The following is a 72,089-nucleotide window of genomic DNA, read 5'->3' on the forward strand; positions in this document are numbered from 1 at the left end:
AAAGCTATTTGTTATTAAAATTATATTATTAACATTTAACTTGATCTTTAAAAGATGATAGTTTATCTTAACTTTTATTTAAAAGTTGCACAATATTTATATTCTAAACAACATTAATTAAACAATTTAAAATTTTAAGTTTTTGTTCTACACAATGTTTAATGTGTAATGCAATGATCACGAACTAAAACCTCTTTAAGTAAGACTGACAAAGCTATATATACTATTATTAAGTGCTAAAAATTAGTACTATTTAGATTCTCGTTAAAACTGATTTAATTAAAAAAGTCTGTTAACTTAACAAAAATTCAAAAGTGCTTAATGACGAATTGAACAATTATTATAGAGCTTTCATTCGAGTTATTATGAGGGTTAAACTAAATTATAATACAAAAAACTTATTGGATATAGCATACAATGAAATAGAAATATGAAGTACAAATACGATATAAATACAAGCACAAATGCAACAAACTTAGAAAATGGTAAAATATGCAATTACGGACATGAAAATGTTATGAAATGTTATGAAATTGAATAAAATTTAGCGAAGTGTCTACATCTACCAGTTTGCTCAGTCCTGGAGTTGAGAAAAGGTTTTTTTTGTCAGCGAATGCTATTTCAAATATTTCAGTATTACACAGAAAGCATGTTCTGCTCGGTTTGCGTTGATCAATTTTATGCGTTATCTTCCAATTAACATTGTTCTTAATCATATCATCTTTGAAGTTAGCGGCCTGAATAAATGAGCTGAATTTTGTGGATTCTTTCAGAATTTAATTTCTGCAGCATATTTTCATTGTATCTTGTTTTAAAGTTTCTTGCAGTGGATCCAATATAACGCTGTTCTTTGTTATTATATGAGACAGTAGCTTTGTATATGACACGTCTGGAAAGGCATTTACCTTCCACTGGGCATGAGGTTATAATTCTACAATTGTAAGTTGTTTCATTTTTCTTCTGCTTTTTTTACTATCCTCTATGATTTTGAGATTTGATTCGGTGATTTCGGATTGTTAATTGGCATACGTGAATAACTTATTTTGATTGTCTTTCTGTTGAGAATTTTATTTATCCGTTTTTAGGTATAAACTTATCTACTAAATTAAGAAGATTTTCATATTTTGGTCTTTAATGTTGCGCTAAAAGGGGGGTTGTAGTACAACATTTGCTTTTTTCTTCTTTTTCTACCGGCCGTATCGTAATTTTGATATGAGTATTCTAAGATTTTATTAAAGCCACTGTTTTTAACGCCTTCTCGTATGATTCCTTGTAATTATCGGACATAGTATTGTTTTTTGATGAAGCAGATAATATATTTTGTATCATATTATGTAGTTCTCTTTTGACGCTTGGTGAATGGTTAGAGTTTTTATTTATGTTTTTTTCTTTAGCGTTGGGTTTTCTGTGGGGATGATATATCATTCTCTAGATCAAGTAATACGTCCAGGAAGTCTATCTTACTGCTGTCCAATTCGATTATATTTTTAAATTTTGTTCAGAGTAACCCGCTCTAACATCTTTTTTTTATGATTCTTTTTATCGCTTTTTAATTATCAAAAGTCCATCATCGCGGTACAACTCGAAGTTATCTTTAGATAAAAATTAGTTTGAGTTATTCAACAGGAACGAAACGATTAAGTTGCAAACTTCAGCGCCATGGTAGCTTCCCATCGGAACGTCAAATAGGTCTTCTTTTGCATTCTTTTTGTCCAAACTTTGTTGACATGTCTGAGAACTACCTTGCATGAGTGTAGTATAGTATCTATGTCTGCGTTTGTTATTTTCATATATTTCTTTTCAAATTCGATAGATTTTTTAGTAACAGCATTTTCGAGTTACTTGGGTAGGATTCTTCTATATTAAATTTTATAAACGTGTAACTACAGTACACTACCGCTTAAGTACGCAAATTGAACCCGACCAAAAATTGCGTACTTAGCACGATAGTGCGTACTTTTTGATGACATAGTATAATATGAAATTTAGTTGTTTGTTTTCTTTTTTACAACTAGCCAACAAATAATTAAGCCAAATAAACAAGTCTTTTTATTTTAAATAACATTTAATACATAATTCTAATTTGCAAAATGATTTATTTTAACTATAAAACCTTCTACATAATTAATACATACATTTAATATAGAAAGTCAATGTCAGTCAATGATTAAAAAAAAATATTAAGCTACATTTTGTTTTGTTAGAGGGAAAGTACCAAACTACATTGTGTTTACCAAATATTTTCAAAACATCAATGTATGTACATTTAAATTAAATTATGACTTAAATATTTTGTATTTGTAGGTTTTTTTAACTTTGTCATCTATATTTATTTATTTTATAGCATTACAGCTGAAATATAGTTATTTTTTTTTTACTTTTCTGCAACCACTACATAAGTATTTAGTTTTTTAACATTTAATAACAGGACTGTCACAATTTCAGGCCACTTAGACTGCTCAGGATTACTCACCCTAGTTTAAAAGTTGTGAAAATCGCAGGCTAACTCAGCAGGTTGGCCATTCTACCTGGAAACATAAAATAATCTGGAGAAACTTGATTATTGAAAATTTAGGCAAAAAAAAAACAGGAATTTTTTAGAAGTTCTAGTATAACATCCTTTACTTTGTCTTTCTGGATAAGTGCGTACTTAAGGCGTGATGCGTACCAAAAAAAGTGCGTACTTAAGCGGTAGTATACTGTACTCTTGTTGTGGATTTTATAACATTATCAGTTTTTTTTTCACTTCTGTAACTTAGTTTTTTCTTTAACTGTATTCTAAATTGTTAACAATAATTTTGTATTCTAAACAACCAAATAGTATGTTAAACGCTTCTGCTACAGCAAACAATCAATGTATATGTTATAATACACAACATGAAGGTAATTTTACTTTTACATAATAAATAAAATAAAATTACTGGTCACTCTTCTTAACATTATTAAAACTATTGAGAAATTCAACGACCTTATGTAAACACAATAAATATTTTGTTCACGCTTTTCAATTAAAATTTACTGCTTTTGGTTTGAAGTTAAATATGTGTACAAAGTGTTTACCTTCTTCTTTCTAATTAAAATTTTAATGCTTGCCTAAGCTTACCAACTTTCTGCTATAAGATTCTATTTTAATAAAAAAATTTTGTTTTGTAGTAACAACTGTGCCAGAAGTTTTTAAACAGTGGACTTAAATTTAAATTAAGGATGTTTCTTAAAATCATGTCCACTAACTTTAACAACTAACTATAACTCGTAACAGTTTATACTGAAAAAACTCTTTTTATTAAAAATAAGTAAAGTATTTCAACTAAAACATTAAAAGACTTTAAATTAAAACCATAATGATAAAATAGAAGCGTTTAAATTTGTTTTAGTATTAATAAAAATACAATGATCTAGCCTACTATCGGTTTGTAATAACAAAATATAAGAAGTTGGTTAATTTTTTTAGCTCTTAGTACAACTTGAATTACTTGCTATTCAAAAAAGTATATGTTAAACTGGAAAAGTAAGGTTTAACATGTTTTTTAGCAGAGTACTGCATATACTCATATAAAACTTAAATTAGGGACTAAAATGATGATTATAAATTAAAATGTTTAAAAGCTTTAAAAATATTTAAGTATTCTTCCAATATACATTAAAAACGTTTTAGCATTTAAATATTTAAACTTATTACAAGCTAGTTGTAAATTTAATACATTATTAATTTTCTAAGTAACCACATACTTATGTTGTAAAAGCAAACAATTATTTTACACGTTTTGTAAAAGAATAAGAAAATATTTTAACTGCCTATAACATAACTTAATTGCGTTTAATGACTAGTCACTATTAAAAACTGTTCAGATAATAGATTATATTATGTAAAATATACTAAATAAAAAGATACCTTTGGTCCATGTCATTAATAAAATAGTCTTTGGTTGGAAGTTTAATTTTTGTTTTACTTGGTGTCCAGTTTTGTTCACTTTTTAAAAACCATAATGCTTGCCTAAGCTTAAAAATTTTCTATTACAATTATCTGTTTTGATTAAATTAAGCGTTTTGTAACAAAAACTCACATATAGGTGAAATTAATAAAACTATAAATTTTTCTTACAAAAATAACTATTACTTAATCTTTAAGCTTAAGAAAAAAATTAAAAAAAAAAAAAAATTCCACATAATAAACCCATTCAACATATTAAAATAAGTCTAGTATTGTAACTTAACATATCAGGTTAATAAATCAAAAAACCAAAGATGAAAGTAGGTTTTGAAACATGTAAAATTTTCATTTTATATGTATCAAAGTAATCCAACCTCACTACCATCTTTCTTTTGATTGTATCTTATACGAATAAAAATCTGATTTATCATAAGTATCAAAAATAAACAACATTATACTAATAAGGCTATTGATAATTTTGTCAAACAAAATTTGGGCAAAAAAACTATGCTCAACTTTAGGCGCAACCGCTCAAAATCTAGGATATAACTTAAATAAAAAACAGTCATTTAATAAGGGAGACTCTCTTGGGCAAGCCAAAAAAAAATTGGCAAAAAAAAAGGACGTTTGTCTTTCGACAAACGCCCTTGAAATATAATGTTAAAGCCTGAAAAAAATTGGTAAAAAAAAAGGCGAACGTCTTTCGACGAACGCCAATGGAAAAAATAAATTGAAAAAAAATGGGAAAATTTTGGAGCAAAAAAAGGCCCCGAAGCCGCCGCGGCGGCTTCGGGGCCTTTTTTTGCTCCAAAATTTTCCCATTTTTTTTCAATCTTTTCTATCAAACTCTCTCACACTTATAAAATTCATTTTCAACTAATTTTCGAAAAAAACAGCCCTCCCCTTTTGCTGAAATTTTTTTCTCAAAGCTTCTGCTTCGTTCGCAAAACTCTTCGCTGTACATGAGCTCTGATCAGTAAAGCGACCGTGTGATTCAGTCGCTTTTTTACTTGTTACATTTTGTGTGCTTTACCATTCGCCATTTCTAGTACCTCGCCTTCTCTGCTTCAGTCGCCCCGGCCAAACCTTTACCTCTAGAAATGCTTTAATCACTTCATTTCGCACACGTTCTTTTACTTGGGCTGAATCATATCAGAGCTCGTTTACTCACTGCTACTTCTTGCGAGAGCGCGGCTTTTACATGGCTTTCTTCGGACGGTTTCTGCCATTCCTCTCGCTTTACCTTTACTTCTTGCGAGAGCGCGGCTTTTACATGGCTTTCTTCGGACGGTTTCTGCCATTCCTCTCGCTTTACCTTTACTTCTTGCGAGAGCCCGGCTTTTACATGGCTTTCTTCGGACGGTACCTGCCATTCCTCTCGCTTTACCTTCCCTAGCTACTTATTCAATGAGGTCTGCTATACGACTTCTAACCGCCCAGCTGCGGTCTTTCAACTCCAGCTTGAGTCGACGGCCACGTCAACTCAAGCTATATGCCTGCAAAACACTAATAGTTAACTCGCCTTGACGACGTCTACCCGCTTAGACCTCTAGGGATTTATTCATTTCAACTTTACATTGTAAAATCCCTAAGCTGACTAAGTCGTCAGCTCGCTTTCTGGCACACTACAAGTGCCTTCCTTAATAGTGTAACATTAAGCATACGCGTATGATGCTCAAATGTTCGTGTCTAAAAATTAGGCTACCTCAAGAGAGTCAAACTTTTTCTCTCTTTTATAAAATCACTTGTTTGCAATATTGCTTAACTTGTATGTAATACTCTTTATATCATCATGTTTACCACATGCACTATACACATCGATAAGGACACTAAGAGGTACGCATTTGCGTAAAGTACGCACTTACAATAACAATGAGTTTATTTATAAAGTATAAATGTGAAAGTTTTTACTTTTTTCAAACTTAGATGTTGGGTTTTTTATTTTAGTAACTATATATTATATATACTTTACAGCAAACACAGTTTTATTTTCAGTTAAACAGCTGTGAAGTTTAAGATGTAACAAATATGGTTCATTTGCATTGCTAGCTGTTTTAAATATAACAAAGCTATACAAACAACAAGTTTTATTTGAAAACAACACTGAATATAAATTTTTATTACATATACATATTCCTTCCTATAACAAACTTTATAACAACATGTGCTTTTATACTACTAACAAGTCTCTAATATGAATTTTAGTTTTATCAATATTTTATTATGTATGAGATTATTAGTATCTATATTGATTTTTTTAACTAATTTTATTAAAATTTTTGAAAATTTGATTATTTTTGAAATTGTTATTTTCACTATGAAAAAATTCAAATAATAAATACTAAAGCTTGTTAGCATTTTCAAATTAAATATCTTAAATTTCATAATTTAAAACTACAAGTTTTCTTATTAATAATTGCTTACAATAAGTTGCAAACTGACTATTTCAATTAAGAAAACATAACCAAACCAGTTTATTATAAGTGATGCATTTTTTTATTGAAAACAAAATTTTGACATGTTATCACTTGTGCTTTGTTGTTTTTATTCTTCAACAGGCAAATAGACATGTCGATATCTGCGTCCTCACTGCGGCTCCGGTTCATCACCTTGGGCCGGTTTCATGCTGTCCGAAAGCATTAATTTTTAACATTAATTAACATTAATTTTTCGTATGTTGGCACTTTTGAGTATACTTTATGTAGTATATTTGTATGATAAATCTATTGAAATTCTGATTATTTTATTTATTTTATTTTTTAAGTCTAAATTGTAAGTTCTAGTAAATTTTGTTGTTAAATTTAATGTATTTTTTAAGTTCATTGCTTGTAAGTTGTCCTATTTTTAGTCTGTTTTATTTTGTCTTTTCATAAAATATCAAAATCCAAATAATTTATTTTGCATGTTAAGTAAAGATTATTGTATTGTAGCTTTTAATTATACACTCTGTAACAGTGCTAACTGATTTAATCAGTCTGACAGAATGACTAAATTTATGGGTTTTTATACCCAAAATGTAAAAGAGAATAATTAAATTATGTTTAATAAAAAAGTTATTTAAGTTAAATATGTGTAAATTTTGTACACTTTTTAGTGAAATAAATATTGTTAGCATAAATTATTATTTTTTTAGTAACTATTTACAAACTACAATGACATTAAATTTTTAAACTATATAAGATTAAAAGTGTTTAGATTTTGTAAATCTCTCATACTTTAACAAGTTTACTAATTGATATTTTTACCTATATTGTTTCTGTGTATACAGTACTCTTCTGCACGGTAGCTAAACGTGGACGTTTTCTAGTGCACAATAAGAGAATCTCAACATCTTCCGCGTACAGTGCCTTCGTCGTATTGTTAGAATAGCAAAAAAAAAAAAAGACCACTAACGAGAAAGTATTGAAACGTATTAGTTTTGACCGACTTTACACTCAATCAACGCAGGTTTCGCTGTCATGTTCTAAAGTAAACCCAAGATAGTTTGTTGTACAGCGACTTCGCAACCACGAACTTCCAAGACTACGTATTATAGTCGTATGACGTAACAATATTGAACATCAGCACTGGTGAGTTGCAGCTACATGTTAATTTACTATCCACGAATAAAGAGACTGAAGCAGAAGAATAAAAAGTCACTTACTTATCTTTTTCTTTTATTGTTAAGTAGATCAGCTTATAATTTGTTGCATAACTGTAAATCGTTTTACTGTCGTTTATACTGAAAATATTTATTATGTGTTATTTTCTCTTGTCTTACTAATCTTAACCTGTTAATCTTCAGAGTATGTTTGCTATTGTACGCAAAGTACATAGTGCGTCTATTACTATTATAAAATAACAGTAACTATTAGAAAAATTGAAAATTGCTTGTATTGAATGTGTTTCTACAGCAATGGTGTACTAAAGTTTTTCAACAAACTTAATTTTTAATTCGAACAAAACAATCTAGATACGTTTGAAAAAATTTAAACTTAACACACCAACACTTAACAATTATTTTTAAATGCCATTTTAAATTGCTTTTTCGAAATTATTAAGCATATCTTTGTTTGTTTTTTTTTTTCTAAATCTCATGTCTTTTTAGTAGTTACTTTGTTAATTATTTTTTCTTTAGTGTTTAAGCTTAGTTAAAACTCATTATTACAAAAAATAAGGCTGTTCAAATTTTGTTATAGAAAATTGCAGAATTGATCTTATATTATAAGAAACATTATAACACTAAGAAATATTATTTAGTTTTTTTTTTAAATTATACATTAATTAAAACTAACAAGCTAGCTTTACATAACTCAACAGTAGATATTTAACAAAATCAGGTTTATAAAGAGAGCTGTAGTTTACACCTCAGGTATACTTTGTAAAAAAAGCCTTTGTTTAAAATTCCCCGGCGTAAGGTCTTATAAATTATAATATTTATTTTAAATCTTACTACTGCCGGATTTTAACACTTTACACAAGGCTTTTTACCAAGTCTAGCTTGGTATATTGAATAACAAGATGTTAATTTTCAGTTGTAAATTTGTTAACATCATTTTAATGAATTGTAGTAATATTTTCAGATACTCACTGATAAACATTGTGTCATTGCATAAATTTTTAATAAAAACGCTTATAGTTTAAATATTTCAGGATTTTATTTTAAAAAGTTTGTTGTGTTATTGTGATATTAGCAAAATGAACTTAAGTTCAATCATACTACTCGCAATTTTTCGAAAAACCAATTTAAATCATTGTTACAAAAGTAAAACTTTAAAGCTCATTATCGGTAGCATGGCATATAGTTTTAAATAACAAGTAAGAACTATGAAATCAACTGTTTAATTGTACATTACATTTGAGCTAGTAAAAAATATCAAAATAGTTCAAAAAATATATACAAACATTTATAAGTTGGTTTCAAATACTAATTAGTTGTACTGAAGTATAATTATTGATTAGATAAGATACTACTTAATCGTTGTGCAAAATTAATGTTCCTACTTAATTATTCATTGTTAATGTTAATTCTATTCATTAGAATTTTCCTAAAAACATTTTTGAAAATTAACAGAAACAAAAGTAAATAAAAGTTATGGGAAATTTTGTTACAAAAATGTTTGGTGCGACTGAAGAGCATCTAACACATGCACGGAATACTAATGCAGTGTCGATTGTGGGCAAAGAAGAAAATAAGATTGGTGTTTCTTTTGATGTTTTAATTAACAATTTCGGCTACTTTAATTATAAAAATTTTTTCAAGAATGATGACAAACCGTTGATTTTTAAATTTCCAAAAATATCCGAGTCTACTACGCTTAGTGTTTTGGAGTTTGTAGAAAAAGGTAAGCATTTTTTAAGTTTTTTTATTAATGAGAGGTTATATAACAAAACGAAAAATTTCTCGAAAATGTTGTGGTTTAAAGACCTGGGTACACAAAATGACCTCTCGGTCATCAAGTTGCACAATTAACTTGTTCATAATTAACTCGGGGCAAAAAAAATTACATTTAAAGTTTAAACTCCTAAACGAAAACTCTACAAAGAATTAGGATATTAAATTTAAGAATTCTTTCTTTTCTAACAAAAACATACAAAAAAATTAAAGGATTATTTATATAATAGTATCTAACAGTATATATATTTTCAACTTTACGTTAAAAGTTAAAATTTTAATCTGAAATGTTTTCAATTTTTAAATTTATCAGTATTTATAGCAAGTGATTAAACCTTATAAGGATTAAAAAAAACTAATTATAAATTATATATATTTTAAGTTTTTAAAAGAATGTTTATGAATTTAGACTGTACTATCAACTAATTTTTACTTATTAAAAATTAAGTAGTGATAAAGTTAAACTATAAATGTTTTTAAACACACAAAAAAAAGCTGCAATATATATTATATCCAATAATGTGCTTAAACTAAGTAAAAAATATAAACTAACTATAGACTTTATAAAAAATCTTAGTTGTTATAACTTTGAATAAATAATTAAGTAATTGAGTTAAACCAAACAGAAATAATAATGTTAACAACCACAAAAATACTTTAAATTGTAAATAAGTTTTTCTTGAAAAAATATAAACAAATAAAATAATTAAATAAGTCAGCCTGTTATTAGTTTCAAATTTTATCAGTAATTTCAGCTTATGAAATATATTTAAACTTTTCAGGTCAAACCGAAGTAAATAAAAAGAATTTAATCTCTATACTTGAAGCTGAAAGACTACTTAAAAACTCTAGTTTAAAAATGTACCTTTGTAATTTTATAGTTGAAGAGGTGACTATTAAAAACTGGTGTTTTTATTTACATCTTTCTAAAGTTTTCTATTTAAAAGACCTGAAAGAATTCTTGCTAAGCTTGTGCTTAAATTGTTTTCTAACAAACTATCAGCCTGATGTTTTATTGGAGTTGAGTTTTACGGATATATCCACTTTAGTTTCTTCCTCTAACTTAAAAATTGACTCAGAGTTGGAAATATTTAACGCAATAGTAAGTTGGGTGGGCTACAAAAAATTTGAACGTAAATGTTACACTGACAAACTTTTAAGTTTAGTTCGGTTACCTTTGCTGACAGAAGAAATACTTAAAAATGTCGTAAAAGAACATCCTCTGTGTAGTAATAGTACGCTGTGTAAAAATATAATTAATAAAGCTTTGAAAGCAAAAAGAAATAAGTTTCAAAACGTAAAAAAGTTTTGGTTTGAGAACCGTTGTAATAGTCAGATAAATTTTGACAAAAATGAAATTTTATTTTTTGGTAGTGAATTAAGTTTCAAAAACGATACTTTTGAACCATTAGTTCTCTCTCACATAACTGATAGAAACACAATAGATGAAATTAAATCAACAAACAACATGCTAAAGCAAATGCCTGAAAAGTTTGTTTGTACTTTAATAGGCACAAAAATATATTGTTTTATTGGTGATCAAGGTGAAAAAGATGGGTCTTTTCAGGTTTATTGCCGAAGGACGGATCAATGGAACCGTTTGGAAATTCTCCCTAAAAAAAGGCATATAAATGTTTTTTGTACTTGTGCATTTGTCGGTAAAATATATGTTTTCGGTGGTTTACATCATTACGATAACAACTTTGTATACGACCCAGATAAAAACAATTGGAAGAAAATTTCGAGTAAAATCAATTCAGTAAAATATAAATCATCATGCACAGTTTTTAATGGACAATGTGTTATTATAGGGGGTATTACGTTTACCGAAAATAGCCAAAACTACTTAAAATTAGTTGAAAGTTATGATGACTACCTTGACAAGTGGTCACTTTTACCGAACTTAAACATCGGTCGAAAATACCCAGGTTTACTCGCACGTGGTAACAAACTGTTTGTTATTAGCGGTGCATGTGATAAACATGAAGTTTACGATTGTATGACAAAAAAGTTCACTTTAATTGCCCCATTTCGCATTAAAGATACACTTCATAGACCTTACTTACACACAGATGGTAACAGAATCTATGTTTTTGGTTCCTGGCGTCTTGACGGTGATTTAGCTGTCCCAGTTTATGATGTCACTGAAAATAAATGGCAATCAACTGTAAAAACACCTTCCAAATATCTAAGAGAAGGTCATGTTGCAGTTTCTTTTGAAAAATATTTAAAATAATTTAAATCGTTTTTGTCGTTTAATGTTTGTTTTAATCGCTTTTCGTAACAAAGTTTCTTTTTAAAATAATTACTTTACTTTTCAAAGTTTTCAAATGTAAGTTACTGGCTGATTATATAAAATTGAAATATTTCCCTAGAATATTAGCTTCGATTAGATTGTTTAACGTAAGTCCAAACTTAATTATAAAAGTCTTAAATAGTCTGATGTTACTCAGTCTCTGAATTTTAAGATATTAAGTTCATTTTATTATTGAATAAAATATTTTTTATAATTTAATTAATTTAGATTTGCTTTTAATTAATCAACTATTATATTTTAAAGCATTTGTAAAAGATAAATAATAACTAATACTTAACTTTTTCTATTTTTTCAGCAAAGAAGATTTTTATAATTTTGCTTTGCATTTAAAAAATTTAAATAAGTTTACTAACTTTATCATGCGTTTACTAAAAACCAAGTAAATAATCAACAAAATTTAAAACTTGTTTATAAAGCTTTATAATTTTCTATAAACACTAATCAAATAGATAAGTTATTTAATAACATATAGACTTTTGACAAAATTAAATTTATATAAGTTGTTAAATTTATATAGCTTTATTTCTCATATTAGTATAAGGTAAAGTAATCCTTGCATAAAATATGACATTTTATATGTGAAGCAGAATTGTTAGAATACCAATGTTGATATGCCAGCTGAACACTAAATATTAAAAAAAAAGTTTTTCGTTTTTACTAAAATATCAAGCTCTTGTTTTATGTGACTAAATACTCATCAAAATCCAGCAGCCCTGATGCATTCTTTATGTTATTATAGCTTAAGAAGCAATGTTAAAAAAAAATCTGATTAATAATTAATTTAGGTTTAAGTCGTTTTAAAACAGTTTTTTTCTTTTCGTTAAAAATGATGAAGTCTTTAAAAAAATCTTTTTTTTATTTATCTATTGTATCCTACATAATCATTGTAACGTTAATCCGGTCGATTTTAAATAAAGTTATTTCATTAAATATTTTTGTGCCTAAAAATTATTATTAAAACAGATTTATTAGATTCAAAGGGATAAATAACATTTTAACATACCATTTCATCAAAATAAATATTAAAAGTTTCTTTATGATACGGTATCTAATGTTATAATGGATTTATATTTAAAAACGGCTCGGTGCTGATAATGTAAGTATCTTAATCACGGTATTTAAAATATTTTGAGTTGACTGAAACCCAGTGGACAACACATAAACAAAAATCCATATTATAAAAATGCATTTTTTACGCAGTGAGTTACCCACGCAATTCTAAATTCAAGTTTTAGAAAAATATATCCTGTGACCGTTTATGAAAATAAAATAGTAGTTTAGAAGATTTAATTGAAAACTTTACCTTATAAGCACAACTCGGCTCGTCAAGCAAAAGTATACAACACACAATTTTTAATTTAGCTAAAACATACATATAGAAAACAAATAACATTTAGATGCCGATAAAATATTTTATATATAATATAACACAGTATTTTCTGTACTTATAGGGGTTTAGTAAATGATTTATTATCTGCTTTTATAGGTTATATTTTAGACAGTTTATATTTATAGTATCACGAAGCGAATGCAAACTATTTCTTACCACTCAGTCGTGGTGAAAGATTTTTTTTGCTGCAATATACTTGTCGAAAAACGATTGTTGTAAAATTATAATAAACAAATCAAAAAACTGAATATTAAATGCACTTTAATTAGACTTGAAAAGTTTTTTAATAACGACTTACAAAAAATAGAACTTATGTTTTATTTTTATGCTACCTAATTGAAAACATATAAAAATACTTTCTTTTACTGTTTGTTATTTTTAAAATTTGTTACATACTTATTTCAAGAACGGCGGGTAAAATAAATTTCAAGCTTTAAACTCCTGTGACGTTGAAATAACTGTAAGTTATTGTAAGTATTTGCTATTTAATTAAAAACATAAAAAGAAAACCACCGAAAAACATTTTTCTATTATCCATTATACTTAAATTTTAAATATCAATGTTAAGTAAAATGGTAAAATTCTAGCTAGTCTAATGTTGTATAAATAGTATACAATATTGTAATTTTAATTTGCCTATGAAAACTTGTTCTAAAATTATAGTTGAAAAATTCTTGAATAAAAAAAAAAATTCTTTGAAGTCATTTTTTTGTTTAAAATTTAAAAATTGCTAAGCATAAGTTATACTTATAATTAAGTTATTTTTTTTGATGATTTAAGTAAAATTGCGTATGACTAGAAAAATATACTTAGTAAACTTTTTCCAAGTGCTTTTAATTCTTTTTTTTTCTTTTTAGTTTTCTTCTTCCTTTTTAGCTTTTTTGTTTTTCAAAAAAGTTTATTAACAATGAAACAAAAAAATATTTAAATGACTGATGTCATTTCAATTTTATTCTTATCAACATTGTTTCAAAATCATAAAAAAAGGTATCAGAGAAAAATGAAAATATTAATCTAGAGAATATGCTTTAGTGTAGGAAAAAAACGACGGATTCCAATAAATATATCATATTTTACAAATTGCCTTATAACAAGTACTATAATTTTTTATAAATGTAATGGCCTAAAACTATAATTAATAAAACCTTTTTTGTATAATAAAAGCACAACTTTAATGCTCAATAAAAACACAACTACAGTAAGTAAGTAGCTAATAATTTTCAGGGATATTAGGTTTATTTGTATACTTTCTTTACACAATCCGAACCTTTAAACGATTTTTAAGACTTTTACTAGAAACTTTGAACTAAGCCTTGTTGGTACGTTTTCCTACTTACACTTGATGATCTGGTGGCTTCATACCTAACAAACAGCAAGGAGCCTTAAAATATTGAATTTTTTTTTGACTATTTTGACTAATAACACAAATGAAAAACATCATGCAATTTTTTTTTAGTTCTTCGTATCACAAAAGCTGTGTTATGTAAAACGTATTGCTTGAAAAAAATTTCATACAAAATGTAAACATTGGTATAACTACAATAGTTTTTCGTTTAAATGCAAGTTGTTCTGAGTATCTAAATAAAAACTGCTTTCAATATATTTTTGTTTACAAAAATACTTAGATAGATTAATTTTTTTTAAATTCAATAAACAATGATCTATATTAAAACAATTTTCATCCTTAGTTTTTTTTCCAATAACATATTTATTTTAACATTAGTTAAGTGGTTTATTAAACAAAACCAAAAATTGCTCAAAACTTTTTTGGTTCAAGGACCTGGATACGCAAAAAGACCTCTCGATCATCAAGTTGCATACCCAATATAATCGAAATTATAATGAGCTACAAATGAAAAAAAAGTAGAAAAGTCTACAGTAACATTGTTTAATATAGAAGAAACTTTACATTAGTGTACAATGTTTATGTAGTATGTTTATTAATTGTTCGTCGGAAAACTATATTTCAGATGTTTTCTATCTGAAAACTATTTGAAATTCAGTTTTATAATTTTTACTCGCATTTTTGTGGACGTTGAAAAATATATTTAGAGATTTTTCAAAATAATTTTTTTTTAGAGATCAGGTATGATCCACAAAAATCTACCAATAAAAATTTAAACTATCATGTACTGTTAAAATCTGTGTATGGCGTAACGGCTGATGCAAACACTAAAGTATCCTAACCATAGATCTTTAATAGTCTTGAAGCATTAAGGACAAATATGTAGAAAATTAAAAACAGTTGTACTGAATAATATTGTTTTATAACCGCTGTACCATAGAATAGAGCTTGGAAAAATATTCGCCAGTATTACCATTATTATTCCATTTAATATATGTATAATATCCATATAATTATGTATAAGAAACGTATATTATCTATTCAGTTGTTTTTAGAACTTTTGATTTCTGGAGTTTCTGCCATAACAAACTAAAATTATATTTTTTTGGCAAGTATGCTTCGTAGCACAACATATAATAAAAACTTTAAGATAGAGGTGTGTAACGTTTTGAGTCCGCGGGCCAGATGTTGAATTTTTTTTTTGCGGGTCGAATCATTTCAGTTAATTATATTAATTTACTAAAATTGCTCAACTACAAAATTAGTTCTGATAAAACATTTAATACTGACTTTTTTTTACCACATCCACTTCAAGTTAAAGTTAAAAGCTCCCGTAAATAGGTAGGTGTTAAATGTGTTGCAGTGGTCTACTATATAGTCTACTATATAGTTATATAGTTAAATACATTCTAATAGTTTCTTCTTCTAGTATACTGATAAGTCTCCGTTTTTTTAGATGGTTTGTTTTTGTTGGAACTAGTTGCAAATATGAGCTAATCGGAAGAAAACAACAATTTTCTGTGATTTTTGCAAAATGTCTAATAAGTTGAAGATGCTGTCGAGTTGGTAAATATAAGAAACGAATGTTTCCATTTGCTGTACGTACTTGAAGTATGTAGTTAGTATGCGGTTGTAAAAACTTAAAAACTTCTATTTACTGTAACTACAATATTTAATAAGTAAAATTAATTTTGTTACCTTATCAAACCAAACTATTTATTAAAAAGCCTCTAATCCAACAAAGCTTTTATTGATAGTTTGAAAAACTACTTGAAAGTTCAAATAGTAATGTATTAATTGATAAACTTTAAACAATTTTAAGTATCTGTGTGATGTCTGTAATTTAAAAACAAAAAATTTATAGTTAATGAATACTGCTCGAATTTCGATGACTGACTATTGTTGCACTAAGTAGTACTTTTAATCAGCAGCCATTTTTTGTTAAATCAGTAGTAAGAGTTAAAAATTAGTTAAACAACAAAATTAAAGATAACATATACCGTGAAGTCAAAAATAAAAGGACTTATGCTGGGATTTGAACTCGGGTCGCTCGCTTCCTTTTCCTGACCCTTACCACTCGTCCACTAAAACTCTTGATATAGTTACTTATAAAATGTATATAAAGCATAATTTTCTAAAAATCGTGTGGAACAAACAGATAACATAGTAAATAACAGATACAATATTTTGCAAGTTTTCAAATTAATATGTTTAATAAGTTGACAAAAAACATTGTACCTTACTTTTGTTTATATCATATTTATTCTAGTTAATTATTTGTAAGTCGTAATTGTTTTCAGTTCCTCAAAAAAAAAAAACAGTTGTAAAAGCTAAGTATTTCAAAACAAAACATACTAAGTAGCAATAACTTTTTTTAAAGTACAAATAAATATCATTTATTAATGATTACTTAAGTAAGTTACTGCATAAAAAATTAATGTAGAAATTAATTTTCAATTTTTTTAAAATAGATGTTTTAATAGTGATTATGAAACAAAGCTTGTAACTTAATTATAACATATAAATACTAGCAATTTAATTTTGTTCTTAAAGTACAAGTCATAATTTTATCAATACAAGTTTGTTTGATTTTATCTGCCATAAAAATATTTTTTTATTAAACAAGATGTTTTAGTAAATACAATACTAATAGTAAGTATTTCAAATACTTTCTATAACTTTTTTTTTACTTTTTCGTAATAATGTTATTAAGCTTAAACTTATTTGTATAAGTTTTTTTTTTCATTAATTAAATAAGGAAATGTTACATAATGAAATATGCATTTTTAAATGCTAGAAGTTTAATCTAACTTAAATGAGTAGAAGCCATATATTTTTTAACAAAACTTTAAAAGTAGTTTAAATAATAAAACTTAAATACTCTAAGTTTAAAGTGAATTTGACTAATAATTAAAATACAACTGCTTTATATACAAAATGTTTATAAACTGATAACTTTTAAAGAATGCAGGTAAATAAAGAAAGCTTCAGAATTAAAACACAATATATTTTACAGACTAAACTTTTTCTGTGTAAATAGACATTAGTAATTGTTTTAGACATAAGACCTTCGATCCAAAGCACCGAACAAATTACTATTGAAATTTTTAACGAATACACTGAAGTATAAATACTCAAACAACTATTTTCTAGTTAAAATTAGCTACATAATTGCAAATATTACTAAACAAACTAAAACATAAAGCAACGATTAGTTGTAGTGTTTTCAATGTTTTTATTAAGACCAAAAAAGCAAAAATAAAATGTTTACTACTTTTAATGGAATAATGATTATCATTTAAAAAAGTTTAGAAGCGTTGTTAAAGCTTAAAACAAAGCTGTTAAGAGTTTACATGAAGTTATTATCTGTTTCATTTCTAAAAAAAAAAATAAATCGTGTATTTTTATTCTATATAGTATCTCATATGAGCTAAAGTTAAAAAAAGTTTTATGAATTTGATTTTTTTGTGAAAGTTTTTATTACTTTTAGAAAAGTACAACCTTATACTTAAGAATACAGCTAAAGTATAATTTTTTTCAAAAATGTAACTATTTTAACTATTAAAAGTTTACTATTATTTAATTCAATAAGACATTTTTTAAAGAGTAGAATAATTTTTCTACTTTAAGTTAAATTTATATTATAAGATACTTAAATAGTTTTATAAAGTATAACAAAAAGACACACACAATTTAAACACGTTGTTTTGAGAACATAGTTAAAACAAAACTTTAAATGTCTTTAAAAATAATTTATTAAAAAACAATAAAACTTAAGTAAAACTGTTATTTTTTATGAAATTGTTATAAGGCTGAAAGTTTTGTTTTTAACTCTGTTTAGTAACGTAAACATTGAGCAATTACTATTGCATTTGTAATATTAAATAGAATTAAACTTTGAAATAAACGTGTAAAAAAGACTGATGTTTTTATTAAATAAATTATTATCTGTACTTAATGTTTTATTTAAAAATAAAAAGAGTTCCTTAGTGTCGCTGAAGTACCTGGTTAGTTATAACTGCTATGAGATTATTTGGGATTCCCCGGGTGTTTTGTAAAATATTCAGGTAAACTTACTTGAACTAAAAACAAGTTTAAGATGTTGGAAAGGTAAGTTTTTGTACTACATTTGAAAGTAATGTGATTATTATCCTAAAATTTAACTAAATACAGGGTTGCCACTTTACCTGGAGCCTGGAATTGGACAATTTAAGCAAAAATAACCTAGGAAAATCTGGAATTTTAAAAATTTTGAAAAAAACCTGGAATTTTGATTAAAAAACCTGAAATTTTTCATTATTTTAACATTTTCAGTAGTAAAATTTCAATTTGACACAAAAAATCTATTATATAAATAAGATTTTTTTGTCATCATCCAATTTTTTTTATTAAAAAACACATTTTGAGTAACTTTACAGTATTTTTTCAAAGTTTTTATACTATTTAATATAGTTTCTTATATTAAAATTATCATTAAACTAAAAATAGAACCAAAATGTGTACTTTTAAAAACCTGGAAGAAATTTGAAAAACCTGGAAAAAAATGTTTAAAAGGAGTGGCAATCCTGTAAATAAATACAAATATAATTGTCAATATCTTCCTTAAATGTTGTGATGTGATATGTTGAATCTAAAATTTGTTTTATGTATTTCTTCACAAAAAATTGAAATTTTTATAGATTAAGCATAATTACAGAGTGGCCACCAAACCCAAAATCATAGAGAAATATGGCAAATTAAACAAAAAAAATGGAAAAACTTTGAGTTTTTAACATTTTCTACATGTTAAATATAGATTTGACACAAAAAAATTATGGTATGGACCAAAACTTTTTGTCATAATCAAAAAAGACTTAATTAAAAACACATGCAAAGTATCTTTACAGTATGTTTTCAATATTTTCATACTATTTAATACAGTTTTTACTTGAAGCTTAATTATAAACTAAAAATAGACCCAATAACCTGGAAAAAATTTCTGAAAAACTAGTGGCCACCCTGTAATTATTTCAAGTATTTAATTAAAATACCCTTAAGTGGGAAGTAAATAGTTTAAAAGGTTTTCATAATTATTTTGCAAATATAAACTTAAAACAATTTGGTAATTACCAAGGAAAATGTTGCACCAATATCAAACCGAAATTATATTGTATTTGATGTCTTATGAAACCATAGTTCTAGGGTAAACATCAATTTTTTAAGCCTAACATGTTTAATCTAATCAGATATTTTTTTTAAACAACCTATATAAATACACAGTAAAAATTAAAGTTATTTGTTATAAACCTAATTAATTAATCGGTTTTTTTCTTTCAATATTGCAATCAATATAAAATATTGTATTGATATAGTTGATTTATATTGTAAAATAAAAGCAATTAAGTGTTTAATTTTTATTAGTTTATAATAAAAAAGACATCAAATATGATATTATTCCAGTTTGATATTGGCGCGACATCATCTTAGGTTATTACCAATAAATTTTCTGACTAGCAAAGAGTAAATTATTCTCCAAATATTCAAAAAATTGTATAAATTTTCTGAAAATTGTCAAAAATGTATAAACTTTCTGCAAAATGGTTTAACTAGAAAATAGGATTAAATAAAAAAATACTGGGATTCATTTTTGCATAATGATGGGCCAATCTTTAAATATAAACCCAATTGTTTTTAATAAAATTTATTCATTTAAGTTTTTTTAACAGCAAAACAAATCAATTTTCCAGTTTAAAAAATATTAAGCAGCATAGTAGTAAGATTAAAAAAAAAGTTTAATAGAATTCTAAGTTTCACTTATGAAAAAGGCTTTAAAATAAAATTAAAACATTTGAATAAAACTTAAAAAAAAAATATGAACATAAAGTACTTTTGCTTTTCCTTCTTTTGCTATATTTATCAGCTTTAATGGTATAACATGTAAAAAAAATAACAAAGCTAATGTATTTTAAATGTAGATAATGTAAACAATTTCTCTATAATTCTTTGCTAGCTTATAATAATTACTGTATAATGTTGTTAAGTTAAAGGTAAAAGCTAAAAGAATAGTTTAAGTTAATTTTAATTTCTTTTAGTCATGAATAACTCAAATCAAATTCATTAAAAAAATTAATTTTTACTAGTTTTGATTATAATTAATGTGATTATACTGCATTAGTAATAGTCATAGTTGTTAATTTTTATTTTATTTCTTAACTAATGTAATTTTAGTTTTATATAAAAAGTTTTTATTCACCAAATAAGTCAGTCAATTATTAAATATATTAGTTATGTTTAAATAACCACTACCTTGCATGATGTTGCACAAATATCAAACTGAAATTATATTTTGTTCTTGGTCTGTTTCTATTATAACCAAAAGTTTAGTCTAAGTTATATTTTGTTTTAAACAAGCTTTATAAATACAAAAATAAAATAAAATTTATTTGATATTAACTAGTAGTTTTTAATAATTAATCACTTTAATTTTACAATATAAGTCGGTAATATCAATACAATATTTAAATTGAGAACAATACTGTAAAATAAAGCGATTTATAGTTTTATTAGTTTATGATAAATAAGCTTGTTTTATTATTTATGTATTATAATGTCATTTTTAGCTTAAGATTAGAGTTATAATAGACCAAGAATAAAATATATTTTCAGTTTGATATTGGTACAATCATGCTAGGTAATTACCAATGATTTTTGTAAACTAGTTATGAATTTTAGCATTAATAGAAGAGCTTGTTTTTTTCAAATTAAAGAATTTTGTGTTACTTATAACTTTTTGGTAAATTATAAAATATAACAATTCTACAATATAAAGTATGGTACATGACAATTCAAATTTGGACAACTTAAATTCCAACAATTCAAACTCTTAAAAAAATAGTTAAAAGACTTTATCCAAAAAAGTTATACAAGTTTAAAAAAATATAAAATGCATTTGTTGATCTTATTAATATCTACAAGTAACTTATTATTTTTCACAAAATCTCAAAAATTTAAAAGATATTTTATAACTACTCTAAATAACTATGTTTTTTACTTTATTTAAGCTATATCTCAAAAAATATTTAATGTTTTGCAAAAAGAAAAAATGTCTTGTAGATATTATTAGGACCAACATATATATTTTTTATATTTGACAAATATACATTACTTATTTAGTTGTGGCCCTTTCAATTTTTTTTAAGAATTTAAATTGTCGGAATTTGAATTGTCCGAATTTGAGTAGTCGTGCACCTATAAAAAATGATATTAAAATAATGTCGTTTAAACATTTTATAACTAATTTAAATTTGAAATAATATCTACATAATGTTTTATCATCTTCTTTGAAAGAACGGGTTAAAATTGCACGAGAACAAAAAATGAACAAGGAAACAAAATTGCACGAAGAAAATATTTCACGAGAGTAAAAAAATAACTTAATTTAGCCTAGTAAACTTAACATATCAATTTACAATCTATAAATATATTTTTTTCATTATAAACTAATTGTTTTCTTTAACAGCTTGCAAATGTGATTCTACAAGTCGCGAAATTTTTTTTTGCTGTAGCTGGAAGTTTCAACTGTCACCTTTTCATTATTAGTTAGTTGAAATAAAAATTAAAAAATCAAATCACCTCTAATAAAATTATAAAAATCATTTCTATAATATTTCTATACATAAAAATAAGATAAATATATCATTTCTTAATCGTTAAAGTAGTTTTAAAAATGTTGTTAGCCACAAACTTTTGAATATACTTTCCTAAAATAAAGTTTATTAAAGTTATCTCTAAGATGTATTAGTAAACAAGAAATCTTAATAAATGATATCGTGATGATTCAGAATAGTTAAATTTTAATAGTTGCATTATTATGTCAGATATAATTTTCTACTGACTTTGAAAAACAACATTACTTTTTAACTACTATACTTGGGTCCTTGGACTGCAAGTGCATTTAAATTTCAAAAGACTATATTAAAATCCAAACATAATTTTATGCTGGTCATAAAGCTATTTGACATTCAGTTTCAAATTTTACAGTTGAGATTAACCATTAAACACAATTCATCATAACAAGCATTCATTTAATTAAAAACTTTCGTCGTTTTGCAGGGAATCACGTCGTCGGAACTTTTGTACTTGGCCGACGTCTGCGCCGGGCTGGCAGGCTTCAGCGAATTGTGTGGCGGAGGAGGTGGAAGGGATTCGGGTTTGCGCGGGAAAAACGACTTCAATTTGTACGACTTCCACTCGACCAACAGCGAGCTTTTCGAGCCCCACTACGGTTTGTTTTACTTTTGAGTTAAAAATAGGTTTGTTATGTTTGAAATAAGTGAATTATTAAATTTAAAAACTGTTTCTAATCTTTGAATGTGAAACTTACTAGAAAGTTATCCTAATCCGCTCCTTATGTTGAAAGTTATTTGTTGAGCTCATACATTATTCATGTGCTTCTCTTTATTAAGGCCCAAATATTTCCTCATAAATCGTTGTGTTAATGCTTGATTTAATAAACTGTTTTTAAATGCTATTTCTAAAGTATAGCTCAAGTTTGTCACATTAAAATACTAAAGAGAAACTTATAAGATATAAGATTTTTTTTTATCGTTTGGTTATCATTTACGTTTTATTTTTCTTTTACTGTATTATTGTACTTATTATTGTTATTATTTCACTTATTATTGCGCTTGCTATCAAAAAAAAAAGATTCTATGATTTTGGGATTTTAAGAATGTTAATTAAACTTAACAATATTTAGTTTTGATATAATTTTATTTAGAACCTATAAAATACAAATCAGTAGATATAACACTGCTACTTTAATAAGTTATAAAGCATGTTTACGTTTTCTAATTTTTTATTATTGAACTACTATACTTGGGTCCTTGGACTGCAAGTGCATTTAAATTTCCAAAAGACTATATTAAAATCCAAACATAAGTTTATGCTGGTTAAAAGCTATTTGACATTCAGTTTCAAATTTTACAGTTTAGATTCACCATTAAACACAATTCATCATAACAAACATTCATTTAATTTTTCATAGGCAGGGCAGGGGAACATCGAGAAAATACAATGTGCCAGTTCGCCACCGCGTGGCTGATATGCAGAACTTCATGCTGACATGTGCACCCCCTTCACAATACTTGCTCCGCATCACAAAACTCACCATAGCCGGTCACCAGCCGGCCCGCAAAATCCGAAAGGTTGCTTTTTTTTTGAAATTAATGATTGGTTATCGTGTATATTAGAAAAATTATGATAATTTGTAAATGTTTTTTATATGAATTGAAATTATTATTAGTTATTAAACTATGAATGAGTATACTGTATGGTTATTTTTTTTACCATTAGAATTAATATAAGTTCACTAAGCTTTCATTCAAGACATTTCTTTTAGTCAGATTAAATGTCAGAGTATTGAATTTTTTATTAAGAATTGCTATGAATAAACACTTTTTAAGCTATAAATAAAGCTTATCCAGTAGCTTTATAGCTTTTTGAATTTTAAAGTTTGCAGTAAAATTGCATAAACTTGTGTATATTCATGAGTTTATCAGCCTTAGGCCGTTGAATAGCCGTCAAATACATGTGAATTTTAGTAAATATTTAGGTAATATTGCTAGATAACTTACGCTAACTATATCCTTATCTTATTTAAGAGCACTTCAAAACTTTTAGCCTCTTTTTATGTCAAAACATTTGCCGAACTAAACTCGTTTACTGCTTTTAGTTTTACTTTGTGAGAAAATATAAGCGAATACAATGTTTTCATAACATTATTTTAAAATCAATATTTGTTTAAAAAGTTTTATATTTAAAACACTAAAACAACTTCTATTCAATAACTGTTATAACATTTTATTTTATAAAAAGTTACTCTGATTAGATTATTTAGACATTCATTAAAAACTACAGAAAAGTATCTTTTTATACGCATTTTCAGTTTGTCTTCATTTACAAATGTTTTATGTATTTACATTTATGTAATTTAATGTTTTTGGTGTAATATGAGGAGTAAATGTATTTAAATTTGAAAAGCTTAAATAAATACCACAGTTTTCTACAGAATTGCAGATGAACAATGCGAAGCTTTGTCAAAACTACGGGCATATTGTAGAGACAAGTTAGAAAATGGTTGGATTTATTAATATTTTTATTGCAGTTTTTTTTTAGATTTTGAAGTTTATAATTTATTGTTTAATTTAACGTCAGATGATACTTAAAAAAAGCTGTAATTAAATTTTGAATTATAGGTTTATTTTAGAAAATATTTTTAAAGTTTCAGGTCAATTATCTTTTAACTTTTTGTGTTTTAGTTGTGCAAAGTAAAAATCCAATCCTAAAATTAAATAAAACAAACTTTCTCATTTTGTCGCACAGGATCTTGAAGGAGACGCGGCAGTCGGACGTGAGAGAAAAATGTCTTCAGAAATGGGAAATCCCCGACGAGATCCGCTGGGAGCCGGCAAAGATGCAGGCGCGGGAAGTTTTCGGCGAGCTGTGCGGTTAGAAGGTAGAAAGTTGTCAGCGCAAGAGGCTGGAAAACACCGGTCAGATCATCCACAACCACTATTGTTACGTCACAGGCATCCAGACACCTCACTTGCTTATCAGCAGAGGCGTGAGTAAATGAATTTTTTAAATAAAACAAGAATATTAGTTTTGTCTAATAAGCACGAACTTTCTCTTCAGTATCGTTTTAATTATTGCTTTAAATCGTGGTTTTGATAAGAAAAATGAATTAGATTGTTTAATGGTTTGCAAAATATTCTTTTCTTCATGAGTTAAGTATTAAAAATTATTCTTAAGGTTCTTTGAACTTACTGTATCTTTTAATTTACTTTGATATTTTACTACTTTGTAGAGTTTTGAATTTTGAATTATAACTAAAACTTTTATTATAGTTTTTACTTGAGAATAAAATCTGGTAAAATTGGTTGTAGTTTTCAAACTGCTTCTTAAAACTAAAGATAAACTAATTTGTCAAGACGTAGTAGAAATTAGATAAGCGTTTTAGGCTTATTTACTTATAAAAATGTACAATAGTAGGTTGATTCAAATTATGTATTAAACAAATGAATATGTTTGTACAGAGAAGTGTTCTTGCACACTATGCAGCAGTACGGTGACATGGAAGGCAGATGGATGAACAAGGCTGAAATGGAACTCAAATTGGAGCTTACCAGGAACACAATCCTGCTCGTTGAAATTGTTAAGGAACTCAATGGTCAAATTCGTAGTCAACATTGTATTTTTTGTTAGTTGAAGTTTTGTTTGCATTATTGAAGTGTTTGAGTATTTATCAGTAGTTAAAAAAACGCTTCATTAAGATTCTACTTAAAATATCGTAGTTGTTGTCAGTATATAACTATAATTCTCAATTTAACTTTCAAAAGTAGCTTAGTGTGTTACTACAGGGTTCGTGCGCATCAGGCCAAATCAGGCTTGGGTTTGGCGGTCTTAGCGGCTCATTTTGCTTCGAATTCGCGTATTCTTTACCTATGTTTTGCGAATTTTCCTAGCAAAATTGTTTTGTTGCTTTTCAAAATCCTCTCTTGAGAGGTTTTCTGTTTGCGCTTGTGGGACTGGTCGCCTGAGTTTTTCGCGAATTTTCGTATGTGTGTTACGTAAAAACAAATTTAAGTTAATGAATTTTCTTCGTTTAACTTTAGCCGAACTAAAACAACTTGACATATATTTTAAAGGTAGTATACTAGAAAATAAGACGAATTTGTTACTTTCTCTATGGGTAAGTTCGTCGGTATATTTAAACCTACAGAGTTTTCGAGCCTTGTTAAACACGGTTTCAATGTTCGAAATTGTTCGGATAAGACCCAATGAAGGGAGAAATTTCAAGGCTCGTTTTGTAGTTTTTAGCCCTCTAAAAGTTTTTCTTTTAAAACGTTTTGGTACTTTCTATTGCTAAGCCCTTGATAATCAAACCATACTCTTTTCTCGTACTGTGTTTTCTCGAATACATCGCGCCTACTTTGTATTTTGCTAATCTCTGCTCTTAACAACTCAATTTTAAGGTTGGATCTATAACTTCGTTACAGGCTGTTATAATATTGGTGAAATTTTTGTGGTCTCACTCAATTACTTCGAGGCGCCTAACTCCACCTCATTGATACTCTGCACAATCTGCTAAGTAAATCAGGTCACGTCCTTTTTGTATCATATTTATCTAGCTATGCGCTCTTCCCATGTTTTAAGTTGGTAGAGGTCTTTATCTAGGCTTGATATTAACCAATTCAATGAGGTTCTATCCAATTAGTTAAATTGTTTGTACCTAAAATTTAGATTTAGGTAGGCTACAGGATCGGGGCTACTAAACAAGGCAAAACTATAAACTAATGTCTTATATTTGTCTTTTTTAAACTTATTTCAGTCCCTAGAAACTTGACTGCTTTCAAAAATACAAAAAAATATAACTTAGTATATATCTAATCTTGTAAATTTATTGTATGTATTCAGTTTACAATATACATATAATCTTTTAAAATTTAATGCTAACTTAAATCTTTATTATTTTATATTTAGTAAACTTTTAATAAAACTGATTGCTTTTAAAAAATGTGTCTATTTAAGGAACCTATTGAATTATGTGGCTTTCTTACTATTTTAAGTGTCTTAGTCCCCATGGTTACCTTTAAATCAAATTTCAACAACTGTTCAATTTCTCAGAATATTTATGACATAAAGTCGCATTTTAACACAATATTTTTCTAATTTTTTGCTAAATTCTAATGATGAATTGAACAAAGTAATATTTTTTATAAATACTATGTAGGACAAATTTAAACTAAGGTGGCCGAAGAACAAAGTAAAAAAAAAAACTTTGTATACGTATAAACAATTTCTAATAAAAAACTAATCGCATATATGTACAACTCTAACAAAAAAAGTTATTGTAAACAAAAAAAAGGGAAAGTCCTTGAAATGTATTTAATCAAATTCATTATAGGAAAACAGCCAATTTATTAGGTATTTTCGCTATCTATCGTTTGGTTACGCACTTTCGCTGTGGACACAACGTGCGTAGATTCGCGAGAGGTGACTGTACTTGCTATTCTAACAAAAAAAACTTTTAATTAACACTAATCTATGTTGAAATTAAGTTATTAACTGAATTGAATATTATGGTATTGATAAGTTGAATTATTTTATTATAAATATATATACCGAACCGGTGTGCAATTTTTTGTGCCTAGTAAAAATAACTTTTAACACATAACACTGCGTTTAGGTGCTCATTAAAAAAGGTACTAGATAATTATAACTAGATATTTTCAAAATGACTAAAGTCGAACAAATGTTTCTTGTAAGTTAAAGTTTGTTTAACAGACATATTCTTGAGATGGTGTTTGAGTCGTATACCACTTTTGTGTTTAAGATGCCAAATATCTTGATTCCATTATTTTATAATGTGTCAGTTACACTAAGAAGCTTAAATACACCTGGGTTAATATAAAAGTTCTGTTTTGTTGATGCTTTTAACAGAATACTTTATAGGTCAAAAAGAAGCTTGAACATGTTTAACTAAAAGCTACAAAACTATGTACATTTGAAAGCACTTAACCAATTACATTGAAAAACTTAATTTCTTAATACTTTCGCAAGATTTAGTTTAAGTTTTGTTTTAGAGTTATCGTTGTACCGCGAAAACAAAAAATATTTTATAAGTTTTAAAGATACGCAAATGAGCTAATAATAGTACAACAAATAAATAAATATTTTCAAGTTATAAAAAATAACAATAAGTGAAGTTTTTGTAAGTATATATGCTATAAATCAAACTACTTTTTTACCAAGAGTTACGTTCTTTTCAACGGTTATAAGAGGTGTGCATACAATTAACATAGAAACAGTTTTATGAAGTTAAAAATAATTTTATTAATATTTAAAACGTGTTATTTCATAGGTTACTATGAAGAAGGACCAAGTAGACGCAAAAAGACTCAAGAACCAGAAGCGAAGTAAACAAGAGATACTGCAAATTTGTTCCTAGTGTTTCTTACTTAATAGGTGAACGTTGTTTGTTTTAGTTTATAAGTTAGTTGATAAAATAAGTTGTATTTAATATTTCAGAATACATTTCAACATAATTCAGTAAAATACAAGTCAAAAGGTACACATTTTAAATTTAAGTTTTTTACCATTATTACGTCATTAAATTATTTGGAATGAAGCAGGACCGGACCACAATGGTAGCCTAAACCAGAAGTCGCAGTGCACTTAAAAAAAAACGTTGTCGCGGTCCACACTTAAATAAAACATTATAAAAATAAAAATGTGATAAAATATACTATGATAAAGCACTTATAAATTGATTTATTATTAGCATTTAATTTCTTTTATTTTAAAGTAGTGCTTAATTTTATCCGATATTGGAACTGTCGCTCTGCAAACGAAGTTTGATTAAATACTTATTTATACATTAAAAATAAGTGAGCTATCAATTAATTAGCTTCAAGTGGCGTCAGGTGCAAATCTGATGATACTTCTTTAACTTGATTGCTTAATACTCAATAAAATTTAAAAACTGCAGTCATATTATTCTAAGGCAAAATTATAGATTAACAGTAGCTTTAAAAGGTCCTTACAGTTCAAAAAATAAACTTGTGGAGTTTTTATTACATGTCGTTTCGTTCTAGTAGAAAAAATTAAAAGTTTAAATTACTGTTTACATACATATACACAACTGAATATTTATTTAATTTCGAATACTACCTTTTTAGTTGTTAAACTCTGTACTGGCTTTTTATTTCATCGGTGTTTTGTACTTTTATAAATCAAAAATACTCAGCTTAAATATATTTAATTATGTCATCAATTGTTTAAAAACACAGTAACATTAATATTAAAATTAGCTTTACAGTGTTAAGCTTCTTTATTGTAGCACAAATTTCAAGTAACTAATTTTTTAAAACACAAAGCTTATGGTAACTTTTAGTTTTGATGATGTTGTTAAAATAGTATTTTGTAGTGAGTTTGTTTTACTATTTACTTTGAAATTAAAACAAATACAATAATCAAGCTTACTATCGAGTTTGTAACATCTCAATGAGTAAAAGATATATTATATTTAGAAAGTTATCAAAATAGTATAGTTACTAGTGAAACTTAAAGTACTTGCCTTTTAAAAAATAAAATGTTAAAGTTAAGAACAAAAATAGTGTTGAAGTAAACTTATAAACTGCAGTAATTGTTTTAAACGGAAATAGAAAATGCTAAAAGCTATTTGTTATTAAAATTATATTATTAACATTTAACTTGATCTTTAAAAGATGATAGTTTATCTTAACTTTTATTTAAAAGTTGCACAATATTTATATTCTAAACAACATTAATTAAACAATTTAAAATTTTAAGTTTTTGTTCTACACAATGTTTCATGTGTAATGCAATGATCACGAACTAAAACCTCTTTAAGTAAGACTGACAAAGCTATATATACTATTATTAAGTGCTAAAAATTAGTACTATTTAGATTCTCGTTAAAACTGATTTAATTAAAAAAGTCTGTTAACTTAACAAAAATTCAAAAGTGCTTAATGACGAATTGAACAATTATTATAGAGCTTTCATTCGAGTTATTATGAGGGTTAAACTAAATTATAATACAAAAAACTTGTTGGATATAGCATACAATGAAATAAAAATATGAAGTACAAATACGATATAAATACAAGCACAAATGCAACAAACTTAGTAAATGGTAAAATATGCAATTACGGACATGAAAATGTTATGAAATGTTATGATATTGAATAAAATTTAGCGAAGTGTCTACATTCACCAGTTTGCTCAGTCCTGGAGTTGAGAAAAGGTTTTTTTGTCAGCGAATGCTATTTTAAATATTTCAATATTACACAGAAAGCATGTTCTGCTCGGTTTGCGTTGATCAATTTTATGCATTATCTTCCATTTAACATTGTTCTTAATCATATCATCTTTGAAGTTAGCGGCCTGAATAAATGAGCTGAATTTTGTGGATTCTTTCAGAATTTAATTTCTGCAGCATATTTTCATTGTATCTTGTTTTAAAGTTTCTTGCAGTGGATCCAATATAACGCTGTTCTTTGTTATTATATGAGACAGTAGCTTTGTATATGACACGTCTGGAAAGGCATTTACCTTCCACTGGGCATGAGGTTATAATTCTACAATTGCAAGTTGTTTCATTTTTCTTCTGCTTTTTTTACTATCCTCTATGATTTTGAGATTTGATTCGGTGATTTCGGATTGTTAATTGGCTTACGTGAATAACTTATTTTGATTGTCTTTCTGTTGAGAATTTTATTTATCCGTTTTTAGGTATAAACTTATCTACTAAATTAAGAAGATTTTCATATTTTGGTCTTTAATGTTGCGCTAAAAGGGGGGTTGTAGTATAACATTTGCTTTTTTCTTCTTTTTCTACCGGCCGTATCGTAATTTTGATATGAGTATTCTAAGATTTTATTAAAGCCACTGTTTTTAACGCCTTCTCGTATGATTCCTTGTAATTATTGGACATAGTATTGTTTTTTGATGAAGCAGATAATATATTTTGTATCATATTATGTAGTTCTCTTTTGACGCTTGGTGAATGGTTAGAGTTTTTATTTATGTTTTTTTCTTTAGCGTTGGGTTTTCTGTGGGGATGATATATCATTCTCTAGATCAAGTAATACGTCCAGGAAGTCTATCTTACTGCTGTCCAATTCGATTATATTTTTAAATTTTGTTCAGAGTAACCCGCTGTAACATCTTTTTTTTATGATTCTTTTTATCGCTTTTTAATTATCAAAAGTCCATCATCGCGGTACAACTCGAAGTTATCTTTAGATAAAAATTAGTTTGAGTTATTCAACAGGAACGAAACGATTAAGTTGCAAACTTCAGCGCCATGGTAGCTTCCCATCGGAACGTCAAATAGGTCTTCTTTTGCATTCTTTTTGTCCAAACTTTGTTGACATGTCTGAGAACTGCCTTGCATGAGTGTAGTATAGTATCTATGTCTGCGTTTGTTATTTTCATATATTTCTTTTCAAATTCGATAGATTTTTTAGTAACAGCTTTTTCGAGTTACTTGGGTAGGATTCTTCTATATTAAATTTTATAAACGTGTAACTACTCTTGTTGTGGATTTTATAACATTATCAGTTTTTTTTCACTTCTGTAACTTAGTTTTTTCTTTAACTGTATTCTAAATTGTTAACAATAATTTTGTATTCTAAACAACCAAATAGTATGTTAGACGCTTCTGCTACAGCAAACAATCAATGTATATGTTATAATACACAACATGAAGGTAATTTTACTTTTACATAATAAATAAAATAAAATTACTGGTCACTCTTCTTAACATTATTAAAACTATTGAGAAATTCAACGACCTAATGTAAACACAATAAATATTTTGTTCACGCTTTTCAATTAAAATTTACTGCTTTTGGTTTGAAGTTAAATATGTGTACAAAGTGTTTACCTTCTTCTTTCTAGTTAAAATTTTAATGCTTGCCTAAGCTTACCAACTTTCTGCTATAAGATTCTATTTTAATGAAAAATTTTGTTTTGTAGTAACAACTGTGCCAGAAGTTTTTAAACAGTGGACTTAAATTTAAATTAAGGATGTTTCTTAAAATCATGTCCACTAACTTTAACAACTAACTATAACTCGTAAAAGTTTATACTGAAAAAACTCTATTTATTAAAAATAAGTAAAGTATTTCAACTAAAACATTAAAAGACTTTAAATTAAAACCATAATGATAAAATAGAAGCGTTTAAATTTGTTTTAGTATTAATAAAAATACAATGATCTAGCCTACTATCGGTTTGTAATAACAAAATAAAAGAAAGATAATGTATAAGAAGTTGGTTAATTTTTTTAGCTCTTAGTACAACTTGAATTACTTGCTATTCAAAAAAGTATATGTTAAACTGGAAAAGTAAGGTTTAACATGTTTTTTAGCAGAGTACTGCATATACTCATATAAAACTTAAATTAGGGACTAAAATGATGATTATAAATTAAAATGTTTAAAAGCTTTAATAATATTTAAGTATTCTTCCAATATACATTAAAAACGTTTTAGCATTTAAATATTTAAACTTATTACAAGCTAGTTGTAAATTTAATACATTATTAATTTTCTAAGTAACCACATACTTATGTTGTAAAAGCAAACAATTATTTTACACGTTTTGTAAAAGAATAAGAAAATATTTTAACTGCCTATAACATAACTTAATTGCGTTTAATGACTAGTCACTATTAAAAACTGTTCAGATAATAGATTATATTATGTAAAATATACTAAATAAAAAGATACCTTTGGTCCATGTCATTAATAAAATAGTCTTTGGTTGAAAGTTTGATTTTTGTTTTACTTGGTGTCCAGTTTTGTTCACTTTTTAAAAACCATAATGCTTGCCTAAGCTTAAAAATTTTCTATTACAATTATCTGTTTTGATTAAATTAAGCGTTTTGTAACAAAAACTCACATATAGGTGAAATTAATAAAACTATAAATTTTTCTTACAAAAATAACTATTACTTAATCTTTAAGCTTAAGAAAAAAATTAAAAAAAAAAAAAATTCCACATAATAAACCCATTCAACATATTAAAATAAGTCTAGTATTGTAACTTAACATATCAGGTTAATAAATCAAAAAACCAAAGATGAAAGTAGGTTTTGAAACATGTAAAATTTTCATTTTATATGTATCAAAGTAATCCAACCTCACTACCATCTTTCCTTTGATTGTATCTTATACGAATAAAAATCTGATTTATCATAAGTATCAAAAATAAACAACATTATACTAATAAGGTTATTGATAATTTTGTCAAACAAAATTTGGGCAAAAAAACTATGCTCAACTTTCGGCGCAACCGCTCAAAATCTAGGATATAACTTAAATAAAAAACAGTCATTTAATAAGGGAGACTCTCTTGGGCAAGCCAAAAAAAAATTGGCAAAAAAAAAGGACGTTTGTCTTTCGACAAACGCCCTTGAAATATAATGTTAAAGCCTGAAAAAAATTGGTAAAAAAAAAGGCGAACGTCTTTCGACGAACGCCATTGGAAAAAATAAATTGAAAAAAAATGGGAAAATTTTGGAGCAAAAAAAGGCCCCGAAGCCGCCGCGGCGGCTTCGGGGCCTTTTTTTGCTCCAAAATTTTCCCATTTTTTTTCAATCTTTTCTATCAAACTCTCTCACACTTATAAAATTCATTTTCAACTAATTTTCGAAAAAAACAGCCCTCCCCTTTTGCTGAAATTTTTTTCTCAAAGCTTCTGCTTCGTTCGCAAAACTCTTCGCTGTACATGAGCTCTGATCAGTAAAGCGACCGTGTGATTCAGTCGCTTTTTTACTTGTTACATTTTGTGTGCATTACCATTCGCCATTTCTAGTACCTCGCCTTCTCTGCTTCAGTCGCCCCGGCCAAACCTTTACCTCTAGAAATGCTTTAATCACTTCATTTCGCACACGTTCTTTTACTTGGGCTGAATCATATCAGAGCTCGTTTACTCACTGCTACTTCTTGCGAGAGCGCGGCTTTTACATGGCTTTCTTCGGACGGTTTCTGCCATTCCTCTCGCTTTACCTTTACTTCTTGCGAGAGCCCGGCTTTTACATGGCTTTCTTCGGACGGTACCTGCCATTCCTCTCGCTTTACCTTCCCTAGCTACTTATTCAATGAGGTCTGCTATACGACTTCTAACCGCCCAGCTGCGGTCTTTCAACTCCAGCTTGAGTCGACGGCCACGTCAACTCAAGCTATATGCCTGCAAAACACTAATAGTTAACTCGCCTTGACGACGTCTACCCGCTTAGACCTCTAGGGATTTATTCATTACAGCTTTACATTGTAAAATCCCTAAGCTGACTAAGTCGTCAGCTCGCTTTCTGGCACACTACAAGTGCCTTCCTTAATAGTGTAACATTAAGCATACGCGTATGATGCTCAAATGTTCGTGTCTAAAAATTAGGGTACCTCAAGAGAGTCAAACTTTTTCTCTCTTTTATAAAATCACTTGTTTGCAATATTGCTTAACTTGTATGTAATACTCTTTATATCATCATGTTTACCACATGCACTATACACATCGATAAGGACACTAAGAGGTACGCATTTGCGTAAAGTACGCACTTACAATAACAATGAGTTTATTTATAAAGTATAAATGTAAAAGTTTTTACTTTTTTCAAACTTAGATGTTGGGTTTTTTATTTAAGTAACTATATATTATATACACTTTACAGCAAACACAGTTTTATTTTCAGTTAAACAGCTGTGAAGTTTAAGATGTAACAAATATGGTTCATTTGCATTGTTAGCTGTTTTAAATATAACAAAGCTATACAAACAACAAGTTTTATTTGAAAACAACACTGAATATAAATTTTTATTACATATACATATTCCTTCCTATAACAAACTTTATAACAACATGTGCTTTTATACTACTAACAAGTCTCTAATATAAATTTTAGTTTTATCAATATTTTATTATGTATGAGATTATTAGTATCTATATTGATTTTTTTAACTAATTTTATTAAAATTTTTGAAAATTTGATTATTTTTGAAATTGTTATTTTCACTATGAAAAAATTCAAATAATAAATACTAAAGCTTGTTAGCATTTTCAAATTAAATATCTTAAATTTCATAATTTAAAACTAGAAGTTTTCTTATTAATAATTGCTTACAATAAGTTGCAAACTGACTATTTCAATTAAGAAAACATAACCAAACCAGTTTATTATAAGTGATGCATTTTTTTATTGAAAACAAAATTTTGACATGTTATCACTTGTGCTTTGTTGTTTTTATTCTTCAACAGGCAAATAGACATGTCGATATCTGCGTCCTCACTGCGGCTCCGGTTCATCACCTTGGGCCGGTTTCATGCTGTCCGAAAGCATTAATTTTTAACATTAATTAACATTAATTTTTCGTATGTTGGCACTTTTGAGTATACTTTATGTAGTATATTTGTATGATAAATCTATTGAAATTCTGATTATTTTATTTATTTTATTTTTTAAGTCTAAATTGTAAGTTCTAGAAAATTTTGTTGTTAAATTTAATGTATTTTTTAAATTCATTGCTTGTAAGTTGTCCTATTTTTAGTCTGTTTTATTTTGTCTTTTCATAAAATATCAAAATCCAAACAATTTATTTTGCATGTTAAGTAAAGATTATTGTATTGTAGCTTTTAATTATACACTCTGTAACAGTGCTAACTGATTTAATCAGTCTGACAGAATGACTAAATTTATGGGTTTTTATACCCAAAATGTAAAAGAGAATAATTGAATTACGTTTAATAAAGAAGTTATTTAAGTTAAATATGTGTAAATTTTGTACACTTTTTAGTGAAATAAATATTGTTAGCATAAATTATTATTTTTTTTAGTAACTATTTACAAACTACAATGACATTAAATTTTTAAACTATATAACATTAAAAATATTTAAGTTTTGTAAATCTCTCATACTTTAACAAGTTTACTAATTGATATTTTTAAGTATATTGTTTCTGTGTATACAGTACTCTTCTGCACGGTAGCAAAACGTGAACGTTTTCTAGTGCACAATAAGAGAATCTCAACATCTTCCGCGTACAGTGCTTTCGTCGTATTGTTAGAATAGCAAAAAAAAAAAGACCACTAACGAGAAAGTATTGAAACGTATTAGTTTTGACCGACTTTACACTCAATCAACGCAGGTTTCGCTGTCATGTTCTAAAGTAAACCCAAGATAGTTTGTTGTACAGCGACTTCGCAACCACGAACTTCCAAGACTACGTATTATAGTCGTATGACGTAACAATATTGAACATCAGCACTGGTGAGTTGCAGCTACATGTTAATCTACTATCCACGAATAAAGAGACTGAAGCAGAAGAATAAAAAGTCACTTACTTATCTTTTTCTTTTATTGTTAAGTAGATCAGCTTATAATTTGTTGCATAACTGTAAATCGTTTTACTGTCGTTTATACTGAAAATATTTATTATGTGCTATTTTCTCTTGTCTTACTAATCTTAACCTGTTAATCTTCAGAGTATGTTTGCTATTGTACGCAAAGTACATAGTGCGTCTATTACTATTATAAAATAACAGTAACTATTAGAAAAATTGAAAATTGCTTGTATTGAATGTGTTTCTACAGCAATGGTGTACTAAAGTTTTTCAACAAACTTAATTTTTAATTCGAACAAAACAATCTAGATACGTTTGAAAAAATTTAAACTTAACACACCAACACTTAACAATTATTTTTAAATGCCATTTTAAATTGCTTTTTCGAAATTATTAAGCATATCTTTGTTTGTTTTTTTTTTCTAAATCTCATGTCTTTTTAGTAGTTACTTTGTTAATTATTTTTTCTTTAGTGTTTAAGCTTAGTTAAAACTCATTATTACAAAAAATAAGGCTGTTCAAATTTTGTTATAGAAAATTGCAGAATTGATCTTATATTATAAGAAACATTATAACACTACGAAATATTATTTAGTTTTTTTTTTTAATTATACATTAATTAAAACTAACAAGCTAGCTTTACATAACTCAACAGTAGATATTTAACAAAATCAGGTTTATAAAGAGAGCTGTAGTTTACACCTCAGGTATACTTTGTAAAAAAAAGCCTTTGTTTAAAATTCCCCGGCGTAAGGTCTTATAAATTATAATATTTATTTTAAATCTTACTACTGCCGGATTTTAACACTTTACACAAGGCTTTTTACCAAGTCTAGCTTTGTATATTAAATAACAAGATGTTAGTTTTCAGTTGTAAATTTGTTAACATCATTTTAATGAATTGTAGTAATATTTTCAGATACTCACTGATAAACATTGTGTCATTGCATAAATTTTTAATAAAAACGCTTATAGTTTAAATATTTCAGGATTTTATTTTAAAAAGTTTGTTGTGTTATTGTGATATTAGCAAAATGAACTTAAGTTCAATCATACTACTCGCAATTTTTCGAAAAACCAATTTAAATCATTGTTACAAAAGTAAAACTTTAAAGCTCATTATCGGTAGCATGGCATATAGTTTTAAATAACAAGTAAGAACTATGAAATCAACTGTTTAATTGTACATTACATTTGAGCTAGTAAAAAATATCAAAATAGTTCAAAAAATATATACAAACATTTATAAGTTGGTTTCAAATACTAATTAGTTGTACTGAAGTATAATTATTGATTAGATAAGATACTACTTAATCGTTGTGCAAAATTAATGTTCCTACTTAATTATTCATTGTTAATGTTAATTCTATTCATTAGAATTTTCCTAAAAACATTTTTGAAAATTAACAGAAACTAAAGTAAATAAAAGTTATGGGAAATTTTGTTACAAAAATGTTTGGTGCGACTGAAGAGCATCTAACACATGCACGGAATACTAATGCAGTGTCGATTGTGGGCAAAGAAGAAAATAAGATTGGTGTTTCTTTTGATGTTTTAATTAACAATTTCGGCTACTTTAATTATAAAAATTTTTTCAAGAATGATGACAAACCGTTGATTTTTAAATTTCCAAAAATATCCGAGTCTACTACGCTGAGTGTTTTGGAGTTTGTAGAAAAAGGTAAGCATTTTTTAAGTTTTTTTATTAATGAGAGGTTATATAACAAAACGAAAAATTTCTCGAAAATGTTGTGGTTTAAAGACCTGGGTACACAAAATGACCTCTCGGTCATCAAGTTGCACAATTAACTTGTTCATAATTAACTCGGGGCAAAAAAAATTACATTTAAAGTTTAAACTCCTAAACGAAAACTCTACAAAGAATTAGGATATTAAATTTAAGAATTCTTTCTTTTCTAACAAAAACATACAAAAAAATTAAAGGATTATTTATATAATAGTATCTAACAGTATATATATTTTCAACTTTACGTTAAAAGTTAAAATTTTAATCTGAAATGTTTTCAATTTTTAAATTTATCAGTATTTATAGCAAGTGATTTAACCTTATAAGGTTATATATTTATAAGTTTATTTATTTATAAGTAAGTTTATAAGGTATAAATTATATATATTTTAAGTTTTTAAAAGAATGTTTATGAATTTAGACTGTACTATCAACTAATTTTTACTTATTAAAAATTAAGTAGTGATAAAGTTAAACTATAAATGTTTTTAAACACACAAAAAAAAGCTGCAATATATATTATATCCAATAATGTGCTTAAACTAAGTAAAAAATATAAACTAACTATAGACTTTATAAAAAATCTTAGTTGTTATAACTTTGAATAAATAATTAAGTAATGGAGTTAAACCAAACCAAAATAATAATGTTAACAACCACAAAAATACTTTAAATTGTAAATAAGTTTTTCTTGAAAAAATATAAACAAATAAAATAATTAAATAAGTCAGCCTGTTATTAGTTTCAAATTTTATCAGTAATTTCAGCTTATGAAATATATTTAAATTTTTCAGGTCAAACCGAAGTAAATAAAAAGAATTTAATCTCTATACTTGAAGCTGAAAGACTACTTAAAAACTCTAGTTTAAAAATGTACCTTTGTAATTTTATAGTTGAAGAGGTGACTATTAAAAACTGGTGTTTTTATTTACATCTTTCTAAAGTTTTCTATTTAAAAGACCTGGAAGAATTCTTGCTAAGCTTGTGCTTAAATTGTTTTCTAACAAACTATCAGCCTGATGTTTTATTGGAGTTGAGTTTTACGGACATATCCACTTTAGTTTCTTCCTCTAACTTAAAAATTGACTCAGAGTTGGAAATATTTAACGTAATAGTAAGTTGGGTGGGCTACAAAAAATTTGAACGTAAATGTTACACTGACAAACTTTTAAGTTTAGTTCGGTTACCTTTGCTGACAGAAGAAATACTTAAAAATGTCGTAAAAGAACATCCTCTGTGTAGTAATAGTACGCTGTGTAAAAATATAATTAATAAAGCTTTGAAAGCAAAAAGAAATAAGTTTCAAAACGTAAAAAAGTTTTGGTTTGAGAACCGTTGTAATAGTCAGATAAATTTTGACAAAAATGAAATTTTATTTTTTGGTAGTGAATTAAGTTTCAAAAACGATACTTTTGAACCATTAGTTCTCTCTCACATAACTGATAGAAACACAATAGATGAAATTAAATCAACAAACAACATGCTAAAGCAAATGCCTGAAAAGTTTGTTTGTACTTTAATAGGCACAAAAATATATTGTTTTATTGGTGATCAAGGTGAAAAAGATGGGTCTTTTCAGGTTTATTGCCGAAGGACGGATCAATGGAACCGTTTGGAAATTCTCCCTAAAAAAAGGCATATAAATGTTTTTTGTACTTGTGCATTTGTCGGTAAAATATATGTTTTCGGTGGTTTACATCATTACGATAACAACTTTGTATACGACCCAGATAAAAACAATTGGAAGAAAATTTCGAGTAAAATCAATTCAGTAAAATATAAATCATCATGCACAGTTTTTAATGGACAATGTGTTATTATAGGGGGTATTACGTTTACCGAAAATCGCCAAAACTACTTAAAATTAGTTGAAAGTTATGATGACTACCTTGACAAGTGGTCACTTTTACCGAACTTAAACATCGGTCGAAAATACCCAGGTTTACTCGCACGTGGTAACAAACTGTTTGTTATTAGCGGTGCATGTGATAAACATGAAGTTTACGATTGTATGACAAAAAAGTTCACTTTAATTGCCCCATTTCGCATTAAAGATACACTTCATAGACCTTACTTACACACAGATGGTAACAGAATCTATGTTTTTGGTTCCTGGCGTCTTGACGGTGATTTAGCTGTCCCAGTTTATGATGTCACTGAAAATAAATGGCAATCAACTGTAAAAACACCTTCCAAATATCTAAGAGAAGGTCATGTTGCAGTTTCTTTTGAAAAATATTTAAAATAATTTAAATCGTTTTCGTCGTTTAATGTTTGTTTTAATCGCTTTTCGTAACAAAGTTTCTTTTTAAAATAATTACTTTACTTTTCAAAGTTTTCAAATGTAAGTTACTGGCTGATTATATAAAATTGAAATATTTCCCTAGAATATTAGCTTCGATTAGATTGTTTAACGTAAGTCCAAACTTAATTATAAAAGTCTTAAATAGTCTGATGTTACTCAGTCTCTGAATTTTAAGATATTAAGTTCATTTTATTATTGAATAAAATATTTTTTTATAATTTAATTAATTTAGATTTGCTTTTAATTAATCAACTATTATATTTTAAAGCATTTGTAAAAGATAAATAATAACTAATACTTAACTTTTTCTATTTTTTCAGCAAAGAAGATTTTTATAATTTTGCTTTGCATTTAAAAAATTTAAATAAGTTTACTAACTTTATTATGCGTTTACTAAAAACCAAGTAAATAATCAACAAAATTTAAAACTTGTTTATAAAGCTTTATAATTTTCTATAAACACTAATCAAATAGATAAGTTATTTAATAACATATAGACTTTTGACAAAATTAAATTTATATAAGTTGTTAAATTTATATAGCTTCATTTCTCATATTAGTATAAGGTAAAGTAATCCTTGCATAAAATATGACATTTTATATGTGAAGCAGAATTGTTAGAATACCAATGTTGATATGCCAGCTGAACACTAAATATTAAAAAAAAAAGTTTTTCGTTTTTACTAAAATATCAAGCTCTTGTTTTATGTGACTTAATACTCATCGAAATCCAGCAGCCCTGATGCATTCTTTATGTTATTATAGCTTAAGAAGCAATGTTAAAAAAAAATCTGATTAATAATTAATTTAGGTTTAAGTCGTTTTAAAACAGTTTTTTTCTTTTCGTTAAAAATGATGAAGTCTTTAAAAAAATCTTTTTTTTATTTATCTATTGTATCCTACATAATCATTGTAACGTTAATCCGGTCAATTTTAAATAAAGTTATTTCATTAAATATTTTTGTGCCTAAAAATTATTATTAAAACAGATTTATTAGATTCAAAGGGATAAATAACATTTTAACATACCATTTCATCAAAATAAATATTAAAAGTTTCTTTATGATACGGTATCTAATGTTATAAGGATTTATATTTAAAAACGGCTCGGTGCTGATATTGTAAGTATCTTAATCACGGTATTTAAAATATTTTGAGTTGACTGAAACCCAGTGGACAACACATAAACAAAAATCCATATTATAAAAATGCATTTTTTACGCAGTGAGTAACCCACGCAATTCTAAATTCAAGTTTTAGAAAAATATATCCTGTGACCGTTTATGAAAATCAAATAGTAGTTTAGAAGATTTAATTGAAAACTTTACCTTATAAGCACAACTCGGCTCGTCAAGCAAAAGTATATAACACACAATTTTTAATTTAGCTAAAACATACATATAGAAAACAAATAACATTTAGATGCCGATAAAATATTTTATATATAATATAACACAGTATTTTCTGTACTTATAGGGGTTTAGTAAATGATTTATTATCTGCTTTTATAGGTTATATTTTAGACAGTTTATATTTATAGTATCACGAAGCGAATGCAAACTATTTCTTACCACTCAGTCGTGGTGAAAGATTTTTTTTGCTGCAATATACTTGTCGAAAAACGATTGTTGTAAAATTATAATAAACAAATCAAAAAACTGAATATTAAATGCACTTTAATTAGACTTGAAAAGTTTTTTAATAACGACTTACAAAAAATAGAACTTATGTTTTATTTTTATGCTACCTAATTGAAAACATATAAAAATACTTTCTTTTACTGTTTGTTATTTTTAAAATTTGTTACATACTTATTTCAAGAACGGCGGGTAAAATAAATTTCAAGCTTTAAACTCCTGTGACGTTGAAATAACTGTAAGTTATTGTAAGTATTTGCTATTTAATTAAAAACATAAAAAGAAAACCACCGAAAAACATTTTTCTATTATCCATTATACTTAAATTTTAAATATCAATGTTAAGTAAAATGGTAAAATTCTAGCTAGTCTAATGTTGTATAAATAGTATACAATATTGTAATTTTAATTTGCCTATGAAAACTTGTTCTAAAATTATAGTTGAAAAATTCTTGAATAAAAAAAAAAATTCTTTGAAGTCATTTTTTTGTTTAAAATTTAAAAATTGCTAAGCATAAGTTATACTTATAATTAAGTTATTTTTTTTGATGATTTAAGTAAAATTGCGTATGACTAGAAAAATATACTTAGTAAACTTTTTCCAAGTGCTTTTAATTCTTTTTTTTTCTTTTTAGTTTTCTTCTTCCTTTTTAGCTTTTTTGTTTTTCAAAAAAGTTTATTAACAATGAAACAAAAAAATATTTAAATGACTGATGTCATTTCAATTTTATTCTTATCAACATTGTTTCAAAATCATAAAAAAAGGTATCAGAGAAAAATGAAAATATTAATCTAGAGAATATGCTTTAGTGTAGGAAAAAAACGACGGATTCCAATAAATATATCATATTTTACAAATTGCCTTATAACAAGTACTATAATTTTTTGTAAATGTAATGGCCTAAAACTATAATTAATAAAACCTTTTTTGTATAATAAAAGCACAACTTTAATGCTCAATAAAAACACAACTACAGTAAGTAAGTAGCTAATAATTTTCAGGGATATTAGGTTTATTTGTATACTTTCTTTACACAATCCGAACCTTTAAACGATTTTTAAGACTTTTACTAGAAACTTTGAACTAAGCCTTGTTGGTACGTTTTCCTACTTACACTTGATGATCTGGTGGCTTCATACCTAACAAACAGCAAGGAGCCTTAAAATATTGAATTTTTTTTTGACTATTTTGACTAATAACACAAATAAAAAACATCATGCAATTTTTTTTTAGTTCTTCGTATCACAAAAGCTGTGTTATGTAAAACGTATTGCTTGAAAAAAATTTCATACAAAATGTAAACATTGGTATAACTACAATAGTTTTTCGTTTAAATGCAAGTTGTTCTGAGTATCTAAATAAAAACTGCTTTCAATATATTTTTGTTTACAAAAATATTTAGATAGATTAATTTTTTTTAAATTCAATAAACAATGATCTATATTAAAACAATTTTCATCCTTAGTTTTTTTTCCAATAACATATTTATTTTAACATTAGTTAAGTGGTTTATTAAACAAAACCAAAAATTGCTCAAAACTTTTTTGGTTCAAGGACCTGGATACGCAAAAAGACCTCTCGATCATCAAGTTGCATACCCAATATAATCGAAATTATAATGAGCTACAAATGAAAAAAAAGTAGAAAAGTCTACAGTAACTTTGTTTAATATAGAAGAAACGTTACATTAGTGTACAATGTTTATGTAATATGTTTATTAATTGTTCGTCGGAAAACTATATTTCAGATGTTTTCTATCTGAAAACTATTTGAAATTCAGTTTTATAATTTTTACTCGCATTTTTGTGGACGTTGAAAAATATATTTAGAGATTTTTCAAACTAATTTTTTTTTAGAGATCAGGTATGATCCACAAAAATCTACCAATAAAAATTTAAACTATCATGTACTGTTAAAATCTGTGTATGGCGTAACGGCTGATGCAAACACTAAAGTATCCTAACCATAGATCTTTAATAGTCTTGAAGCATTAAGGACAAATATGTAGAAAATTAAAAACAGTTATACTGAATAATATTGTTTTATAACCGCTGTACCATAGAATAGAGCTTGGAAAAATATTCGCCAGTATTACCATTATTATTCCATTTAATATATGTATAATATCCATATAATTATGTATAAGAAACGCATATTATCTATTCAGTTGTTTTTAGAACTTTTGATTTCTGGAATTTCTGCCATAACAAACTAAAATTATATTTTTTTGGCAAGTATGCTTCGTAGCATAACATATAATAAAAACTTTAAGATAGAGGTGTGTAACGTTTTGAGTCCGCGGGCCAGATGTTGAATTTTTTTTTGCGGGTCGAATCATTTCAGTTAATTATATTAATTTACTAAAATTGCTCAACTACAAAATTAGTTCTGATAAAACATTTAATACTGACTTTTTTTTACCACATCCACTTCAAGTTAAAGTTAAAAGCTCCCGTAAATAGGTAGGTGTTAAATGTGTTGCAGTGGTCTACTATATAGTCTACTATATAGTTATATAGTTAAATACATTCTAATAGTTTCTTCTTCTAGTATACTGATGAGTCTCCGTTTTTTTAGATGGTTTGTTTTTGTTGGAACTAGTTGCAAATATGAGCTAATCGGAAGAAAACAACAATTTTCTGTGATTTTTGCAAAATGTCTAATAAGTTGAAGATGCTGTCGAGTTGGTAAATATAAGAAACGAATGTTTCCATTTGCTGTACGTACTTGAAGTATGTATTTAGTATGCAGTTGTAAAAACTTAAAAACTTCTATTTACTGTAACTACAATATTTAATAAGTAAAATTAATTTTGTTTCCTTATCAAACCAAACTATTTATTAAAAAGCCTCTAATCCAACAAAGCTTTTATTGATAGTTTGAAAAACTATTTGAAAGTTTAAATAGTAATGTATTAATTGATAAACTTTAAACAATTTTAAGTAACTGTGTGATGTCTGTAATTTAAAAACAAAAAATTTATAGTTAATGAATACTGCTCGAATTTCGATGACTGACTATTGTTGCACTAAGTAGTACTTTTAATCAGCAGCCATTTTTTGTTAAATCAGTAGTAAGAGTTAAAAATTAGTTAAACAACAAAATTAAAGACAACATATACCTCGAAGTCAAAAATAAAGGGACTTATGCTGGGATTTGAACTCGGGTCGCTCGCTTCCTTTTCCTGACCCTTACCACTCGTCCACTAAAACTCTTGATATAGTTACTTATAAAATGTATATAAAGCATAATTTTCTAAACATCGTGTGGAACAAACAGATAACATTGTAAATAACAGATACAATATTTTGCAAGTTTTCAAATTAATATGTTTAATAAGTTGACAAAAAACATTGTACCTTACTTTTGTTTATATCATATTTATTCTAGTTAATTATTTGTAAGTCGTAATTGTTTTCAGTTCCTCAAAAAAAAGAACAGTTGTAAAAGCTAAGTATTTCAAAACAAAACATACTAAGTAGCAATAACTTTTTTTAAACTACAAATAAATATAATTTATTAATTATTACTTAAGTAAGTTACTGCGTAAAAAATTAATGTAGAAATTAATTTTCAATTTTTTTTTAAATAGATGTTTTAATAGTGATTATGAAACAAAGCTTGTAACTTAATTATAACATATAAATACTAACAATTCAATTTTGTTCTTAAAGTACAAGTCATAATTTTATCAATACAAGTTTGTTTGATTTTATCTGCCATAAAAATATTTTTTTATTAAACAAGATGTTTTACTAAATACAATACTAATAGTAAGTATTTCAAATACTTTCTATAACTTTTTTTTACTTTTTCGTAATAATGTTATTAAGCTTAAACTTATTTGTATAATTTTTTTTTCTCATTAATTAAATAAGGAAATGTTACATAATGAAATATGCATTTTTAAATGCTAGAAGTTTAATCTAACTTAAATGAGTAGAAGCCATATATTTTTTAACAAAACTTTAAAAGTAGTTTAAATAATAAAACTTAAATACTCTAAGTTTAAAGTGAATTTGACTAATAATTAAAATACAACTGCTTTATATACAAAATGTTTATAAACTGATAACTTTTAAAGAATGCAGGTAAATAAAGAAAGCTTCAGAATTAAAATACAATATATTTTACAAACTAAACTTTATTGTGTAAATAGACATTGGTAATTGTTTTAGACATAAGACCTTCAATCCGAAGCACCGAACAAAATACTATTGAAATTTTTAACGTTAACACTGAAGTAAAAATACTCAAACAACTATTTTCTAGTTAGAATTAGCTACATAATTGCAAATATTATTATACAAACTAAAACATAAAGCAACGGTTAGTTGTAGTGTTTTCAATGTTTTTATTAAAACCCAAAAAGCAAAAATAAAATGTTTACTACTTATAATGGAATAATGATTATCATTTAAAAAAGTTTAGAAGCGTTGTTAAAGCTTAAAACAAAGCTGTTAAGGGTTTACATGAAGTTATTATCTGTTTCATTTCTAAAAAAATTTTAAATCGTGTATTTTTATTCTATATAGTATCTCATATGAGCTAAAGTTAAAAAAAGTTTTATGAATTTGATTTTTTTGTGAAAATTTTTAATATTTTTAGAAAAGTACAACCTTATACTTAAAATACAGCTAAAGTATAATTTTTTTTTAAATGTAACTATTTTAACTATTAAAAGTTTACTATTATTTAATTCAATAAAACATTTTTTAAGGAATCGAATAATTTTCTACTTTAAGTTAAATTTATATTATAAAATACTTAAATAGTTTTGTAAAGTATAACAAAAAGACACACACAATTTAAACACGTTGTTTTGAGAACATAGTTAAAACAAAACTTTAAATGTGTTTAAAAATAATTTAGTAAAAACAATAAAACTTAAATAAAACTGTTAATTTTTATGAAATTGTTATAAGGCTGAAAGTTTTGTTCTCAACTCTGTTTAGTAACGTAAACATTGAGCAATTACTATTGCATTTGTAATATTAAATAAAATAAGTCTTTGAAATAAACGTGTAAAAAAGACTGATGTTTTTATTAAATAAATTATTATCTGTACTTAATGTTTTATTTAAAAATAAAAAGAGTTCCTTAGTGTCGCTGAAGTACCTGGTTTGTTATAACTGCTATGAGATTATTTGGGATTCCCCGGGTGTTTTGTAAAATATTCAGGTAAACTTACTTGAACTAAAAACAAGTTTAAGATGTTGGAAAGGTAAGTTTTTGTACTACATTTGAAAGTAATGTGATTATTATCCTAAAATTTAACTAAATACAGGGTTTCCACTTTACCTTGAAACCTGGAATTAGACAATTTAAGCAAAAGTAACCTAGGAAAACCTGGAATTTTAAAAATTTTGAAAAAAACCTAGAATTTTGATCAAAAAACCTAAAATTTTTCATTATTTAAACATTTTCAGTAGTAAAATTTCAAATTGACACAAAAAATCTATTATATAAATAAGATTTTTTGTCATCATCCAAATTTTTTTATTAAAAAACACATTTAGAGTAACTTTACAGTATTTTTTCAAAGTTTTTATACTATTTAATACAGTTTCTTATATAAAAATTATCATTAAACTAACAATAGACCCAAAATTGTGTACTTTTAAAAACCTGGAAGAAATTTGAAAAACCTGGAAAAAAATGTTAAAAATGAGTGGCAATCCTGTAAATAAATACAAATATAATTGTCAATATCTTCCTTAAATGTTTTGATGTGATATATAGAATCTAAAATTTGTTTTATGTATTTCTTCACAAAAAATTGAAATTTTTATAGATTAAGCACAATTACAGAGTGGCCACCAAACCCAAAATCATAGAGAAATATGGCAAATTAAAAAAGAAAATGGAAAAACCTTGAGTTTTTAACATTTTCTACATGTTAAGTATAGATTTGACACAAAAAAATTATGATATGGACCAAAACTTTTTGTCATAATCAAAAAAGACTTAATTAAAAACACATGCAAAGTATCTTTACAGTATGTTTTCAATATTTTCATACTATTTAATACAGTTTTTACTTGAAGCTTAATTATAAACTAAAAATAGACCCAATTACTTGGAAAAAATTTCTGAAAAACTAGTGGCCACCCTGTAATTATTTCAAGTATTTAATTAAAATGCCCTTAAGTGGGAAGTAAATAGTTTAAAAGGTTTTCATCATTATTTTGCAAACATAAACTTAAAACAATTTGGTAATTACCAAGGAAAATGTTGCACCAATATCAAACCGAAATTATACTGTATTTTATGTCTTATGAAACCATAGTTTTAGGGTAAACATCAATTTTTTAAGCCTAACATGTTAATCTAATCAGATATTTTTTTTTTTAAACAACCTATATAAGTACACAGTAAGAATTAAAGTTATTTATTATAAACCTAATTAATTAATAATTTTTTTTTTCAATATTGCAATCAATATAAAATATTGTATTGCTATAGTTGATTTATATTGTAAAATAAAAGCAATTAAGTGTCTAATTTTTATTAGTTTATAATAAAAAAGACATCAAATATGATATAATTTCAGTTTGATATTGGCGCGACATCATCTTAGGTTATTACCAATAAATTTTCTGACTAGCAAAGAGTAAATTATTCTCCAAATATTCAAAAAATTGTATAAATTTTCTACAAATTGTCAAAATTGTATAAACTTTCTGCAAAATGGTTTAACTAGAAAAAAGGATTAAATAACAAAATACTGGGATTCATTTTTGCATAATGATGGGCCAATCTTTAAATATAAACCCAATTGTTTTTAATAAAATTTATTCATTTAAGTTTTTTTAACAGCAAAACCAATCAATTTTCCAGTTTAAAAAATATTAAGGAGCATAGTAGTAAGATTAAAAAAAAAGTTTAATAGCATTCTAAGTTTCACTTATGAAAATGGCTTTAAAATAAAATTAAAACATTTGAATAAAACTTAAAAAAAGTATATGAACATAAAGTACTTTTGTTTTTCCTTTTTTTTGCTATATTTATAAGCTTTAATGGTATAAAATGTAAAAAAAATAACAAAGCTAATGTTTTTAGATGTAGATAATTTAAACAATTTCTCTATAATTCTTTGCTAGCTTATAATAATTACTGTATAATGTTGTTAAGTTGAAGGTAAAAGCTAAAAGAATGGTTTAAGTTAATTTTAATTTCTTTTAGTCATGAATAACTCAAATCAAATTCATTTAAAAAATTAATTTTTACTAGTTTTGATTATAATTAATATGTTTATACTGCATTAGTAATAGTCATAGTTGTTAATTTTTATTTTATTTCTTAACTAATGTAATTTTAGTTTTATATAAAAAGTTTTTATTCACCAAATCAGTCAATAATTAAATATATTAGTTTTGTTTAAATAACCACTACCTTACATGATGTTGCACAAATATCAAACTGAAATTATATTTTGTTCTTGGTCTGTTTCTATTATAACCATAAGTTTAGTCTAAGTTATATTTTGTTTTAAACAAGCTTTATAAATACATAAATAAAATAAAATTTATTTGATATTAACTAGTAGTTTTGAATAATTAATCACTTTAATTTTACAATATAAGTCGTATATCAATACAATATTTAAATTGAGAACATTACTGTAAAATAAAGCGATTTATAGTTTTGTTAGTTTATGATAAATAAGCTTGTTTTATTATTTATGTATTATAATGTCATTTTTAGCTTAAGATTAGAGTTATAATAGACCAAGAATAAAATATAATTTCAGTTTGATATTTGTACAATCATGCTAGGTACCAATGATTTTTGTAAACTGATTATGAATTTTAGCATTAATAAAAAAGCTTGATTTTTTCAAATTAAAGAATTTTGTGTTACTTACAACTTTTTGGTAAATTATAAAATATAAAAATTCTACAATATAAAGTATGGTACATGACAATTCAAATTTGGACAACTTATTCCAACAATTCAAACTCTTAAAATAATAGTTAAAAGACTTTATCCAAAAAAGTCATACAAGTTTAAAAAAATATAAAATGCATTTGTTGATCTTATTAATATCTACAAGTAACTTATTATTTTTCACAAAATCTCAAAAATTTAAAAGATATTTTATAACTACTCTAAATAACTATGTTTTTTACTTTATTTAAGCAGTATCTCAAAAGATATTTAATGTTTTGCAAAAAGAAAAAATGACTTGTAGATATTATTAGGACCAACATATATATTTTTTATATTTGACAATTATACATTACTTATTTAGTTGTGGCCCTTTCAATTTTTTTATAAGAATTGAATTGTCGGAATTTGAATTGTCCGAATTTGAATAGTCGTGCACCCATAAAGTATGATATTAAAATAATGTCGTTTAAACATTTTATAACTAATTTAAATTTGAAATAATATCTACATAATGTTTTATCATCTTCTTTGAAAGAACGGGTTATAATTGCTCAAGGCTACTAAATTGCACGAGAACAAAAAATGAACAAGGAAACAAAATTGCACGAAGAAAATTTTTCACGAGAGTAAAAAATAACTTAGCTTAGTAAACTTAACATATCAATTAACAATCTATAAATATATTATTTTATTGTAAACTAATTAGTTTCTTTAGCAGCTTGCAAATGTAATTCTACAAGTCGCGAAATTTTATTTTGCTGTAGCTGGAAGTTTCAACTGTCACCTTTTCATTATTAGTTAGTTTAAATAAAAACTAAAAAATCAAATCAACTCTAATAAAATTATAAAAATCATTTCTATAATATTTCTATACATAAAGTTAACATAAACATATCATTTCTTAATCGTTAAAGTAGTTTTAAAAATGTTGTTAGCCACAAATTTTTGAATATACTTTCTTAAAATAAAGTATATTAAAGTTATCTCTAAGATGTATTAGTAAACAAGAAATCTTAATAGATGATATCGTGATAAATCAGAATAGATAAATTTTAAGTGTTGCATTATTATGTCACATATAACTTTCTACTGCCTTTGAAAATTAACATTACTTTTTAACTACTATACTTGGGTCCTTGGACTGCAAGTGCATTTAAATTTCTAAATAACTATATTAAAATCCAAACATAATTTTATGCTGGTCATAAAGCTATTTGACATTCAGTTTTAAATTTTACAGTTGAGATTAACCATTAAACACAATTTATTACAACAAGCATTCATTTAATTAAAAACTTTCGTCGTTTTGCAGGGAATCACGTCGTCGGAACTTTTGTACTTGGCCGACGTCTGCGCCGGGCTGGCAGGCTTCAGCGAATTGTGTGGCGGAGGAGGTGGAAGGGATTCGGGTTTGCGCGGGAAAAACGACTTCAATTTGTACGACTTCCACTCGACCAACAGCGAGCTTTTCGAGCCCCACTACGGTTTGTTTTACTTTTGAGTTAAAAATAGGTTTGTTATGTTTGAAATAAGTGAATTATTAAATTTAAAAACTGTTTCTAATCTTTGAATGTGAAACTTACTAGAAAGTTATCCTAATCCGCTCCTTATGTTGAAAGTTATTTGTTGAGCTCATACATTATTCATGTGCTTCTCTTTATTAAGGCCCAAATATTTCCTCATAAATCGTTGTGTTAATGCTTGATTTAATAAACTGTTTTTAAATGCTATTTCTAAAGTATAGCTCAAGTTTGTCACATTACAATACTAAAGAGAAACTTATAAGATATAAGATTTTTTTTTATCGTTTGGTTATCATTTACGTTTTATTTTTCTTTTACTGTATTATTGTACTTATTATTGTTATTATTTCACTTATTATTGCGCTTGCTATCAAAAAAAAAAGATTCTATGATTTTGGGATTTTAAGAATGTTAATTAAACTTAACAATATTTAGTTTTGATATAATTTTATTTAGAACCTATAAAATACAAATCAGTAGATATAACACTGCTACTTTAATAAGTTATAAAGCATGTTTACGTTTTCTAATTTTTTATTATTGAACTACTATACTTGGGTCCGTGGACTGCAAGTGCATTTAAATTTCCAAAAGACTATATTAAGATCCAAACATAAGTTTATGCTGGTCATAAAGCTATTTGACATTCAGTTTCAAATTTTACAGTTTAGATTCACCATTAAACACAATTCATCATAACAAACATTCATTTAATTTTTCATAGGCAGGGCAGGGGAACATCGAGTAAATACAATGTGCCAGTTCGCCACCGCGTGGCTGATATGCAGAACTTCATGCTGACATGTGCACCCCCTTCACAATACTTGCTCCGCATCACAAAACTCACCATAGCCGGTCACCATCCGGCCCGCAAATTCCGAAAGGTTGCTTTTTTTTTGAAATTAATGATTGGTTATCGTGTATATTAGAAAAATTATGATAATTTGTAAATGTTTTTTATATGAATTGAAATTATTATTAGTTATTAAACTATGAATGAGTATACTGTATGGTTATTTTTTTTACCATTAGAATTAATATAAGTTCACTAAGCTTTCATTCAAGACATTTCTTTTAGTCAGATTAAATGTCAGAGTATTGAATTTTTTATTAAGAATTGCTATGAATAAACACTTTTTAAGCTATAAATAAAGCTTATCCAGTAGCTTTATAGCTTTTTGCATTTTAAAGTTTGCAGTAAAATTGCATAAACTTGTGTATATTCATGAGTTTATCAGCCTTAGGCCGTTGAATAGCCGTCAAATACATGTGAATTTTAGTAAATATTTAGGTAAATATTGCTAGATAACTTACGCCAACTATATCCTAATCTTATTTAAGAGCACTTCAAAACTTTTAGCCTCTTTTTATGTCAAAACATTTGCCGAACTAAACTCGTTTACTGCTTTTAGTTTTACTTTGTGAGAAAATATAAGCGAATACAATGTTTTCATAACATTATTTTAAAATCAATATTTGTTTAAAAAGTTTTATATTTAAAACACTAAAACAACTTCTATTCAATAACTGTTATAACATTTTATTTTATAAAAAGTTACTCTGATTAGATTATTTAAACATTCATTAAAAACTACAGAAAAGTATCTTTTTATACGCATTTTCAGTTTGTCTTCATTTACAAATGTTTTATGTATTTACATTTATGTAATTTAATGTTTTTGGTGTAATATGAGGAGTAAATGTATTTAAATTTGAAAAGCTTAAATAAATACCACAGTTTTCTACAGAATTGCAGATGAACAATGCGAAGCTTTGTCAAAACTACGGGCATATTGTAGAGACAAGTTAGAAAATGGTTGGATTTATTAATATTTTTATTGCAGTTTTTTTTTAGATTTTGAAGTTTATAATTTATTGTTTAATTTAACGTCAGATGATACTTAAAAAAAAACTGTAATTAAATTTTGAATTATAGATTTATTTTAGAAAACATTTTTAAAGTTTCAGGTCAATTATCTTTTAACTTTTTGTGTTTTAGTTGTGCAAAGTAAAAATCCAATCCTAAAATTAAATAAAACAAACTTTCTCATTTTGTCGCACAGGATCTTGAAGGAGACGCGGCAGTCGGACGTGAGAGAAAAATGTCTTCAGAAATGGGAAATCCCCGACGAGATCCGCTGGGAGCCGGCAAAGATGCAGGCGCGGGAAGTTTTCGGCGAGCTGTGCGGTGAGAAGGTAGGAAGTGTTTCAGCGCAAGAGGCTGGAAAACACCGGTCAGATCATCCACAACCACTATTGTTACGTCACAGGCAGCCAGACACCTCACTTGCTTATCAGCAGAGGCGTGAGTAAATAAAATTTTTAAATAAAACAAGAATATTAGTTTTGTCTAATAAGCACGAACTTTCTCTTCAGTATCGTTTTAATTATTGCTTTAAATCGTGGTTTTGATAAGAAAAATGAATTAGATTGTTTAATAGTTTGCAAAATATTCTTTTCTCCATGAATTAAGTATTAAAAATTATTCTTAAGGTCTTTGAACTCACTGTATCTTTTAATTTACTTTGATATTTTACTACTTTGTAGAATTTTGAATTTTAACCTATAAATAAAACTTTTTTTATAGTTTTTACTAAAGAATAGAGTCTGGTAAAATTGGTTGTAGTTTTCAAACTGCTTCTTAAAACTAAAGATAAACTAATTTTTCAAGACGTAATAGAAATTAGATAAGCGTTTTAAGCTTATTCACTTAAAAATATGTACAATAGTAGGTTGATTCAAATTATGTATTAAACAAATGAATATGTTTGTACAGAGAAGTGTTCTTGCACACTATGCAGCAGTACGGTGACATGGAAGTCAGATGGATGAACAAGGCTGAAATGGAACTCAAGTTGGAACTTACCAGGGACACAATCCTGCTCGTTGAAATTGTTAAGGAACTCAATGGTCAAATTCGTAGTCAACATTGTATTTTTTGTTAGTTGAAGTTTTGTTTGCATTATTGAAGTGTTTGAGTATTTATCATTAGTTAAAAAAACGCTTCATTAAGATTCTACTTAAAATATCGTAGTTGTTGTCAGTATATAACTATAATTCTCAATTTAATTTTCAAAAGTAGCTTAGTGTGTTACTACAGGGTTCGTGCGCATCAGGCGTCAAGTAAATACAAGTAATACAAGTAAAATACAAGTCAAAAGGTACACATTTTAAATTAAAGTTTTTTACCATTATTACGTCATTAAATTATTTGGAATGAAGCAGAACCGGACCACAATGGTAGCCTAAACCAAAAGTCGCAGTGCACTTAAAAAAAAAACGTTGTCGCGGTCCACACTTAAATAAAACATTAGAAAAATAAAAATGTGATAATTTATACTATGATAGAGCACTCGTAAATAGATTTATTATTAGCATTTAATTTCTTTTATTTTAAAGTAGTGCTTAATGTTATCCGCTATTGGAACTGTCGCTCTGCAAACGAAATTTGATTAAATACTTATTTATACATTAAAAATAAGTGAGCTATCAATTAATTAGCTTCAAGTGGCGTCAGGTGCAAATCTGATGATACTTCTTTAACTTGATTGCTTAATACTCAATAAAAATTAAAAACTGCAGTCATATTATTCTAAGGCAAAATTATGAATTAACAGTAGCTTTAAAAGGTCCTTACAGTTCAAAAAATAAACTTGTGGAGTTTTTATTACATGTCGTTTCGTTCTAGTAGAAAAAATTAAAAGTTTAAATTACTGTTTACATACATATACACAACTGAATATTTATTTAATTTCGAATACTACCTTTTTAGTTGTTAAACTCTGTACTGGCTTTTTATTTCATCGGTGTTTTGTACTTTTATAAATCAAAAATACTCAGCTTAAATATATTTAATTATGTCATCAATTGTTTAAAAACACAGTAACATTAATATTAAAATTAGCTTTACAATGTTAAGCTTCTTTATTGTAGCACAAATTTCAAGTAACTAATTTTTTAAAACACAAAGCTTATGGTAACTTTTAATTTTGATGATGTTGTTAAAAATAGTATTTTGTAGTGAGTTTGTTTTACTATTTACTTTGAAATTAAAACAAATACAATAATCAAGCTTACTATCGAGTTTGTAACATCTCAATGAGTAAAAGATATATTATATTTAGAAAGTTATCAAAATAGTATAGTTACTAGTGAAACTTAAAGTACTTGCCTTTTAAAAAATAAAATGTTAAAGTTAAGAACAAAAATAGTGTTGAAGTAAACTTATAAACTGCAGTAATTGTTTTAAACGGAAATAGAAAATGCTAAAAGCTATTTGTTATTAAAATTATATTATTAACATTTAACTTGATCTTTAAAAGTTGATAGTTTATCTTAACTTTTATTTAAAAGTTGCACAATATTTATATTCTAAACAACATTAATTAAACAATTTAAAATTTTAAGTTTTTGTTCTACACAATGTTTAATGTGTAATGCAATGATCACGAACTAAAACCTCTTTAAGTAAGACTGACAAAGCTAATATACTATTATTAAGTGCTAAAAATTAGTACTATTTAGATTCTCGTTAAAACTGATTTAATTAAAAAAGTCTGTTAACTTAACAAAAATTCAAAAGTGCTTAATGACGAATTGAACAATTATTATAGAGCTTTCATTCGAGTTATTATGAGGGTTAAACTAAATTATAATACAAAAAACTTATTGGATATAGCATACAATGAAATAAAAATATGAAGTACAAATACGATATAAATACAAGCACAAATGCAACAAACTTAGAAAATGGTAAAATATGCAATTACGGACATGAAAATGTTATGAAATGTTATGATATTGAATAAAATTTAGCGAAGTGTCTACATTCACCAGTTTGCTCAGTCCTGGAGTTGAGAAAAGGTTTTTTTGTCAGCGAATGCTATTTCAAATATTTCAATATTACACAGAAAGCATGTTTTGCTCGGTTTGCGTTGATCAATTTTATGCATTATCTTCCATTTAACATTGTTCTTAATCATATCATCTTTGAAGTTAGCGGCCTGAATAAATGAGCTGAATTTTGTGGATTCTTTCAGAATTTAATTTCTGCAGCATATTTTCATTGTATCTTGTTTTAAAGTTTCTTGCAGTGGATCCAATATAACGCTGTTCTTTGTTATTATATGAGACAGTAGCTTTGTATATGACACGTCTGGAAAGGCATTTACCTTCCACTGGGCATGAGGTTATAATTCTACAATTGTAAGTTGTTTCATTTTTCTTCTGCTTTTTTTACTATCCTCTATGATTTTGAGATTTGATTCGGTGATTTCGGATTGTTAATTGGCATACGTGAATAACTTATTTTGGTTGTCTTTCTGTTGAGAATTTTATTTATCCGTTTTTAGGTATAAACTTATCTACTAAATTAAGAAGATTTTCATATTTTGGTCTTTAATGTTGCGCTAAAAGGGGGGTTGTAGTATAACATTTGCTTTTTTCTTCTTTTTCTACCGGCCGTATCGTAATTTTGATATGAGTATTCTAAGATTTTATTAAAGCCACTGTTTTTAACGCCTTCTCGTATGATTCCTGGTAATTATTGGACATAGTATTGTTTTTTTATGAAGCAGATAATATATTTTGTATCATATTATGTAGTTCTCTTTTGACGCTTGGTGAATGGTTAGAGTTTTTATTTATGTTTTTTTCTTTAGCGTTGGGTTTTCTGTGGGGATGATATATCATTCTCTAGATCAAGTAATACGTCCAGGAAGTCTATCTTACTGCTGTCCAATTCGATTATATTTTTAAATTTTGTTCAGAGTAACCCGCTCTAACATCTTTTTTTTATGATTCTTTTTATCGCTTTTTAATTATCAAAAGTCCATCATCGCGGTACAACTCGAAGTTATCTTTAGATAAAAATTAGTTTGAGTTATTCAACAGGAACGAAACGATTAAGTTGCAAACTTCAGCGCCATGGTAGCTTCCCATCGGAACGTCAAATAGGTCTTCTTTTGCATTCTTTTTGTCCAAACTTTGTTGACATGTCTGAGAACTGCCTTGCATGAGTGTAGTATAGTATCTATGTCTGCGTTTGTTATTTTCATATATTTCTTTTCAAATTCGATAGATTTTTTAGTAACAGCTTTTTCGAGTTACTTGGGTAGGATTCTTCTATATTAAATTTTATAAACGTGTAACTACTCTTGTTGTGGATTTTATAACATTATCAGTTTTTTTTCACTTCTGTAACTTAGTTTTTTCTTTAACTGTATTCTAAATTGTTAACAATAATTTTGTATTCTAAACAACCAAATAGTATGTTAAACGCTTCTGCTACAGCAAACAATCAATGTATATGTTATAATACACAACATGAAGGTAATTTTACTTTTACATAATAAATAAAATAAAATTACTGGTCACTCTTCTTAACATTATTAAAACTATTGAGAAATTCAACGACCTAATGTAAACACAATAAATATTTTGTTCACGCTTTTCAATTAAAATTTACTGCTTTTGGTTTGAAGTTAAATATGTGTACAAAGTGTTTACCTTCTTCTTTCTAGTTAAAATTTTAATGCTTGCCTAAGCTTACCAACTTTCTGCTATAAGATTCTATTTTAATGAAAAATTTTGTTTTGTAGTAACAACTGTGCCAGAAGTTTTTAAACAGTGGACTTAAATTTAAATTAAGGATGTTTCTTAAAATCATGTCCACTAACTTTAACAACTAACTATAACTCGTAAAAGTTTATACTGAAAAAACTCTATTTATTAAAAATAAGTAAAGTATTTCAACTAAAACATTAAAAGACTTTAAATTAAAACCATAATGATAAAATAGAAGCGTTTAAATTTGTTTTAGTATTAATAAAAATACAATGATCTAGCCTACTATCGGTTTGTAATAACAAAATAAAAGAAAGATAATGTATAAGAAATTGGTTAATTTTTTTAGCTCTTAGTACAACTTGAATTACTTGCTATTCAAAAAAGTATATGTTAAACTGGAAAAGTAAGGTTTAACATGTTTTTTAGCAGAGTACTGCATATACTCATATAAAACTTAAATTAGGGACTAAAATGATGATTATAAATTAAAATGTTTAAAAGCTTTAATAATATTTAAGTATTCTTCCAATATACATTAAAAACGTTTTAGCATTTAAATATTTAAACTTATTACAAGCTAGTTGTAAATTTAATACATTATTAATTTTCTAAGTAACCACATACTTATGTTGTAAAAGCAAACAATTATTTTACACGTTTTGTAAAAGAATAAGAAAATATTTTAACTGCCTATAACATAACTTAATTGCGTTTAATGACTAGTCACTATTAAAAACTGTTCAGATAATAGATTATATTATGTAAAATATACTAAATAAAAAGATACCTTTGGTCCATGTCATTAATAAAATAGTCTTTGGTTGAAAGTTTGATTTTTGTTTTACTTGGTGTCCAGTTTTGTTCACTTTTTAAAAACCATAATGCTTGCCTAAGCTTAAAAATTTTCTATTACAATTATCTGTTTTGATTAAATTAAGCGTTTTGTAACAAAAACTCACATATAGGTGAAATTAATAAAACTATAAATTTTTCTTACAAAAATAACTATTACTTAATCTTTAAGCTTAAGAAAAAAATTAAAAAAAAAAAAACTCCACATAATAAACCCATTCAACATATTAAAATAAGTCTAGTATTGTAACTTAACATATCAGGTTAATAAATCAAAAAACCAAAGATGAAAGTAGGTTTTGAAACATGTAAAATTTTCATTTTATATGTATCAAAGTAATCCAACCTCACTACCATCTTTCTTTTGATTGTATCTTATACGAATAAAAATCTGATTTATCATAAGTATCAAAAATAAACAACATTATACTAATAAGGCTATTGATAATTTTGTCAAACAAATTTTGGGCAAAAAAACTATGCTCAACTTTCGGCGCAACCGCTCAAAATCTAGGATATAACTTAAATAAAAAACAGTCATTTAATAAGGGAGACTCTCTTGGGCAAGCCAAAAAAAATTGGCAAAAAAAAGGACGTTTGTCTTTCGACAAACGCCCTTGAAATATAATGTTAAAGCCTGAAAAAAATTGGTAAAAAAAAAGGCGAACGTCTTTCGACGAACGCCATTGGAAAAAATAAATTGAAAAAAAATGGGAAAATTTTGGAGCAAAAAAAGGCCCCGAAGCCGCCGCGGCCAAAATTTTCCCATTTTTTTTCAATCTTTTCTATCAAACTCTCTCACACTTATAAAATTCATTTTCAACTAATTTTCGAAAAAAACAGCCCTCCCCTTTTGCTGTAATTTTTTTTTCAAAGCTTCTGCTTCGTTCGCAAAACTCTTCGCTGTACATGAGCTCTGATCAGTAAAGCGACCGTGTGATTCAGTCGCTTTTTTACTTGTTACATTTTGAGTGCTTTACAATTCGCCATTTCTAGTACCTCGCCTTCTCTGCTTCAGTCGCCCCGGCCGAACCTTTACCTCTAGAAATGCTTTAATCACTTCATTTCGCACACGTTCTTTTACTTGGGCTGAATCATATCAGAGCTCGTTTACTCACTGCTACTTCTTGCGAGAGCGCGGCTTTTACATGGCTTTCTTCGGACGGTTTCTGCCATTCCTCTCGCTTTACCTTCCCTAGCTACTTATTCAATGAGGTCTGCTATACGACTTCTAACCGCCCAGCTGCGGTCTTTCAACTCCAGCTTGAGTCGACGGCCACGTCAACTCAAGCTATATGCCTGCAAAACACTAATAGTTAACTCGCCTTGACGACGTCTACCCGCTTAGACCTCTAGGGATTTATTCATTACAACTTTACATTGTAAAATCCCTAAGCTGACTAAGTCGTCAGCTCGCTTTCTGGCACACTACAAGTGCCTTCCTTAATAGTGTAACATTAAGCATACGCGTATGATGCTCAAATGTTCGTGTCTAAAAATTAGGCTACCTCAAAAGAGTCAAACTTTTTCTCTCTTTTATAAAATCACTTGTTTGCAATATTGCTTAACTTGTATGTAATACTCTTTATATCATCATGTTTACCACATGCACTATACACATCGATAAGGACACTAAGAGGTACGCATTTGCGTAAAGTACGCACTTACAATAACAATGAGTTTATTTATAAAGTATAAATGTGAAAGTTTTTACTTTTTTCAAACTTAGATGTTGGGTTTTTTATTTAAGTAACTATATATTATATATACTTTACAGCAAACACAGTTTTATTTTCAGTTAAACAGCTGTGAAGTTTAAGATGTAACAAATATGGTTCATTTGCATTGTTAGCTGTTTTAAATATAACAAAGCTATACAAACAACAAGTTTTATTTGAAAACAACACTGAATATAAATTTTTATTACATATACATATTCCTTCCTATAACAAACTTTATAACAACATGTGCTTTTATACTACTAACAAGTCTCTAATATAAATTTTAGTTTTATCAATATTTTATTATGTATGAGATTATTAGTATCTATATTGATTTTTTTAACTAATTTTATTAAAATTTTTGAAAATTTGATTATTTTTGAAATTGTTATTTTCACTATGAAAAAATTCAAATAATAAATACTAAAGCTTGTTAGAATTTTCAAATTAAATATCTTAAATTTCATAATTTAAAACTACAAGTTTTCTTATTAATAATTGCTTACAATAAGTTGCAAACTGACTATTTCAATTAAGAAAACATAACCAAACCAGTTTATTATAAGTGATGCATTTTTTTATTGAAAACAAAATTTTGACATGTTATCACTTGTGCTTTGTTGTTTTTATTCTTCAACAGGCAAATAGACATGTCGATATCTGCGTCCTCACTGCGGCTCCGGTTCATCACCTTGGGCCGGTTTCATGCTGTCCGAAAGCATTAATTTTTAACATTAATTAACATTAATTTTTCGTATGTTGGCACTTTTGAGTATACTTTATGTAGTATATTTGTATGATAAATCTATTGAAATTCTGATTATTTTATTTATTTTATTTTTTAAGTCTAAATAATAAGTTCTAGAAAATTTTGTTGTTAATTTTAATGTATTTTTTAAATTCATTGCTTGTAAGTTGTCCTCTTTTTAATCTGTTTTATTTTGTCTTTTCATAAAATATTAAAATCCAAACAATTTATTTTGCATGTTAAGTAAAGATTATTGTATTGTAGCTTTTAATTATACACTCTGTAACAGTGCTAACTGATTTAATCAGTCTGACAGAATGACTAAATTTATGGGTTTTTATACCCAAAATGTAAAAGAGAATAATTAAATTACGTTTAATAAAGAAGTTATTTAAGTTAAATATGTGTAAATTTTGTACACTTTTTAGTGAAATAAATATTGTTAGCATAAATTATTATTTTTTTTAGTAACTATTTACAAACTACAATGACATTAAATTTTTAAACTATATAAGATTAAAAATATTTAAGTTTTGTAAATCTCTCATACTTTAACAAGTTTACTAATTGATATTTTTAAGTATATTGTTTCTGTGTATACAGTACTCTTCTGCACGGTAGCTAAACGTGGACGTTTTCTAGTGCACAATAAGAGAATCTCAACATCTTCCGCGTACAGTGCCTTCGTCGTATTGTTAGAATAGCAAAAAAAAAAGACCACTAACGAGAAAGTATTGAAACGTATTAGTTTTGACCGACTTTACACTCAATCAACGCAGGTTTCGCTGTCATGTTCTAAAGTAAACCCAAGATAGTTTGTTGTACAGCGACTTCGCAACCACGAACTTCCAAGACTACGTATTATAGTCGTATGACGTAACAATATTGAACATCAGCACTGGTGAGTTGCAGCTACATGTTAATCTACTATCCACGAATAAAGAGACTGAAGCAGAAGAATAAAAAGTCACTTACTTATCTTTTTCTTTTATTGTTAAGTAGATCAGCTTATAATTTGTTGCATAACTGTAAATCGTTTTACTGTCGTTTATACTGAAAATATTTATTATGTGTTATTTTCTCTTGTCTTACTAATCTTAACCTGTTAATCTTCAGAGTATGTTTGCTATTGTACGCAAAGTACATAGTGCGTCTATTACTATTATAAAATAACAGTAACTATTAGAAAAATTGAAAATTGCTTGTATTGAATGTGTTTCTACAGCAATGGTGTACTAAAGTTTTTCAACAAACTTAATTTTTAATTCGAACAAAACAATCTAGATACGTTTGAAAAAATTTAAACTTAACACACCAACACTTAACAATTATTTTTAAATGCCATTTTAAATTGCTTTTTCGAAATTATTAAGCATATCTTTGTTTGTTTTTTTTTTCTAAATCTCATGTCTTTTTAGTAGTTACTTTGTTAATTATTTTTTCTTTAGTGTTTAAGCTTAGTTAAAACTCATTATTACAAAAAATAAGGCTGTTCAAATTTTGTTATAGAAAATTGCAGAATTGATCTTATATTATAAGAAACATTATAACACTACGAAATATTATTTAGTTTTTTTTTTTAATTATACATTAATTAAAACTAACAAGCTAGCTTTACATAACTCAACAGTAGATATTTAACAAAATCAGGTTTATAAAGAGAGCTGTAGTTTACACCTCAGGTATACTTTGTAAAAAAAAGCCTTTGTTTAAAATTCCCCGGCGTAAGGTCTTATAAATTATAATATTTATTTTAAATCTTACTACTGCCGGATTTTAACACTTTACACAAGGCTTTTTACCAAGTCTAGCTTTGTATATTAAATAACAAGATGTTAGTTTTCAGTTGTAAATTTGTTAACATCATTTTAATGAATTGTAGTAATATTTTCAGATACTCACTGATAAACATTGTGTCATTGCATAAATTTTTAATAAAAACGCTTATAGTTTAAATATTTCAGGATTTTATTTTAAAAAGTTTGTTGTGTTATTGTGATATTAGCAAAATGAACTTAAGTTCAATCATACTACTCGCAATTTTTCGAAAAACCAATTTAAATCATTGTTACAAAAGTAAAACTTTAAAGCTCATTATCGGTAGCATGGCATATAGTTTTAAATAACAAGTAAGAACTATGAAATCAACTGTTTAATTGTACATTACATTTGAGCTAGTAAAAAATATCAAAATAGTTCAAAAAATATATACAAACATTTATAAGTTGGTTTCAAATACTAATTAGTTGTACTGAAGTATAATTATTGATTAGATAAGATACTACTTAATCGTTGTGCAAAATTAATGTTCCTACTTAATTATTCATTGTTAATGTTAATTCTATTCATTAGAATTTTCCTAAAAACATTTTTGAAAACTAACAGAAACAAAAGTAAATAAAAGTAATGGGAAATTTTGTTACAAAAATGTTTGGTGCGACTGAAGAGCATCTAACACATGCACGGAATACTAATGCAGTGTCGATTGTGGGCAAAGAAGAAAATAAGATTGGTGTTTCTTTTGATGTTTTAATTAACAATTTCGGCTACTTTAATTATAAAAATTTTTTCAAGAATGATGACAAACCGTTGATTTTTAAATTTCCAAAAATATCCGAGTCTACTACGCTGAGTGTTTTGGAGTTTGTAGAAAAAGGTAAGCATTTTTTAAGTTTTTTTATTAATGAGAGGTTATATAACAAAACGAAAAATTTCTCGAAAATGTTGTGGTTTAAAGACCTGGGTACACAAAATGACCTCTCGGTCATCAAGTTGCACAATTAACTTGTTCATAATTAACTCTGGGCAAAAAAAATTACATTTAAAGTTTAAACTCCTAAACGAAAACTCTACAAAGAATTAGGATATTAAATTTAAGAATTCTTTCTTTTCTAACAAAAACATACAAAAAAATTAAAGGATTATTTATATAATAGTATCTAACAGTATATATATTTTCAACTTTACGTTAAAAGTTAAAATTTTAATCTGAAATGTTTTCAATTTTTAAATTTATCAGTATTTATAGCAAGTGATTTAACCTTATAAGGATTAAAAAAAACTAATTATAAATTATATATATTTTAAGTTTTTAAAAGAATGTTTATGAATTTAGACTGTACTATCAACTAATTTTTACTTATTAAAAATTAAGTAGTGATAAAGTTAAACTATAAATGTTTTTTAAAACACAAAAAAAAGCTGCAATGTTTATTATATCCAATAATGTGCTTAAACTAAGTAAAAAATATAAACTAACTATAGACTTTATAAAAAATCTTAGTTGTTATAACTTTGAATAAATAATTAAGTAATGGAGTTAAACCAAACCAAAATAATAATGTTAACAACCACAAAAATACTTTAAATTGTAAATAAGTTTTTCTTGAAAAAATATAAACAAATAAAATAATTAAATAAGTCAGCCTGTTATTAGTTTCAAATTTTATCAGTAATTTCAGCTTATGAAATATATTTAAATTTTTCAGGTCAAACCGAAGTAAATAAAAAGAATTTAATCTCTATACTTGAAGCTGAAAGACTACTTAAAAACTCTAGTTTAAAAATGTACCTTTGTAATTTTATAGTTGAAGAGGTGACTATTAAAAACTGGTGTTTTTATTTACATCTTTCTAAAGTTTTCTATTTAAAAGACCTGGAAGAATTCTTGCTAAGCTTGTGCTTAAATTGTTTTCTAACAAACTATCAGCCTGATGTTTTATTGGAGTTGAGTTTTACGGATATATCCACTTTAGTTTCTTCCTCTAACTTAAAAATTGACTCAGAGTTGGAAATATTTAACGTAATAGTAAGTTGGGTGGGCTACAAAAAATTTGAACGTAAATGTTACACTGACAAACTTTTAAGTTTAGTTCGGTTACCTTTGCTGACAGAAGAAATACTTAAAAATGTCGTAAAAGAACATCCTCTGTGTAGTAATAGTACGCTGTGTAAAAATATAATTAATAAAGCTTTGAAAGCAAAAAGAAATAAGTTTCAAAACGTAAAAAAGTTTTGGTTTGAGAACCGTTGTAATAGTCAGATAAATTTTGACAAAAATGAAATTTTATTTTTTGGTAGTGAATTAAGTTTCAAAAACGATACTTTTGAACCATTAGTTCTCTCTCACATAACTGATAGAAACACAATAGATGAAATTAAATCAACAAACAACATGCTAAAGCAAATGCCTGAAAAGTTTGTTTGTACTTTAATAGGCACAAAAATATATTGTTTTATTGGTGATCAAGGTGAAAAAGATGGGTCTTTTCAGGTTTATTGCCGAAGGACGGATCAATGGAACCGTTTGGAAATTCTCCCTAAAAAAAGGCATATAAATGTTTTTTGTACTTGTGCATTTGTCGGTAAAATATATGTTTTCGGTGGTTTACATCATTACGATAACAACTTTGTATACGACCCAGATAAAAACAATTGGAAGAAAATTTCGAGTAAAATCAATTCAGTAAAATATAAGTCATCATGCACAGTTTTTAATGGACAATGTGTTATTATAGGGGGTATTACGTTTACCGAAAATCGCCAAAACTACTTAAAATTAGTTGAAAGTTATGATGACTACCTTGACAAGTGGTCACTTTTACCGAACTTAAACATCGGTCGAAAATACCCAGGTTTACTCGCACGTGGTAACAAACTGTTTGTTATTAGCGGTGGATGTGATAAACATGAAGTTTACGATTGTATGACAAAAAAGTTCACTTTAATTGCCCCATTTCGCATTAAAGATACACTTCATAGACCTTACTTACACACAGATGGTAACAGAATCTATGTTTTTGGTTCCTGGCGTCTTGACGGTGATTTAGCTGTCCCAGTTTATGATGTCACTGAAAATAAATGGCAATCAACTGTAAAAACACCTTCCAAATATCTAAGAGAAGGTCATGTTGCAGTTTCTTTTGAAAAATATTTAAAATAATTTAAATCGTTTTTGTCGTTTAATGTTTGTTTTAATCGCTTTTCTTAACAAAGTTTCTTTTTAAAATAATTACTTTACTTTTCAAAGTTTTCAAATGTAAGTTACTGGCTGATTATATAAAATTGAAATATTTCCCTAGAATATTAGCTTCGATTAGACTGTTTAACGTAAGTCCAAACTTAATTATAAAAGTCTTAAATAGTCTGATGTTACTCAGTCTCTGAATTTTAAGATATTAAGTTCATTTTATTATTGAATAAAATATTTTTTTATAATTTAATTAATTTAGATTTGCTTTTAATTAATCAACTATTATATTTTAAAGCATTTGTAAAAGATAAATAATAACTAATACTTAACTTTTTCTATTTTTTCAGCAAAGAAGATTTTTATAATTTTGCTTTGCATTTAAAAAATTTAAATAAGTTTACTAACTTTATTATGCGTTTACTAAAAACCAAGTAAATAATCAACAAAATTTAAAACTTGTTTATAAAGCTTTATAATTTTCTATAAACACTAATCAAATAGATAAGTTATTTAATAACATATAGACTTTTGACAAAATTAAATTTATATAAGTTGTTAAATTTATATAGCTTTATTTCTCATATTAGTATAAGGTAAAGTAATCCTTGCATAAAATATGACATTTTATATGTGAAGCAGAATTGTTAGAATACCAATGTTGATATGCCAGCTGAACACTAAATATTAAAAAAAAAAGTTTTTTGTTTTTACTAAAATATCAAGCTCTTGTTTTATGTGACTAAATACTCATCGAAATCCAGCAGCCCTGATGCATTCTTTATGTTATTATAGCTTAAGAAGCAATGTTAAAAAAAATCTGATTAATAATTAATTTAGGTTTAAGTCGTTTTAAAACAGTTTTTTTCTTTTCGTTAAAAATGATGAAGTCTTTAAAAAAATCTTTTTTTTATTTATCTATTGTATCCTACATAATCATTGTAACGTTAATCCGGTCGATTTTAAATAAAAATATTTCATTAAATATTTTTGTGCCTAAAAAGTATTATTAAAACAGATTTATTAGATTCAAAGGGATAAATAACATTTTAACATACCATTTCATCAAAATAAATATTAAAAGTTTCTTTATGATACGGTATCTAATGTTATAATGGATTTATATTTAAAAACGGCTCGGTGCTGATAATGTAAGTATCTTAATCACGGTATCTAAAATATTTTGAGTTGACTGAAACCCAGTGGACAACACATAAACAAAAATCCATATTATAAAAATGCATTTTTTACGCAGTGAGTTACCCACGCAATTCTAAATTCAAGTTTTAGAAAAATATATCCTGTGACCGTTTATGAAAATAAAATAGTAGTTTAGAAGATTTAATTGAAAACTTTACCTTATAAGCACAACTCGGCTCGTCAAGCAAAAGTATACAACACACAATTTTTAATTTAGCTAAAACATACATATAGAAAACAAATAACATTTAGATGCCGATAAAATATTTTATATATAATATAACACAGTATTTTCTGTACTTATAGGGGTTTAGTAAATGATTTATTATCTGCTTTTATAGGTTATATTTTAGACAGTTTATATTTATAGTATCACGAAGCGAATGCAAACTATTTCTTACCACTCAGTCGTGGTGAAAGATTTTTTTTGCTGCAATATACTTGTCGAAAAACGATTGTTGTAAAATTATAATAAACAAATCAAAAAACTGAATATTAAATGCACTTTAATTAGACTTGAAAAGTTTTTTAATAACGACTTACAAAAAATAGAACTTATGTTTTATTTTTATGCTACCTAATTGAAAACATATAAAAATACTTTCTTTTACTGTTTGTTATTTTTAAAATTTGTTACATACTTATTTCATGAACGGCGGGTAAAATAAATTTCAAGCTTTAAACTCCTGTGACGTTGAAATAACTGTAAGTTATTGTAAGTATTTGCTATTTAATTAAAAACATAAAAAGAAAACCACCGAAAAACATTTTTCTATTATCCATTATACTTAAATTTTAAATATCAATGTTAAGTAAAATGGTAAAATTCTAGCTAGTCTAATGTTGTATAAATAGTATACAATATTGTAATTTTAATTTGCCTATGAAAACTTGTTCTAAAATTATAGTTGAAAAATTCTTGAATAAAAAAAAAATTCTTTGAAGTCATTTTTTTGTTTAAAATTTAAAAATTGCTAAGCATAAGTTATACTTATAATTAAGTTATTTTTTTTGATGATTTAAGTAAAATTGCGTATGACTAGAAAAATATACTTAGTAAACTTTTTCCAAGTGCTTTTAATTCTTTTTTTTCTTTTTAGTTTTCTTCTTCCTTTTTAGCTTTTTTGTTTTTCAAAAAAGTTTATTAACAATGAAACAAAAAAATATTTAAATGACTGATGTCATTTCAATTTTATTCTTATCAACATTGTTTCAAAATCATAAAAAAATGTATCAGAGAAAAATGAAAATATTAATTTAGAGAATATGCTTTAGTGTAGGAAAAAAACGACGGATTCCAATAAATATATCATATTTTACAAATTGCCTTTTAACAAGTACTATAATTTTTTATAAATGTAATGGCCTAAAACTATAATTAATAAAACCTTTTTTGTATAATAAAAGCACAACTTTAATGCTCGATAAAAACACAACTACAGTAAGTAAGTAGCTAATAATTTTCAGGGATATTAGGTTTATTTGTATACTTTCTTTACACAATCCGAACCTTTAAACGATTTTTAAGACTTTTACTAGAAACTTTGAACTAAGCCTTGTTGGTACGTTTTCCTACTTACACTTGATGATCTGGTGGCTTCATACCTAACAAACAGCAAGGAGCCTTAAAATATTGAATTTTTTTTTTGACTATTTTGACTAATAACACAAATGAAAAACATCATGCAATTTTTTTTTAGTTCTTCGTATCACAAAGGCTGTGTTATGTAAAACGTTTTATGTATTGCTTGAAAAAAATTTCATACAAAATGTAAACATTGGTATAACTACAATAGTTTTTCGTTTAAATGCAAGTTGTTCTGAGTATCTAAATAAAAACTGCTTTCAATATATTTTTGTTTACAAAAATATTTAGATAGATTAATTTTTTTTAAATTCAATAAACAATGATCTATATTAAAACAATTTTCATGCTTAGTTTTTTTTCCAATAACATATTTATTTTAACATTAGTTAAGTGGTTTATTAAACAAAACCAAAAATTGCTCAAAACTTTTTTGGTTCAAGGACCTGGATACGCAAAAAGACCTCTCGATCATCAAGTTGCATACCCAATATAATCGAAATTATAATGAGCTACAAATGAAAAAAAAGAAGAAAAGTCTACAGTAACATTGTTTAATATAGAAGAAACGTTACATTAGTGTACAATGTTTATGTAATATGTTTATTAATTGTTCGTCGGAAAACTATATTTCAGATGTTTTCTATCTGAAAACTATTTGAAATTCAGTTTTATAATTTTTACTCGCATTTTTGTGGACGTTGAAAAATATATTTAGAGATTTTTCAAACTAATTTTTTTTTTAGAGATCAGGTATGATCCACAAAAATCTACCAATAAAAATTTAAACTATCATGTACTGTTAAAATCTGTGTATGGCGTAACGGCTGATGCAAACACTAAAGTATCCTAACCATAGATCTTTAATAGTCTTGAAGCATTAAGGACAAATATGTAGAAAATTAAAAACAGTTATACTGAATAATATTGTTTTATAACCGCTGTACCATAGAATAGAGCTTGGAAAAATATTCGCCAGTATTACCATTATTATTCCATTTAATATATGTATAATATCCATATAATTATGTATAAGAAACGTATATTATCTATTCAGTTGTTTTTAGAACTTTTGATTTCTGGAGTTTCTGCCATAACAAACTAAAATTATATTTTTTTGGCAAGTTTGCTTCGTAGCATAACATATAATAAAAACTTTAAGATAGAGGTGTGTAACGTTTTGAGTCCGCGGGCCAGATGTTGAACTTTTTTTTTGCGGGTCGAATCATTTCAGTTAATTATATTAATTTACTAAAATTGCTCAACTACAAAATTAGTTCTGATAAAACATTTAATACTGACTTTTTTTTACCACATCCACTTCAAGTTAAAGTTAAAAGCTCCCGTAAATAGGTAGGTGTTAAATGTGTTGCAGTGGTCTACTATATAGTCTACTATATAGTAATATAGTTAAATACATTCTAATATTTTCTTCTTCTAGTATACTGATGAGTCTCCGTTTTTTTAGATGGTTTGTTTTTGTTGGAACTAGTTGCAAATATGAGCTAATCGGAAGAAAACAACAATTTTCTGTGATTTTTGCAAAATGTCTAATAATTTGAAGATGCTGTCGAGTTGGTAAATATAAGAAACGAATGTTTCCATTTGCTGTACGTACTTGAAGTATGTAGTTAGTATGCGGTTGTAAAAACTTAAAAACTTCTATTTACTGTAACTACAATATTTAATAAGTAAAATTAATTTTGTTACCTTATCAAACCAAACTATTTATTAAAAAGCCTCTAATCCAACAAAGCTTTTATTGATAGTTTGAAAAACTATTTGAAAGTTCAAATAGTAATGTATTAATTGATAAACTTTAAACAATTTTAAGTAACTGTGTGATGTCTGTAATTTAAAAACAAAAAATTTTTAGTTAATGAATACTGCTCGAATTTCGATGACTGACTATTGTTGCACTAAGAACAGTGCTTCCTCGCTAATCCGGCCAAGTTGGGCAAGATTTTTTTGAAAATACGGCCGGATTTGCCTTTGGCCGGATAAGAACAAAATATCGCTTTTTTACAAATTATCTACCTTAGTTATATTATGAAGTATATAACAAAACGTACTATAAAATTTCTGTTAATTTAATTTATTTTACTTTAATTAATGAAAAAAGAATTAAAACAGACAAAACTAAACGAAACAAAATTTTATAAGTTCAAAATTAATGGAAAAAAACTACACTGTTAACACTTTAACTAATTTAAGATTTTTTTTTGAAAAAAGAAAAAATGGAAGATTTTTTACAGTGCTTTCTCGTTTCTTAGCAGAAAACTTGTTTTCTTTTGTTAGTTGAACGCGTTTTCATTTCTTTGCTGTCTTATCCATTTTTTAACCAGATATGTTGATTGTAGTATATTAAAGTGTAACTTGCTTAGCAAAGACAGAAAAGTTGTAAATGAATAATAAACAAGTTTGTTACAACTGAGCGGGAAAAGTATGAAAAAAAACTTAAGATTATACAAATGATACTTCATTATGACGTAACATTATATTGCTTGCATACTTATAAAACGTAAATTGAATACTTTTTCGAATTAAAATGAAATTAAACGCTAAAAACGCTAAAGTAAATAAGTCGACTTCTCGACTAAAACCGGCCGGATTAGCGAGGAACCGGATTAGCGAGGACCGGATTAGCGAGGAAGCACTGTACTATGGATGCTTAATATAAAGCTCAAAAATAATATGTAATAACAACCATCTTCTTATCCTGTAAGTTAAAAATTTTACATAGGTCTGTATATGTTTACAATTTATATAGAAGTAAACAAGCTGTATTATAAGTTTAATTGTTCAAATTTATTATAAATAGTTTGTTTTACAAAATTACTAGATATAAATATTATAATGATTATATGTTAAAATAAAAGCAAAGTAAATAATTGAACACCCTGTTTCTGATTTCGAAATTAATAAAATCTTGATAAGCTGACAAAAGAAATCATAAAAATAACAAATACTTATTTCAAAACTAAATTTTACTTTGTTTTAACATTTACACCACAAAGTTTACGAATAATATCGACTTGAAAAAACTTGCAGTTATTTTGAAATGTTAAGCTTTT

The sequence above is a fragment of the Thalia democratica genome, chromosome 2 (genome assembly GCF_965202585.1).
Source record: "Thalia democratica chromosome 2, ktThaDemo2.hap1.1, whole genome shotgun sequence".
In the NCBI taxonomy this organism is placed as follows: Eukaryota; Metazoa; Chordata; class Thaliacea; order Salpida; family Salpidae; genus Thalia; species Thalia democratica.